At 41.4% G+C, this 71,219-nt stretch overlaps 3 protein-coding genes across 3 annotated transcripts in view; 2 read left to right on the forward strand and 1 right to left on the reverse strand.

Annotated features, from left to right (window-relative positions):
- TMEM254 (transmembrane protein 254) overlaps positions 1–1,372 on the reverse strand; it is a 6,215-nt gene extending 4,843 nt beyond the window's left edge. The window contains exon 1 of the mRNA XM_086752731.1: positions 1,190–1,372. Coding sequence (XP_086608857.1) covers positions 1,190–1,300 — 111 coding nt within the window. The 5' untranslated portion in view covers positions 1,301–1,372. The remainder of the gene's footprint in view (positions 1–1,189) is intronic.
- A 12,422-nt stretch (positions 1,373–13,794) lies between these two features.
- On the forward strand, positions 13,795–15,898 carry LOC147600033 (uncharacterized). The gene is made up of 3 exons (XM_086752365.1): positions 13,795–13,801; positions 14,391–14,740; positions 14,829–15,898. Exons 1-3 carry the CDS (start codon positions 13,795–13,797, stop codon positions 15,768–15,770), a joined length of 1,299 nt encoding a protein of 432 aa, XP_086608491.1. The 3' UTR covers positions 15,771–15,898.
- A 3,435-nt stretch (positions 15,899–19,333) lies between these two features.
- On the forward strand, positions 19,334–43,049 carry BMS1 (BMS1 ribosome biogenesis factor). The gene is made up of 23 exons (XM_086752577.1): positions 19,334–19,355; positions 19,725–19,967; positions 20,355–20,545; positions 21,901–21,980; positions 23,526–23,714; positions 24,231–24,373; positions 25,662–25,783; positions 27,140–27,336; positions 27,867–28,003; positions 28,544–29,379; positions 30,210–30,311; positions 31,454–31,611; positions 32,152–32,233; positions 33,192–33,268; positions 34,278–34,460; positions 36,141–36,329; positions 36,930–37,110; positions 37,651–37,709; positions 38,703–38,825; positions 39,889–40,036; positions 40,927–41,102; positions 41,642–41,803; positions 42,518–43,049. Exons 2-23 carry the CDS (start codon positions 19,792–19,794, stop codon positions 42,752–42,754), a joined length of 3,948 nt encoding a protein of 1,315 aa, XP_086608703.1. The 5' UTR covers positions 19,334–19,355; positions 19,725–19,791; the 3' UTR covers positions 42,755–43,049.
- Positions 43,050–71,219: the final 28,170 nt, after the last annotated feature.

Raw genomic sequence — 71,219 nt, forward strand, 5'->3', positions numbered from 1 at the left:
AGTATTCCAACTCTTTCATTCCATTAACCTTGTCCAAGACCCATATTCTTCAACAAGACCACGAGCCTTCTAAGCACACTTACTTAAGAAGATTCAAACCTATAAAACGTCTTTTCCTTGACATACAAGATGCCAAGGTGATAAGTTTAAGGTTAATGTCTGTGTACCAAGAGTGCATCCGCACATTAAGCAGCACTTAAGTTGTAAGCTCATTACCTACTACACACGGTAGCAGCAAAAATACATTGTCTCTGTCCTGAAGAAGTTAATCTGATGCAACTGACCTGAAGAAGTCAAACAATGACTAGACTGAGAAGGAGAAATAACTATTAATCTGTAATTAGGGGCTCAGTCTTTCTTTTGTCCCTTAAAAAAAGAAAATGTCAGATTTTTTTTCTATTTTGACGAAGGCAGAAAAGGTAATTGAGCACAAAGCCCAAGACAAAGATGCATGCAGTGTTCAGGTATCCTTCCTGTCACCGAGTTGTCCGCAGTGCTTACCACTGCCTGCCTTTATCTGAAGAAGCTGAGGGGAAGTGGGGAGTCAGTGAGCTGTGCACTTTAGAGCCCACTGTGGATGTAAGGTAAACACCACGCTGGGACAAAGTTCACACTGTCTCATCTTTCCTCTGGTATCAACGCTGCAGCTTCTAACTGTATGTAAGTTTGGCTATGCCACGGATGTGGCAAGACGATGGATTTAAACAGGGAATCTACTTAAAGCTCGTTCTGTTTCTTCAAACGGTCCAAAAGCTGTTTTGTGAGCTGCGTGGCCTGCCTCCACTGTCATTTTTTCAGTGGTGGTTCTTATGTGTAGAAAATCCATGCAAATAGAAGAAAAACTGCAACACGTGGAAGTCAATGGATGAGTTCATAAACTCATCAGATACATCAAAACTGCTATTAATCTCCCCCCTCCAGTAAGCTGAATCCATTTTCTAGAAATTAAGACACCATGGTGACCGAACCAGCCAACACCACTGCCGGTTAACACAGTCTGTAACTAAAGCCATCACTTGTAAATGCGCCTTGTTTACAGAGGCCTGCGGGCCGCCGGGGCCGCGGCAGCAGCGAACCCCCGCAGGTCCCGACCCGGCCCCCGAGTTTTGCAGCTCCAGCTCCGAGGGTGGCGGGGAGCTGCTGCAGGCCCGCCCGCCCGGGGTTCCCTGCGCCTCCCGCCGCTCCTTACGCCCAGGACGATCATGCCGAAGGTGATGGCCATCATCCAGATCAGCCGGGAGCGCTGGAAGTGGCAGCTGCCATCGCGGAGCCGCTCCCCGCCCGCCGCCGCCGCCGTCATCCTGCCGGCTCTGCCGCCGCGCGTCCCCGCCGCCGCCGCTAAGGCCGCCGCTCGGGGAGGGCGGGGCCAGGGCCGCCCCGCCGGTGACAGGCGGGCGATGCCACTGCGCCTGGCGGGGGGGAATCGGTGCTGCCGGGGAGGCGGGGAAAGCCGTGCGGCCGAGGAATGCGGTTGGGGCGGGCGTAGGGAGCGCCAGGCCGCCTGTCGGTAGCCATTAATTCGGCTGCGTCCCAAGTAACCTGAAGCGGCCGATGGCGTCACCTGCAACCAGCGGGCGGCGCGGTGACCCGGGCGGTGGTGGCTCCGTGGTGCCGCGGGCAGGAGCGCGCCGTGCCCGGCGGCCACCTGGGCCCTTCCGCTCGGCCCGCCCGCGGCCGCCTCTCCCCGGCCCCGGCGGCTCTGCCAGGGTGGTGTCGTGCGAGTGGGTGGCCAGGAAGCCGGCTATGGCCCCAGGGCGGCCCGGCCCCTGGGGCAGGAGAGGGAGGGCCGCCGCTTACGAAACCCGACGCAAAACTTGGGGTGAGCTTTTCAGCTCAACGCTTTACAAGTCGACTACAGCAGTCTGGTTTAGGGATGGAGAAAAAGCAGAAAATGGAGCAAGTCAGGCCGTGACAACCCGCCCCTCGCTCCCGGCTGGGCGGTGGAGGGCGCCGGAGACAACCCACGAGTGCTCTCTTGCGGCACAAGCGGTGAACAGTCACAAAGGGAGGGAAAGTGAGGCCAACGGCCCACGCCGAGGGGGCCACCGGGCTCGGGACGGCGCGGAGGACGGGTCTCTGCTGCCCACCCGGGGGTTACCGACTGGCAGCAGTTCTCCCCCCGGGCTGAAATAAACAAGTAGTGACATTTCTGTCGCTCAGCAGTTCGGACTTCGGGGGGACAGGGACTCCAACGGGCTGAGGAGCCCTGGGAAGAATTACTGGGGGTCCAGGGGGTCTCAGCTGGGCTGGGGCAGGCCAAGCCTACACACATCATGCCCTCAGGTCACTAAACTAAAAGAGGAGCTAGAAGGGTCCCAGTTAATTTCTTCTGTGTCTGAGATTTAACTGCTTATAAAACACGTTGAAATCCATGCTTTATATTAAATAAATTATTTGAACTACTCCTGGTAAAAAAAATGCATATAAATATGCATATATACAATGCTATATTATATAAATATATATATGAGACACCCCTAGAATGCTACTTAATACCTTCCCTTTTGAAAACTACCAATTTAAAGCATATTAAATCCAGTATTTTCTACTCCATGCCATTTGGGGACTTTGGACTCGGTGATGGCTTGTCCAAATAAGTCACTAGGGCCTTGGGAAAGCTGCCCACAGATAGAAATGTCGGGGAAGGGTGTCTCATGCTGTCTTTAGAGCTTTGCTACCTGTTTGCTTGACAGTGACTTTGACAGGGTAGAGGAGACATTGAGAAGTCACTGTGAGAATGACTGTGCTGTTCTCTCACCTTGCCTGAAGGCTCAATACAGCTGCTTCTGTAACTACGTGTTAATCACATGCCCGTAAAGCTGTTTTCTTCAACAACTAATGCAGCAAGTCCTGACATTTTTCCAGCATGAGCACTGTCTTGCAGAAAAGGGTCATTGTAGAGGGGACTGACTTTGCATGTGTTTGGGTTAGTTTTGTTCTGTCCTGAGACTGTTCTGTTTCCCTGTCTTTGTATTTAATTCCCAGCTATTCCTACCAAAGCGCTGTGGTTTTTTGCTGAAGTGTTCCAGGGAGATTACAGGAGAGTTCGATAATAAATTTCTGCAGTGGTAAAACTGTTGCTGGCATGCCATCTATAAAAACCGTCGAGGTTGGCTACATGGAATACCATCTGCATGGCATACAGTCGCCTGGGTCGCTTTGCTGATGCGCGGAAAAATGTGTGGCTCCACGTACACCGTCTTGGTATCTGGCAGAAAATTCTAAAAATCTATCTACATTTTTGGTAGCTCATTACTTAATTTCTTGCTCTTTACAACATTCCATGCAAATTGTTTCCGCCTGCCTGTAAATCCATGTCCAAAGGTTGTGCTGAGATCCTGAGATGGCCCGAGCTTTGCGGTAGAAGTGCCTAGGACTGCCCCACACAAGGAGCTCTGCCCACACACCAAGAAGAACTTCTAAGGGCACAATTAAAGGAGTTTTATTAGAACGTAAAGAAAAAGCAACTGACTTTTTTTAAAGGGCTGAATGTGCTGCTGCGCGGAGTTGACTGGAGAGGGCAGACAAGTCCACGGAAAGAAACTGGGCTGGCCAGCAATCGGGCGCTGCTGAGGCAGGAGGGTGCTGGGGGCAGGAGAAGGGTGGTGGTGGTATCCCCGCCGTGGGGTGTGTGACCTGCAGCAGGGGACGGGGCCTCAAACCCTTCCCTTTCCTGCTGCCCCCGGGGGGCACACATCTCTGCTGCTCGTGCATCTCCGTGGACATCTGCTTTGTTAGGCTGGCTTTGGTGGCCAAAAGCAGCCGGGTGAGGTCAGAGACGATGTCATACTATCCTTTCTGCCACACGCCAGTGAGGACTGCCCACACTCTGTCACCCTAGGCAGAAGAGGGCTTACTCCTCTTTCACCGTCAATAATTGATTTACCTTTTCAGTACCACTGAGTGATGTTCTTCCTGTCCTGGATAGACCATGGTCACAAAACCAGCGAGCAAGGGTGGACCTTCTGCGATTTCATTTCTAATCCAGGGCAGTGTCTTTGACCTGACTTTAAAAAAAAAACCGCTGTTTCCTTTGACAAAGAAAGGAGTATTTAAGAGTATTAAAGTGTTTGGAGTATTTAAGAAGATAAAAATAGGTCCAGTTTTCATAATTTAAAGCCAGAAGTCCTGTAGCATCATCTAGTCTGGCCAGCACAAGCCATTAAATATTACCTTGTTTCTCTGAACTGAGCTCAGTAACTTGTACTTACTTAAATAATATTTTTCAAGGGGCATTTTATCTTACTTTGAAGATGTCAAAAGAGAGAGAATCCACTGCTTTCAATGATTAGTCTTTCCTGTTTCGTAGGAGTTGTTAGTATGTACTCTTACAACTAATTTTGAGGGAGTCATTTTCCGGAGTCCAGATGAAAAGCTTGCTCTATTATATTTTACAAAATGTTTGCATTTATGCTGTCATATTTTGGACCAATAGGTTAGCTACCTTTGTGGCTTCAACACTGGAAATGTTATTTGTCAGTGAATTGCATTTATTGACAAGTATAATCTAAATTAGAAAATGCAAATCCCAGTGTTATGCGAATTATAGAAAAAAATGCAGAACAAATTTACTTTGCCAAGTTTACAGGAAATAAAACTGTTTCTGCATCCTTTACTTCACCATAACTTCTGAGATTTCTACTTTTTTTCCTTTTCTCTTCTCTTAATCAGTGACACAAAGTGACTGAATGAAGACCTGACATGCTGTTAGGAGTTGGCAGCTCTCAGTAGCATGCTACACACCAAAATACCGCCAAGGCTGAGTGCAGCCGGCTCAGGCAGCTCTGCCCATGCTTACTAGAAGCCAGATGCAGATGTACAATTTGGAACAGGTATCTCTGTTGCGACAGGATTAACACAGCTCCATGTTCATTCTCAGACCTCTCCTGTGCTAGAGAACAGGCAGATATTGGTAGCTAGCAATCGGCACAGCTGCCATCATGATGACAGGGCTCTGTAAGCATCTGAAGATGAGCTAATCTAGCTTTACCCTGCTTCAGGCTGGACAGATTGCTAAACTGAGTCTCTTTTTTTTTATAGTAGTCAAGGCCATAGAAAACAGAAGCAAAACATAATCTTAAAAACAAGTTGGAAAGAAAAAAAAAGTGTGTTCCCTCACAATTATGTACAAACATTTTTTCTTTCACTTGCATCACTTGCTTTAGATTTCAAGTTAGGTTAGTAATTAAAGCTACAAGTACTTTGTAAGAATCTAAGACCAAAAGAGATGTTTGTTATGGGATCAATAGGTAGGGTTACTAACCATACCGTAAAATGAAAATGGGATGTATGATCCTCTTTGAGATTTCTAAGACAACTACGTTAGTTTTTTTAAAAGTTTTTGGCTGAAGTTGTGTCCATAGGGTCCTGAGGTCTCCATAGTGACTCGGTATGTAAACTGAGAGGGGTTAGTTCTGCTGAAAAACAATAAAATGGACTTGTGCGTTCATCCTGCCTAATCCCTAAGACATACCTGGCTCATTTCACACACAGTTTATATCAGTATATCACTCTCTTAGATACTTTTCAAATACTAAAGTTTCAGTTGTACCTAGTAGTGGAGAAAACTTGTTCCCCCTTCAGTTTAGAAACATTTGCTATCTCTAACTTAGAGATATTGACTATCTCACTTTCATCGGGAAGTACAAAGGGTATTTGCCAGGTAGTCTGCCTCTTTTGTTTGGTGTTCTTGGTAGATGCCAGAGACTAGATAGAGACATGTTAGCTCTTCTGTGTCTTTTAAAATTCTTTTTTAAAAAAAGGTGGGGGGGGGAGGATTAGTCTAATTCAGACAAATCCTTATGGCGTGAGTCATCCTACTGGAGTCAGTGATGTGACTTGTGCAAACAGCAGCTTTCTGTGTAAGTGAGGATTAAGGGATTGGGCTTCTTTTAGGAAGTTACTTGGAAATGAACTGCAGCCAGTTTTAAACTGGATTTGAAGCTGGTATAAACGAGATGAGATGCATTCAGTGAAAGTTACCTAAGGAGATGGAATTATCAATAAAACATTTTTTAATCAGGATTAAATAACACAATGATGAATGAAACTACTGCAAGCACCGTCTGATTCCTAATTTAACTAGTTAACTTGTAACTGTTCCTCTATCATTTTTAATTTTTAATGAAGAATAAAAACTATTTCACTTTAACCTTTTAGTTCTAAGACTAGAAAAGCTAAGGAAAAGTACGGCCTTTAGAAGTATTTCATGTTGCATTTTGACAAGCATTACAGTTTTGAGGTTAACAGACAAGACTTTCAGCAGATTCCCATATTTACAAAAAAATTTAGAGTAATGAGATATGCATAAGAAGAAACAATGGGTTATAGTAATTCTGCTTCTTGTAATGAATATCCTTTGTGACTTAGAAGTAAATAAGCCTTTACGCATATCTCTGCTGCATCCTTCTCATAGGTAAATGGATTCCTTGGATGTTTAATAAAACTAGTTCTCTTCTATCACACTTTTAACACAATTGTGAGCATAAGTCTTGGAAGTTGTCAGTTATAAAGGTCACAGCCAAATACTTGATTCTTTGCAAAAATTAAGAACTAAGTAATACCTGTAAGCTATAGAGGTATGAATTTCTCATTGATTTTACTACAAATTCAGTTTGTGCATTTTAGAGATGAATTTATGTCAGAGACTAATTTACACTCATCCTAACACTATCCCTGTGGGGTTATTAAAAAGGAACAGAAAAGTGAAATAGACTTTTTACCATAATGCATTTCAGCCAACTTTGCATTAATAAGCCCTTCTAAATACACAGCCGAAGCTCACCAGTTTGAAGTCCAGGTTGCACAGAGAGCTTCAGTTTTGATCACAGTTGTGTGTTTTACAGTTCTGTATTTACTTTTACTGATGATGATGGAAGTCAGTAACTTCAGTCCTGCTAAAAATATTTTGTGATCGGTTTCTTTTATTGTGTGAGGTAGCTTTAAAAAAGTAAAGAGTAACAAGTAACATCCATTTAAAATCTCAGTTTATAAAGGTTGGATTTATGCTACCAGTATTTGGTGGAATTTTTTCAATTGGATATATGCTACAGGTATTTGACAGGATTTTTTTAAAGGTATATGTGCAAAAAATATTTAATGTCATTTGGGGAAGCTATTTAATAATACTGAATGTACCTTGCAAAGACACATTACATGTGACCAGACAGCCTTGTTCATATTGGTCATGTTGGAAAAACCTGAGTAGTTTAGACTATTCAAAAGTGGATTACATACAGATAAGGGTCCATGACTCTGCATACCAGCATCCTACAGCATCATAGACTGAGTGGTTAAAATGGGCCGGAGGAGTAAGTCCCTTAATCACTTGATGACAGTGTATGTGTATTTTAATACGTAGTAGTAATACATAGTATATGGTATCTGACATCACTTCTTGTTTCTCTCTGAAGGAATTCCTAACTCTTTATTTCTGTTTCCCATTTTGAAAGACACTGCCTTAGGTTGCCGAGTTCTTCATATGCATGGTAGTAAACACAGGAGTGCAGTGCTGGTAAAAAGGAAAGGTTTGCAATTAGTTCACTGTTCTGGGGAGACTATTGGGACCAGCTAATGCATCTTTATTGTGTTTCTCAGTTAATGAACAAGTTGTGTCAATTGGCAGTTTTCTGGCTCAGAGTATTTTTTTTTTTCCCCTGGAATAGGAATATTGTGATGGAAAAGCTAACTGCAGTACAAAAAAAGCCAGCACAGATCTAGCAAATAAATGGGGTCACTAGCAGACGGGTGAGATGGGTGGGAAGCACATTTCAGTACAACCACATGGGTGGGGGTGTTATTTGGGAGATGAGAAGGAATAGGACTGACAAGGAAGGTTAGAGCAATAGTTCTTTGAACAGGGAGGAGAAGACTCCAGACAACTTGTCTCCAGTCCCAGCAGACTAGCCTTAAGGCCAAATTCACTCATCTTTAGGCAACTAGTTATCGTAATCAAGCTTGGCTGACTATGATGTTGCGATTTGTAGTATTTCTATATTATCACATGGGTGTGTTTATATTCTGCCAGCACAAGAAAAAGATGTAGTCCTTGTCCTACACATCTGCAGTTCAGAGGTCTGATCCTCTCAGGTGCTAAGAGTCCACAAGTGTTTCTGGAGCTGATCAGTCATGGGGCATCTGCCAGTTACACAAACTGGGTGAGGACAATGACAGCCAGACCCTTACAAAGGAAAGGAGACAGGGAAGGAGACGGCAGGGAGTACAAGGGAAAGGATTACCAAAAAGTGATGCAGACCATATTGGGCATGAAGTACTGCTTGTATTTAAATGAAATGGTATTTATCTCAGTGGTGCTGGAGCAAGCGAGGGCTTGCCAGACTGAACTGCACTCAGTAATCCTCTGGGAACCCAGGCTGGATTTCAGAAGGATATTTTATACACAATTTTAAAATGTTTATTAAGACAGGATTTTAGTGAACACAGGTTTGCTACTACATGGGTTCCTGTGTGGCTTTTCTACTCAGCGTTCAAAGGAGTACGAGAATACTGATAATCTATGCATTAAGCTTATTAAAAGTGGAAATCCTACCCCAGCCCGTTTCTGCACTGGTGCAGACTCTGCTGATTTCCCTTCCCTGTGGTCATCCTAACTGTTTACAGGCTCAGGCTCAGCCTGTCCAAACTCTAGATCAGTCTTCTGTGTGGCTGTGTGAGGTGGATCCATCCCACAGAAGACAGATTTCCCTCCACCAGAGCAGGAGACATTGTATTATATGAGAGTGGGAGCACTAATCATTGCCTTCCCAGCAAGTCTGTCCTTTCCTATGGCCATCTCCCAAGAGCTTTTTCTACTGCCCACAAAAAAAAATATGAATGGTGTTGGGCACCACTGGGCTACTATTTCATAAAAGACACAAAATTTGCAAATGTTGTTGTTTCTGTTTCTGTTTTATCTGGAGTCTTATTTCCTTTAAAAGTTAAGGCAGTCTTCTCTTTGAAAAGGATGACAATTTGTTTCAAGATTGTCCTGGGACTCAAAAAACTCACAAGTAGGCAGCATAATGACTGGTACAAGTAAGGAACCATTTTCAGGTTCAGACAACGGATGATCCTTACAACTCAGAAATGAGATCTTGGAGTTTGATAGACAGTTCTGCGAGAACGCCAGCTCAGTGATAGTCAAAAAAGCAAAATAAACATTAAGAGTTATTAGGGAAGCAATGGAGAACAACCCATTATCATAATCATTCCTAAAACACCATGCTTCATCTACATCTTAAATACAGAGGGTCATTCTAGTCTTCCTATCTTAGGAAGAATACAGTAGAAATGGAAAAAGTTCTGAAAAGGGCAACGTGAATGATCAAAGGCATGGAGCATTTACCACAGGGCAAGTAATCGTGGACCAGCTATGGTGAGCAAGATGGGATTCTTCAGTGTGGAAAAGAGGTGGCTGAAAGGGAAAAGTTATGGGGTTTGATGAAATAATGGGCAGCATGAACCGCTGGAACCAGTGGAGGTCATTTCATATTCTTGTGTGGGAGGCAGCGAGCATCAAGTGATTCTAGCAGGTGACATGTTAAGAACAAATTAAAGTAATTTTTCATTTCAAGTTTTCATACAACAAATAGTTAAGCTGTGGAAGTCCTAGTCAGAGGATGCTTTGGAAGCCAAAGCTTTACATAGGTTCAAAAAAAGACTCATTTCAGGTAGGAAAAAAGGCTAGAGCAATGCTTTGGCATAATAAAGATGTTTACTGTAAGGGAAAGCTCCATGGTGCAGGTGACAGCTCTCAAGAGCCAGTTCTGGACTGGGGAATGAATGCTCTTAGAAAGCAGGGATTATCATAAGTTTCACTCTCTTTTTGCTCAAGGTGCAATGTGTGCCTCCATCCCCCTTGCCCTGATGCATCATGGAAGTGTGCATGTCTGGCCACTGAATTATTTTCAAAACAAGACAGGCTGCTGTAAATGCTCCTTTCCCTGAAGACTGAGTGAGAGCACAACCATCACTTGGCTGCTTATGTTCTTTGGAGGGTTCCTGGGTGCATCTGGCTATGACAGTACTCCGCATAGGGAGAAATCTTTGTGGAAAAGAATCCATGTTGTTTTGCTGAATTCCGCAGTTTTCTATTTGAACATGAAATCTCTTTGCAGTTCTCCAGGGTTGCTTTGTAGCATTTTTATTTCAGTGATGTAAGAGCTGCCTTTTACTGCCAGCCCATAATTAAAGCAGTGTTGACTGGTAAGTAATGGGCCGCAAAAGGTGTACCAAAAGATAATTAAAGATGCGCTCCAGATAAGCGGAGCATGAGCATCTTTTTTATGAGGTGTTAATGTCTGAAGACCAACTAGTGAAATTGATCTTGATTCCTACAGGATGAAAGTTGTGCTTAAACATCAATAGCATTGTACTGCCCTAGAAAATGTTTGATGTAGGGATTTCCAGAGGGCTGTGCTTGTCCTAAGATTCCCCAGGCAGGCGCCTGGTGACGGAGCCCAGGTCGCACTGAGTAATTGGGCATCCCATTCATGCTAGCATCATTGTGGGGCCGCCTTCGCACCTCCTAACACTAGGGCTGTTCTGGAGGGAGAGAGGAGAGGAGCTCCCGGTGCCCTGCTCTGGACTAGGATAGATGCAAACCTTTTTTTCAGAGCCATTTTAAAAAGCGCTGTGTCTAGTCCCTCTTTAATGACTGTGTTGCCTCTCCTAAGTGTCATTTACATGCATATACTCACCCCCCTCCCCGTATTTTTAGCATATTCCACATGTGATTTGGATTTCTCTATAGATGCATTTATACCACGACTCTGGCATAAAGGGGCATTGGCAGGCGACACAGAGGGTTTCCGCATTTGGACCCTACTGAAATCCATAGCAAAATTCCATGGATTTCGGTGAAGCCTGAAGACAACCTATGAACTGAAGAGATGCTGGTTTTATTAAGCATGCTGTTTTCAGTATTTCTGCTTCTTTCCCCACGCTCTTCCCATTCCCCCCCCTTTCAATTCTGTTGACATCTGTTTTTATAGTGCTTTGTGAAATTAATAAAAAATACTGTTTCCCCTGATACACTTTAGGGAAGAGATGGGGGAGCTCACAAACAGTTGATTATGTTTTGATTTTGACTGACATGCATGATGATGCCAAAGGAGCACGGGCAGCAAGGGCTGGTCAGTGCTGTTGCCCAGATTAGGGTATGGTCAAACTGTAGCTGTAGCAGAAATTAGCTCTTACGTTAGGCAAAATCCGTATGTCTCAGCAGCAGAGGGGGAAGTGGAGGGGGAGGCAAAGATTGCCATCTTCTTTCCTGGAATCTCACTTAAAAACAGAACTCGCAATCTAAGTCTCTATCAATTAGCATTGCAAAGAATATCTCTGAAAATGACGGGTGTAAAGAGGCTGCCCGGCAGAGTGCCTGAAACAATAACTCGGGGAAGTGTGAACTGCTCTCTCCATAGCCAGGGGATGTTAACAAAAGCCCGGTCTATTTGCCCTAGCTAGCAGTGATGGACAGGCACTGTTAGCAAGCAGTGCAAGTTGGTGCAAGCCTCTGCTGACTCCTCCTTATCTCTTCTGCACTGGCTGTGGCTATAAGGTGTATATGTGTGTGTTGGAGAGGGTGGCTTCCCTCTCCTTTTGAGATCAATACTGCAGGCTGCCTGCAGCTTTCTGTTGTGGTTATTCCTAAGAGGTGGTTATTCCTTATGTTTTCTGTCATGAAAATTGGAAATCTAGAAAGAAAAATGACAGCAGTCTGGCCACAGCGAAGGGTAGAAAAAAAAAATGCTGTCGTTGTACCCTATAAACATTCTTGGTATCCTTGATCCAGTTCCATACCTTCTTGTAGCAGTTTAAATCGGGGCTCTCTTTTACCATCTGCTCCTTTGCATCCCCATCCCATGCTGGTGCTTGAATTGAGCTTGACAAAAACTAACCTAAAAAAAAAGAAAATAAGGTGATCAGTTTTTGGAAGGAGTAGATCTGTGAGTTGGCTCATTTTCTAGTCAAGCGTGCACTGGAGGTGGCATGCACAGGACTGTGTGCAAAGCCATACGGGGCGGGTAAAGGGAGGTAGAATTGCACCCTGCATGCTTGGAACAAGAAGGAATAGCTGAAGCTGGATTTGCTGTAAAGAAGACTGTCAATAAAACTATGCAACCTAGATTTATATGTCTGCTTATTGTGTCGAGCCTTCATCCACTCCTCCCTGCATATGTATCTGAATATACGAAGTGAACTCAAATTGAAGGACTAGCAGCACACCTTGACTGTACCTAGAACTGCTGAACCACTTGCCACTTGTCTGCTCTTCTGCCTTAATCCACATGCAAATTCTTGCTTAAATACAAATGTTATTGTGTTTACACGGACAGGAAAAACTCTGAACTATCCTGGAGCTCTAGAAGAGAAAAGAAATCTTGTGGGCTGTATCTGTGTTATGATGGTCCAGGCTTATGGGAATGCTACAGTAGGAGAAGGAGGAGGAGTACTGAGAAATTGCTTGAAGTTGTTGTTTCCAGATGTTTTGGACTACACACTGCTGTCAACCCTCTGAAATTCTCACTGCCTTCATATACACTTCTGCTTATAAACATTATTTAGGTCCATAGGAGGGCCATGAAGATGATAAAAGGGCTGGAGCACCTTTCCTATGAGGACAGGCTGAGAGAGTTGGGGCTGTTCAGCCTGGAGAAGAGGAGGCTCCGGGAAGACCTTATAACCGTCTTCCAGTACCTCAAGGGGGCCTACAAGAAAGATGGGGAGAGGCTGTTCAGTAGGGCCTGTTGTGATAGGACGAGAGGTAATGGTTTTAAAAATAGAGGGGGGTAGATTTAGATTGGATATTAGGACAAAAAAATTTTAAAATGAGGGTGGTGGAACATTGGAACAGGTTGCCCAGAGAGGCGGTAGATGCCCCATCCCTGGAAACGTTCAAGGCCAGGTTGGATGAGGCTCTGAGCAACCTGCTCTAGTCGGGGATGTCCCTGCTCCTTGCAGGGGGGTTGAACCTTTGAAGGTCCCTTCCAACCCTAACCATTCTATGATTCTAAAGTGGTTTCTGAGTATTTACCTTGCCTTATGGACAGAGCTGCTAAAGGAATCCAGTCTCTGGAGTACTAAACTCACAGGGGCTGATTATCACCCCTATCTGAGAGGCTATTCATTTTTGTTGTGAACCACTGTGATGTTGCGTGTCATCTTAAAACCCTCACCCAGCTCTACCCAAAAGTGGCTGCATGGATGGTGGACATAACGGTCCCTGCAGAATACAATTATACAGAACAGTTTGCAGACTTTGTCCCTGTACCCTTTAGCTTCAAAGCAAGCTGGATTAGGTCCCAAATCTGAAAAATGAATGGGGACATGTTGAGATGAAAAATACATGAAGTAATATGCTGCTGTTCTTGAACACCTTTAGTGATAGCCATTAATGCCCTCATTTGACAAATTATTACATTGACTAATTGATTTGCTGCTATTCTATTCCTGTTCTAACATCTAATCCTTTTCAGAATTGCAACTGTTGCTCCCTGTAAGTCCTTATGTCACTCTTGGCTCTCTTAAATAATATTTCTGGCCTCTCTTTTAGATTAATATGTTGGTCATAATTTCACCTTGGGCTGAAAGCAAAGACTTTGCTTGTTCTGTACATGACTTGGATGAGTAGAGCTGTCTGGAGGAAAAAAAAAAAAAGCAGCCATAGGAAAGGAAAAGGTTGTGCTGAGTTCTTCAACAGGCACTCAGGAGGGAGACAGCTCCTTCTGTCCAGGTGACGGCAGAGCGTGCCGGGAGAGGCTTTGTCCTTCACTGTGAACGGTGCGGTTTGATGCAATGTCTGGTAAAGCCACCAGTGTGTCATTTACTGCGGTTAAGTTGATGAGAAAAGTCCCATGGATGGGAACAGGAGCGGGGTAACTAAACAGGGAAGACAAGGACATGTCACACGGGCGCAGTAGGAGCTGGGTCGCTTTCCCTTTGGGAGAAGGGCAGGGTGGAGGCCTCCCCGCATCCAGAGGAGCCCGCATTTCCAGCAGAGCCCCAGGCCTGGGGTGCGGAGAGAAGGGGAGCCCTCTCAGAGGGCCGAGCCAAAGGTGACAGATAACTTCATTAAATTATCCATTTGAATTAAAGAAAGGTGGATGGGCTAGTGGCGGCAGCGGGGGCTTCGCTGGGAGACGCGTTGGCTCCTTGGATGGGGCGAGACCTCATTATGTGTATTTTGGTGATGGGATGACAATGGGGGTGTGGGAGACAGCTCTGAGTCACCCTCGGAGGCCCGGCGGCCCCGGCCCCATTGGCGGGGCCGGCCCGGGCGGGTGGGGGTCGCTAACGGCCGGGGCGGAGGGCTCATAAGGCGGGGAGCGGCCCGTGCCGCCCCACCGCCCGCAGACCTCGGCCCGCATGGAGCTCGCCAGCCTCCCCGCCAGCCCCGGCCGCGCCGGTAGGCCTCTGTGGGGTGCGGCCGGGGCCGGGGAGGGCAGGGCGGGTTGGTGGAGGTGTTGGTGGTAGTGGTGGCGGGGCAGGAGGATCGCGGCGGGGCTGGGTTCGGCTCGGCGCGGTGCCCCCTGACCGCCGCTCTCCTCTCCCCGCAGGCGAGGCCCGGGCGCGCCCCGTCGCCCCCACCGCCGGGCGGGAGGGCGGCCGGCGAAAGCGGACCACCTTCAGCAAGGCCCAGCTGGAGCTGCTGGTCCGCGCCTTCGAGAAGGAGCCGTACCCCGGCATCGCTCTGCGGGAGCATCTCTCTGGCCTCACCGACATCCCCGAGTCCAGGATCCAGGTGAGAGGGGCGGGCGGCGGGGAGGGCAGGCGGGCGGCGGGGCGGCGGCCTCCCCCGGGCGGGCGCTGAGTCTCTGCTGGCCTCGCAGGTGTGGTTTCAGAACAGGAGAGCGCGGCAGCTGAACCACAAGAAGGGCGAAGCCGGCGCCTGTGGCAAGCAAAAGCCGAGCCGCTGCGGCGGGGGCTGCCAGGAGAGGCCCCGCACGACGCCGGGTCTTGGGCCGGACCGGAGCCGCCTCCTCCATCCGCAGCCCGGCCTACCAGGAGGCAACCAGAGCTTCGCCGGTCAGCCGTTCGCCTACTCGGGGCCGCCGTACTCGAGGCTCGATGCTCACTTCAGGAGTTTGGACAACACGTTCGGAGCACCAGGTCAGACCCCGGCTCACTTCGGTTCGGACTGCATGGGAAAAGGGGTCCCACTCGGTGCGGGAAGCGTGGGGAGCCCCGCCCAGCTCTCACTCCCTGTGCAGCAGGGGCAGGAATATCCATACCTGAAGAAATCTTTCCCTGAAAGCTACTACTCAGACACAGACGTTTTCCAGTCTTGTACAGAAAATCATCAGTACCTGGCAGCTAAAGAGAACATGTGTAGGAGGCCTGTCTTAAACTACTTAAGTGCTAACCAGGGCCTGGGCAATGAGAACTGTTTCTATACCAAGTCAAACACTTCTCCCTTTGGGAAGGGCTCCACTTTTAATTACAATGAAGGGGAATCTAAGCTTGAGCTTGAGCAGATGAGGCACAGTCCACCTCTGGTTGCAGCTAGTCATGCTAGTCCTCCCTCGGTACTTCCAAAACATGAAGGGGGGTACCAAGGGATGCTTGCTGCTCCAGCCCCATCATACGGGCAGCAGCTGCTGGAGACGGTAAATGACTATGACCCTCATTGGCTGGGTGCAAGAAATGAAATTTTGGGAACTGGGTTAGATTCGCTGTTTGAGCATGAGCAAAATGGGGAGCAAGGTGGGCCAAAAAGTTACCTTTTTGCTTTTGGTGGCCAGAGTTCAACCTGTACTTTGGGTCACACATGAAACTGCGATGGTGGGTCTGTTTGACCAATAAAAAATTAATGGATTTTTTTCTCAATTGGCGGTGTTGTCCAAAGTGGCTAGAGGTTTTGCAGGTCCGAGTGTGCAATCCTTGCTCTGAGTTTTGTGCACTGTCTGGAAGAGGAAGGCAGATAAGCAAAGTTAGCAAGGGGTACAGGAGAGTAACTTGGTGAATGTGTGCTGCCTCCCTGCCCCATCCTACGAGAACTGTCACCAAGCTGCTTGCAGTATTCCTGTTTGGTTATCGGCAGCCTTACGTTAATTTGCTTGTACAGCCTGATTTTCCTCACAAATGCATCAGTACTGAAGATTTACTCTTCTTATGTTCAGACTGTGCTGGATTAATTCTTCCAGGAGGCTTAGGACGGTAGCATTGATTTTTGTGGCCTTACTGCACTGGGTTTTGTTTCTATCCTGGTCAGAATTCACCTACTTTAACTTAAGAAACCTGTAGAAAACAGAGATATTTATAGCTTTTAGTGGAGAATGCGTTAACGTGAGTGGGGGTGCAAGCACTGGGAAAAGCAGCCTTGGTGGTGGCTGGGGTTGGCTCATTGGGTGTGTTTGCGGTTTAGGTGTGCTGCTGATAAAGAACACTGCTGGTCTTTTCCTAGATACTTGATGTACAGTGTTTTCATTTTAAAATGACCACGTGTAGCCTTTTAAAAGGCAATATTTTTGTGATTTTCTTTTGTATAATTTTTTTTGCAAATTGTCTTTTTTTTTTTTAAATTGTAGTTCTCTATTTGCCAAATGAAGGTTTTCTACCTGGGTGCTAATGAAATTGTAGAACTGCACTCACAGGAAAAAAAAAAAAAGTAATTGTGTTCCATCTTTGCACTTCGCACATTGAGCCTATTTTTAGACTTCTCAAGATCCATGGCCATCTGGGAGACCACTGTAATCATCGAAGTGTTCTTCATGTGTATCTCTGGAGAGCTGCTGTGGTTGTGTATTAAAGCAATATTGGGCCTAGGATGCTGAAAACTATACATGCAAATAGTTTTTTTGTGTTTAAAATGTGGCTCTGGAATATTTTAATTCTGCCTAGCTTTTAATACATGTGTTATTAACTTAATTACTGTGTTTATAGAACAAAAGAAACATAGTAAAAATAAAACTTAAACACAGACCATTATTTTATAAATAAAGTCGGTATCTCTCTGAAGAAGCTGGCTATTGAGATGGGTACATAAGAAGTCCTGACTTTTGTCAGTAATTTTTAGCTGTGGCTGTGAAGAAGTCCTTTAACTTTTCTGCCTTGACCTGAAGAATTGTAACAGACTCATGTACTACAGAAGAACTGTAGCTTCAGACAATAGCTGCAAGGCACTTTGATCACAAAAAGTTGTATCTGAGAGCTAAGTACAAGGTGATGACTGTATTTATGATTGTATATATGACTCCTTTAGTAAACTTTTTTAAAACTGTACATTAAGACTTCTCTATTTACATAGACCCTTCCCCTCATAAGAGCTACTTAATGAGAAGTGAGACTTGTTCCCAGGCACAGACAGAACAAGAATCATAATTTTACCCTTGAAAAATACAAGAAACTGATGTTCAAAAGTGTTTAGCAAAACAGCCTTGCTTCATAAAGAAAGAGTGAGTTGAAGAAGAAAAAGGACACCTGAAAGAATTAACATGCCCCACTAAGCCAACAAGGATGTAGGCTTTTGGTCCCTCCCTGGAGTCACAGGCCACCTGGCAGGCAGCACCGGGTTTTCCTGTGGTATCCTCCCTGCTGGTCCCAATGCGTGGTAACCAGCACCCTCTCACCTAGCAGGGGTCTGAGGTAAACAGTCAGAGGGTCACCGTTACAGATTCTCTGAACTGAGCCTGGTCCCTGCAGTGCATCCAGCCGTTTCCCCCTCTCACCCTGCTATTCTGTCAGAGCTCACAAAGCCGCACCAAGGCAGCTGTGTTAGGCGTTTGGCGTTGAGCTGTCACTCCTGGCTGCTCTCATAACACCATGCATCACAAGCCCTTCATCTGGTCTAGGGAACACACTCACCTCATCAGCAAACCCACATTTCTAACACTCAAGTGTAATACACTCTGAATACTTCCTGTGAGCAAGTCCAAGAAAAAAATAAATCATTCTCCCATCGCAGAGCTACCTACTGCTCAGGGAAGAGCTTTTCTGTAAGTTGCTGGTTTTATTTATTTTGTTAGAAGTTGCTTTTAACAGACTTACCTAGCATGTGTTTCACAAACAAGAAAAATCTGTGCAAAGCAGTCAGATGCAACACCCTTGTGACATTTCTGTAAACTTTCACTCCTTGCTATGATATGGAGAATGCCAGAACACAAATTACATGCTTTTTCAACATGCAGGAGGTACTCTTGCAGCGACAGTATTACTGCTTCCCCCAGACTTGCATGCCGTGAGCATCTCTGCTGTGATACAAGTAGGTGGCACTGAGGAAGAGGTGGGGCAGGAACCAAGTCTGTTCAGTACTGGACTACCCTTCTACTACCTGTGAAATGTTCCTGTTCATAGAATAAAAGATTTTGCGTGCTGAATATTGAAAACTGTGTTTTCTTCCACATAACTTGTCAAAGAGAGGTAGTGAGGACCCACATTTACCAATGTGGTTTACAGTCAGCCTGGGCCTACCCCCGCTACTGGGTGTCTTGAGTTCCTCATTTGGCAGGAGCCTGCAAAGCACATTCCTTTCTTCTCAGCCACCTCCTCCAGCAGCAGGACCAGAGTGACAGCCACGGCCCCTGCAGCTGCGAGTCCTCACTGGAAGCCGCCCACCTGGGAGGCAGGATCTGGCCAGCATCACAGACAGCAGTTCATGCCCTGGACACCTTTAGCAGCTCTGCTCCTGGCTGCTTCTTGGCATGAGGCAAATTGCCCCGGAGAAGAGAGCTCTTCACCTCATTAAGCAGGGCCTGTACCCGTAAATAACTTCAGGAGGACTTGCCTTAAGGCGCAGGCACAGGCCGGAGATAACTCTTCTCAGTTCTTGCCGGGAGTACCGTGACTCCTGCATGCCTAGTCATGTCCTTACGGGGCGGGGGGCTGGGTGGCTGAGAAAAGAACTCATCCAAGTACTTTTCTCTGAGTTCATATAGCACTGGAAAGCCCCCCCGCAGTCCTTGGAAAGGAATTATTTATTCAAAAAGGTTCTTTTTCACGTCGCTTTCTGGGGCCACAGCAGCCAGTCCGAAGGCCGGGCAGCAGCAGGCGGGAGCCCCCGAGGCCGCACTCCTCCTCAGCCCCCGGTGCTGTGGGGCAGGCACCGTCGGGCCGCTCCCGCGGGCCCTCACAGCATTCCAGGTAACATTACTTATTCAGAAATCAGGCGCAGCCACGGGCCGGCTCCAGGGGTCCCGGCGGGGCGGTGCTGGGCCGCCACGGCCTCTCCCGTCCCGCCGGGGGAGCAGACAGGCCCGCGCCCCGTCGGGCCGCCGCCGTGTGTGCCGGCAATAGGGCTCCGCCGCCGCTGCTTCCCCCGGAACTCTGGACGCAGCCGCTGTTTCCGGGAGGGCGCCATTGCGGGCGGGTCGGTGCGGCCCCACGCGGATGGTGCGGCGCGGCGCGGCGCGGCGGGACAGGTGGGCAGCGGGGGTGGCGGCGGCCCGCGGGGAGCAGCCCCGCGGCAGGACCCGCTCCTCAGGGGGCGTGGGGCCGGTTCGCGGCGTGTCCGGCAGCTCCCTGCTGCGGTGGCGTTGGAAATCGGCTTTCCTGGGGGGAAAGTAGGAGCCCTGCCCCTGCACTGGCCCGCACCGCGGAGAGCGGGCTGCCGGCCTGCCCCGAGAGCCGCGCCGTGCCGTGCCGGCCTGCCCCGAGAGCCGCGCCAGGCAGGATATACATTATCTGTTCTTTCAGATGATTAAGTAATGCGTACACGGTGCTGCTGTTCTCTCGCAGGTACACTGGGTACATGTGTTAGATCTGCTAACTGCCTTTTCTTCCTGTGTCAGCTGTGCACAGCGTCACATAGAAGCAGTCTACATTATACTGATTGTAAACAACTGTTGAAAGAGTAAGATGGAGGAAAAAGAGAAGAAGAAGCATCGCGCAAAGCACAGTGGGCCAAAGGCAGAGAAGAAAAGGAAACGTTATCTCAATGACCTAGGAATAGGAGATGAGGAGAATGCACGGAAGAGAAATCCCAAAGCCTTTACGGTCCAGTCCGCTGTGCGGATGGCTAGAACGTTCCATAGGTAAGAAATGGGAATGGGTTATAGGGCGTGCAAAGTTGGCTAGATGAATAGGTGTTGGCTGTGGTTTGTTACTTTGTGTACAAGTAGTGTAATTTTCACACGTGTGCGCGCATAGCTTTCATCATTCACCAGGTCATGTTGTACTTTATGCGTGTGTCAGCAGTGTGATGCTTTCTGCGTCTGTGTTACGTGGTAAGGCTGTGTTAGTCTTAATGGAAAAAACTGTGTATAGCTCCTTAGACTTGGTGGGAGTTCCACATACATATTACTATCTGGGCTCTTGGTGAAACTTTGTGTCCAAGCTTTTGTAAATACTGAAGACTTTCAAAATATAAATGTTACCCTTTTTTAAGTTCTTGAATTTATTGATTAGAAATTTCTTCTCAGAACTCAGGATTTGAAGACTAAAAAGCATCACATTCCTGTGGTTGACCGAACTCCTTTGGAGCCACCTCCTGTGGTGGTGGTTGTAGTCGGCCCTCCCAAGGTTGGGAAGAGCACCTTAATCAAATGTCTCATTAAGAACTTCACAAGGCAAAAACTAGTTGAAATCCGGGGTCCTGTTACGATTGTTTCAGGTGAGAACGAAGACATGAGAAATGGAAATGCTTGTTTTGCACTCCTTCTTTGTCTTGCTTTTAGAGCTGGGACGTGTTCACGTGCTCATAATTTTTGGATGTTTTTAAGAAATCATTTGGATGTGTTATCAGGCATACTTAGTAAAAGAATAGTGAGATTTAGGCTTTTGGGTGACTTGTCCCTGTAAACTTGTTTTCCACCCTGCTAGGATCCCACTTCCGTAGTTTTTGCTTTCCTTTCTGGCTTTTTTTCCAGTTTCTTCCATTGCCCAAACTTTTCCCAAGTTTTCCTTTTCCAGTGTGTTCTGTTTTCCCCTTTGAACTGTTTCTCTGGCTTCATCCTAACCTCTACATGCATTTCCCATTCTTTCGGGGTCCCTGTCCTATAATCCTGTTTTTGTTTCTCTTTCTTTCTTAAGCCATGAATGAATTTGCCTAGCTATTTCCAGTTCTCCACCTCTCCCCCCGTCAGTTCCTCCTTCTTAAGTTTTCAGACCCAGTTTCCACTTGTCTCAGTCTGTTCCTTTCACGCTTTTCCCTGAATATCACCAGGGGGATCATTGAGGTTCTGGGGGGAGCACAGCCCACAGCAGCATAAGGAACCAATTTGTAAGGGAGATCGCTTGGACACACAAATGTATGTTTGATGCAGGTAGACTCTTCAGAGATTTTAACTAACAAATCCCTTTTTGCGAGGAATAATTGACAAATAGGGGAAAGAAGAAAGGGAAAGGAAAATTCATGTGTTGTTACTCCTGTGGTCTGAAGTTCTGTTAGCTAACTCAAGTTAGTCAAGCCAAGTTAACCGTGGGTACTTTTTTTCTCATTTGGATGTGTGTTAAGAAATTTTTTTCTTTACATGTAAATCTACTAGTTTGTTGTGGTTTTTTTGGTGGTTTGTTTTTTTTTTTTTTTATAAGGCTAGAACAGGGTATGTTCTTCCTAATTATATCAGAAGAACAAAAATCTGTGGTAAGATAAAATCCACATTTCTAACTCTGGGGCACTAAAGAGAAAAGAAGCAGAGAGATTATTTTTCCCCAAAGTAAAAATCAAAAACAAAACCAACTTTTTTTTTTTTTTTTGCTATTATCATGGCTTTTGGAAAAGACCAGACAACTCTTTTGAAAACATATACCTGATAATTTCAAACTGAAAAGTTAAAATTTAGCAGAAACAAACATTTGAAAACGGGCACTTCTACAGTGGTGTGTGTTGGACAGCCTATATGCTAAACAAAAATGTGAGTCCCAGATACTCTTTAGGAACTTCAGGAATGTAACCTGAAAAGAAAACAATGGACTAATTAGTCTGCTCCCTCTGTTTCAGTTTTTGATTTTTAATTCTGTTTTCAGGTAAAAAACGCAGGCTAACTATTATTGAATGCGGATGTGACATTAACACAATGATAGACCTGGCTAAAGTTGCTGATTTGGTAAGTTAACAATGGCACGTGATTTCTACTGTGATTTATATTGAAAATACTGCTTCTGACTGGGCTGCACCAATGTCCAATTTCTCCACCCATTGCTATCAAAGGCAAAACTGTCTTCGGTTTCAGAGAGAACAGGGCTAAGCTCGATAATAAACCTAATATTCTGGAACAACCCCTAGGACTTGCCTTATCGTGGGAGCAGGGGGTAATAAAGAATGTGCGTGGTGGTGGGGAGGATGTGGAAGAAGGGAAATGCAACTGAACTTCATTGCTACTGCAACTGGTAAACTTTTGGTGGAAGATCTTATAACAACCCAAAGCCATAAAATGACTTTTCATTAAGGGATTTCATCAAAGCATGCAAAATTTGAAAATTGTTTTTAGTCAGGAAGTTTTCAACTAATGTATAAAGTATAAATATGTGTTAGTTTACTAGTTGGTTTTATTTGATGCACTCTGACGTCTCCATCTTTAAAGATTGTTATCTAGTAATAAGATTGATTTAAATGGAGTGCAGTCACCATTATAATTTATTTGTCATATTTGATTCAGTGGACTATATCACCTGATCTTGGGCACCCAATTCATAGTCCATTTGTCTGCTTAGAATTTTACTTTACATGTGTATTTGGAGTATATTATTCATAGCTGATCAGAGTTTGGGATCCTTATCTAAATATTAACTGTCTAAATATCTAAACACATGTGTGCACTAAGCCAGATATCATTCTACTTGCATGTTTTCTACTTGAGAAGGGAGATGTATCAAAAAATACAAAAGTTTTCTTATAGTAGATGTGACGGATGTTTGAGATTCTGCATGCACATGGTAGGTGATGCTGAGAATCTGTTTGGTTTTTTGTTAGGAGGCTGAGATTACATAATGGCTGGCAGATCTCTATTATCAGTTCCCATGAATTTTAAGTTCTTAAATGCTGAGGGCCTAATACAACTTTGCATCGATTTTCATGTGACTGTCGGGTGCTGTTTTCCTGTATCGGTGTGGTTTAGTGATGCATAACAGTAATTTCTATGTGTGAAGTAAGCTGGTCTTATTTTACTAAAGACTTGGCCTTAGAGGCTTGAGTGCATCCAAGACACAGATATAAAAATTTGATTAATTTTCTCAGACAATCCTGCAAGTACTGGAAGGTACTCAATTTTGCATATTTTAAGGTCTGAACAGATGTTTACTTGGTGAATTTATTTTGATACTGTATGTTATTGCATTCATAGAGCAGCCTTATTCTTCTGTAGTTTTCTTGGAGATAGCAAGCAAGTCGAATCTATATAAGGAGATTTGATTGACGGGAAGAAGAGATTTGATTTCCTAAGCCCCACTAACTGCTGAAGCAGCTGAGATCCGTACTTTAATTAAAAAGCCGAAGTTGATTTGATTTTCAGGTTATGTAAAAATAAAGAACAAAACTTTTTGCAAGACTTTGATTTCCAAGAAGCTGATAACTTTAAAAGTGTGGTCCTTGAAATTAGTTTGTGTGGCCACCGTGGTATTGTTATAGTGAAATGCTGATGTTGTGTTTTCAGGTTCTAATGCTTATTGATGCCAGTTTTGGATTTGAGATGGAAACATTTGAATTCCTGAACATTTGTCAGGTACATGGTTTTCCCAAAATTATGGGAGTTCTTACCCACCTGGATACATTCAAGAACAACAAACAATTAAAGAAGACTAAAAAGAAGTTAAAGCACAGATTCTGGACTGAAGTGTATCCGGTATGACATTCCATGTTCATTTTTTCCGTATATTTTGCATTATGGAAGCTAAATTAAAAGTGGAGCAGTACCTAAGTATTTATTGTGTTCTTACATCTTTTAAGTAATACCATAAATGGACAATGCTGATATTGTATCAGATTATGTAATCTTTCTTCTATTTGCGAAAATACTTGCATAATTATTCTTTGTCCCAGTGTGACTAGCTCCTAAATGTGTGATACTAGGAAAGAGGTCTGTTACGTAGGTGCTGTGCAAGGAGGATCTGCTTGTAGGTCTGAGAGACAAATTAACCATTGTACAAGGTTTTCTGGATGTGAATTGTTTTCTCCTAAGATTTAGGGGACAATTTTCATGTTGAAGTCAACTAGTTAGTTTAATCTTTTGGGACCAATTGTAACTTGCAATTTCTGATTATTATTTACAAATTAGAAGTACATTACCTTTTTTTTTATTTGTAGTTTTTTATGTCTTAAATTGATATTTAATGTTTTTATGTATTTTTCATGTGTTTAGGGTGCTAAGCTGTTTTATCTGTCTGGCATGGTTCATGGAGAATATCAAAAGCAAGAAATTCACAATTTGGGGCGTTTTATCTCAGTTATGAAGTTCCGACCTCTTACTTGGCAAACGTCTCACCCGTATGTTCTCGCAGACAGGTGTGTGCTTTTCTCTCTGTTCTTCAGTCTCGGTGTAGATAGCACCTTGCTTTTTTTAAAAAAACTGTAATATTAGAGCCAGTCAGCTCTATGTGTGAAGAGGTATTTAGTGTTATCTGGACAGCTTTGGGGAAATGAAAGCATACTCTTCAGGTTTGTGCCAATAACTTTCGCCAGTTTTCACTTGAGTCAGGTCATGTAGATAGTCCTTTGGTATACTGTAAATACTTTTGAAATACAGGAGAAAAAAATCCTGCCTGTCGATGATTATATGGAATTTCTGTGGAAAAGAAATAGTCCAGCAATTGAACTGCTGGTGAATTAGTCTTCTTGAGTTCCCTGGAGCATCCCTTTTGCTCCATCTCCCCATATAGCATTTGATTCACAGTGTTTTTGGAACATGAGAGTGAACTTGATGGTGGCTGTGCCTACCTGAGTAATTAACTCACCTTTCATATTTTATGCCAGAAAGCTTAGTTATGACTAAACTTCCACAAGAATCCAAGGTGCCTAGAACAAGTCTCTCTCAAAGCCCTAATTCTTTAGCAAAAAATCTGAGAAGTAGGTAAGCATCATACCAAGTCCTGCAAAATACACAAAGCAAATGAGGAAAAAAAAATTCTGTAGTCTTTCAGTAACATTGTTTTAGGTTGCTGTAACTGTTGGAATTGTTTTGGTTGTTGGGTCAGTTTTAAGCTGTCCCATGCTCCTCCTTGGCCGGGTGTTTGTGTTGCCTCACTTGTGCAGTGTAGAAAGGAGCTGTGGAAGGAGCTTCCCCCTCATCTGCCTGAAAACAGCCAATCTTCCCCTCTCCCTTTTCCTGTGGTAGTTTTTGTGTTGTCACCACCATTATTAGGGAAGAGACAGTACTGTGTGGCTGCAGGGAATGTGTCTCTCAACTGTCTTAGAGTGGTTATTTTCCCTCTAATAGCAAAATTGTTTAGAGGAGAGTTTTGTGTGGAAAGCATATAAACATTAATTAAAATGCGCTCAGAAATCAGTACATATTTAGTGAAATGTCAGTAAACCTTCTGGAAATATGTTGTTGAATGTGATTATACAAATTATAAAATACAACTATAAATATTTTTGAATGATCTTTTTTTTCCATGGATGTTTTTCTTATGATTATTCTATTTTGATTATTAGAGTCTGCAGAGCATGCAGTAGCAGCAGTGATGCCACAGTTCTCTTTTCTTAAATTATCTTTTTTCAAAAGTTACTATTAGGACTGTTGGATATTCTAACTTTTTTTTTTTTTTTTTTTTTTTTTTTAAATCTTGGATAGAATGGAAGAGTTGACAAACCCAGAAGATATTCGAATCAATCCCAAATGTGACAGGAAGATATCACTTTATGGATACTTGAGAGGAGCACACCTGAAAAACAAAAGTCAAATTCACATGCCAGGTAATTTTTCAGATTCTTAAAACTGTTTTTGTACTGATCTATGAATAACAACCTAGCTGTTGCTATTTTTATTGTGGAATGACTTGTATCTTTAAATGGTACACTGTAAAATAGATTTTTCACCTTTCGAAATACATGTTACACTTTTGGAAATAATTTTTCATAATACACATTTTTGTAAAAATAAATCCTGGTAAATAGTTTGCTTTTAATTGTGCAATTTTGTTGCAGTCTTAAACACGATATTTGTAGTGTCTGAAGTTTTTCAAAGGTGTTTTGCTTTAAAATAAGTGCTTGAAATGCAAAACATACCAGCCGTAGTAGTGGAGAGTAAATTTGGCTTATGCAGAATTTCTGATATTCATGGAATAAATGTAATATTTTAAGTGAATGATTTAAAAGTTTAAATTCAGAAATACTTTAATAATAAATTTACAGACCTACTCAGAAAAGTGGGTTGCTGGTTTTCTCATTTAAAAACAACCAAACAAGCCCAAAGCTTTTCAGTATTCTGGTGAACTTACGTATGCTTCTCTAAGTTCAGTGGTAAGGCAGAAGAAATGGATGTTAATACAAAGCTTGCTGTTGATAAATCACCGCATGCTACAATGTTTTGTTGTCTGTAATCTCTTCATGGTCAACTATACAAATTTCAGAATCAAAACTTTGTGAACACCTTGAGCTGGCAATGCGCCCTTGCGGCCCAGAAGGCCAACCGCATCCTGGGTTGCATCAAGAGAAGCGTGGCCAGCAGGTCGAGGGAGGTGATTCTCCCCCTCTACTCTGCCCTGGTGAGACCCCACCTGGAGTACTGTGTCCAGTTCTGGAGCCCCCAGCACAAGAAGGACATGGACCAGTTGGAGAAGGTCCAGAGGAGGGCCACAAAGATGATAAAAGGGCTGGAGCACCTCTCTTATGAGGACAGGCTGAGAGAGTTGGGGCTGTTCAGCCTGGAGAAGAGGAGGCTCTGGGGAGACCTGATAGCGGTCTTCCAGTACCTCAAGGGGGCCTACAAGAAAGATGGGGAAAGGCTGTTTAGTAGGGCCTGTTGTGATAGGACGAGGGGTAATGGTTTTAAAATAGAGGGGGGTAGATTTAGATTGGAAATTAGGAAAAAATTTTTTACTATGCGAGTTATAGAACACTGGAACAGGTTGCCCAGAAAGGTGGTGGAGGCCCCATCCCTGGAAACGTTCAAGGCCAGGCTGGATGAGGCTCTGAGCAACCTGATCTAGTTGGGGATGTCCCTGCTTCTTGCAGGGGGGTTGGACTAGATGACCTTTGAAGGTCCCTTCCAACCTTAACCATTCTATGATTCTATGAATACCTTATTGCTTCCCTTGTCTGTCATCCCAGGTGTAGGAGACTTTACCGTGAGTGATGTGAGTTTCCTACCAGACCCCTGCGCTCTACCTGAACAGCAGAAGAAGCGTTCTTTAAATGAGAAAGAGAAACTAGTTTATGCCCCTCTTTCAGGAGTTGGAGGCATTGTGTATGATAAAGATGCTGTTTATATTGACCTTGGTGGAAGCCATGCTCATGAAAAAGAAGAGGTAAGGGAATGCTGTTGGTGATTTGAGTTCTCTTGCAAAATGTAGTTTTTATCCGTAGAGTCAAAATAGGTGTTTAAAAATAAGCTGCTTTAAAATAATGCATCCGTATTTATCCGAAGTGATGATTGTGGGAGAGCACTTACAGGATTTGACTGGTTAAAGGGAGAGGTGGAAAACATTTGCATACAAACAGATTGAATTCAGCTGTTTTTTCTGCTGTATTGTGCTAAATGCTAAATACACTTGGGTCTATGATAATGTGTGCTTGCTGATATTTACTGTAGTGGTTGCATGCTGTGAAGGAGGCCCTCTTTAATTTTTCTTGTGTTAATATTGTATGCATTCTTGAAATGTGAAGAGGGGAAGGGAGACCTTGCTGTTCTGAGAAAATGTTTATTTTAAATGCTTTGGAATTTTTTCTTGCTTATGCATATTTCTAGTGGTTTAGGCAGATTAATGACTCACATAGCTGTTCATTAGACACTTGTTTATTCCTTTTAATTGAAAAGTAAAAAATCTTGGCTTTCCAGGAGGAAGTGAGACCAAATCACGAACTTGTTCAGAGCCTCATCTCCACACATTCAGCCATTGATGTTAAGATGGCGTCAAGCAAGGTCTCTCTCTTCATGGACTCCAGACCCTTAGGTTCAGAAGATGTAGGACAAGAGTAAGTTTTGAATGCTGAGCAGTGTTTGAGCATGAATGAATCTCTAATTTCAGGCTCTAATTTAGGAAAAATTCTCAACAGAGCACAGGTAGTAGAATGGCTTATTGCCAACTCTTCGGAGAGTACTCATATGCCACATGGGTATTCTGAGATAGGAGTAATTGATATTAGAAAATTTTTACAAGCAGTGTAGTCCTGCCTTCCAGGAATTCTTTGCTGATATAGCCTTAAATAACATGTTGGTGATTTTCTTTGGAGTTTTGGAGAATGGCAGTCATAATCTTCAGTAAAATTCATTGTATAACCTATTTTCATTCCATGGAAAATTAAGAAATTTCTTGAAGCTATTTATGGCTATGACATAGGGTGTATTCTTGAATTAAGAGGAGTTCCATACTTAAAGAACTCCATTGTCTTTTTAATGTTCTCCATAACCTCGCTGTTTTTTAACAAAAAAATAATTAAATATTAACATGAAGCTTCATTGTTTCATTAAAATGTTCTTGTACTTTACCCCAAATTTGATCTTTGGGAAAACAGATTTGTGATGCCAAAAGAAGAGAGACAGATGGATTTGAAGACTGGAAGAGTGCGTCGAAGGGCATTATTTGAAGAAGAGGAGAAAGAAAATGATGATGCAGTGAGTGATGAGGAAGACGACCAAGAAGAAGAAGCAGCAATGTCTGAGGATGGAAGTGATGGTGATGATGAAGATGATGCTGAGGAAGAAAGTGATAGAGAGCTATTAGGAGAAGAGACGGCTCTTGGAAGAGGCAAACGTCTGAAAACTGAAGTGGCTGAAGAGGCAGCTGTGAATGAACTGCCAGCATTTGCAGATAGTGATGATGATCTTGAGATGAGTTCTGAAGAAGAAGGAAAAACTGCCCCTGAAGAGAATGAGATGGAGGAAGATGAGGAGGAGGACAATGAGGAGGATGAGCAGGAGGAAGAGCAAAGGACTTATGAAAATGAAAGCTCAGATAGTGAATTTGAGGCTGCAAGCAAACAAGGAGCTGAATCTAAGCAGTATGAAATAAATAGTGAAGATACAGAAATGAGACCACAAATCTCAGAACACAGTCTAAAAAGAAAAGCAGTGCTCACTACGGATTCGGGAAACTGCACAGCAGAAGAGGCGTCAGAATCTGAGGCTGAAAACTCTTCCCTTGATGATGAAGAAGGTGCCCATGATGAATTAGAAGTTGAAGAGTCAAATAGGAAAGGAATTCGGCATACTCAAGCAAAGAAAGCTGATAGTATTAGACAAGCTAAACTTAAAGGTGTAGAAGCTGAGGATGATGATGATGATGTGGAGAATCTACTGAGAGAGGAAGAGGAATATGAAGAAAAAATAGATTTTTCCACTGACACAACAGGTAGACTATAAATGTTAAATTTTACTATCCATTTTTAATTGGATTCATTGTTAGAGGATCATGTAATTTTAATATTCCATAATATTACTCATGCAGCATATGTGTAGTTGTTAACTTGGCAAACGTATATTAGGAAACCTGGGATTATCTGCTGTTGAGCCTTTGATTTGCGATGTAGTATGCAGGTCTTGGTTTTCCTTCCTCTAAAATTGAGGTGATTCATTTTACAAACTTAATTGATTCTGCATACATGTCTCTTTAGTCTTTATGGCTGTGTATGTTTAACAAATTATGATGCTCCATTACATTTAGAAAGAATAAAACATTCTTGGGGGAATATTACTGAAATGTATTAACTACACACTGAGCACTGGAACAGGTTGACCAGAAAAGTTGTGGAATCTCCATCCTTGGAGATACTCAGAAGCCATCTGGACATGGCGCTGGGCAGCCTCCTCTAGGTGACCCTGTTTGAGCAGTGGGGCTGGACAAGATGACTTCCAGAAGTCCCTTCCAACCTCAATGATTCTGCAAGTCTGTGAAGAAGACACGTATCATGATGAAAATAACTACATAGATTACTGTTGCTAAAAATATCTTAAAATTTTGTCCTAAAACTAGGACTCATCAGAAAAAGAAATAAGTTACATAATTTGTTAGCCACAATTTATATTACTGTGTATAGATGAAGTATGAAAAAAAGAAACTGAGTTGTGTCTACACTTCTGAAGCCTGTTGTAGTCATATTCTTACCTAAATTATTTGTGTAGCTCTTAACTGTTGTCCTTTTTTGGAGGTAGAATGCATTTTTTTTTTTTTCCCCTTTTCAGGTGCACTTAAGTGGAAAGAGGACCTTACACAGAAGGCAGCTCAGGCCTTTCTAAGACAGCAACGTTCAACTCCCAATCTTCGTAAACTCGTATATGGAACAGGTACAAATCTGTTTGGAAACTTGTACTGTCTTAATATATAGTAGCTTTTCAGCTGTCACCAAGTTTGCAAGTCTGAATCTTTGAGTGCTGTCTTTTGATGGGAGGCTTGAGGAGAGTTACACTTTTTAAATTGCTGATCCTCATTTTCACTAGTAATTGTAATAAAGACAGTTTTAACTTTTCCAATAAAAAGCATTTTGAGCTCATTTTCCAGACTACTCAATTGTTATTTGTGTTTTCTGCTACAACAATTTCCCCCAAACATTTAAAGTTTGGTCATTTATATAGGTATCTGGTAGATCTTATGCAATTCCATTGTTGTAACTGATGTGTTTCGTAAAGGGATGCCCTTTGTTGGCTGTTTTCAGGAATTTCTGTCTCACATTGACTGAAAGTGGAATGTTCTCTTACCTGTGACGTATTATTATCATGTTTGTAATAAGAGTGTCAAGAAAAAAGAAAGCTAGCTGGCTTAAAAAGAAGAGAAAATTGCTATTTATGTAATTTGTCCTCTTTAATTCACAACTTTTCCGGTATTTGTCTGAGTGTACAAACCTCATCATGTAGAACCTCTGTAGAACACAACGAGAATTTGGGTGTTGTAAACCTTCCACAGTGAAGGAGTAGGAAGATTTGCTGACAGATTCTCGAGTCCAGTATTTACAGACTAGCTTAACATCGTTTGTATTCACAGATTGTTTTGGTCTTGTTTCTACTTATGATTTGAATGAACATCTTATGTTTACTTATTGGGCAATATTTTTTCAGATTATTCCAGTTATGCAAATAGAACCAGATTTCAGGTTTTTCAAAGGAATTTGAACTATGTGGACTTTGTGCAATGAATTACCTGTTTCCACATGGAAGAACTGTACAACTGAAGTTCACGGTGATCATAGTGTATAGTATCTCCCTGGCTGCTGCTCACTTTATTTTGTCCTTGTAAGGGTGTTAATTGAACCTCTTACACTGGTTCAGTGTACTTTTTCCTTTCTTTTATATTTAAAACTATTTTTAGTTTGCATCTTTTTTTTCCTGAAACTACTGCAGGTATTGTGAAACGTAAGGCAGAAGAGAGATTATTAATGAATGTAATCCATGTACTGTGAGGGAAATAATCACAGCTTTTGTGTTTCATTTAGCTGTCGAGGATGAGGACCGTGAGAGTGAGGATGCAGACGATGAACTTGGAGGTTTGTTTCGTGTCAGCCGTCCAGACAAAGCATCTAAACAGAAGGCTAATGCTCTTGACTGCTCCAAATTTCTGATAGAAAAGCTGCAAGACTGGGATTTAGAAGAGGTAACGCCACTGGATAATTGCATCTGCATATCCTATCCAGGTTATGTCCTGGCTGTGTCTCATAAATTACTACTGAGTTGTCATTGAAACGGACCTGTGGGAGCTATGGCCAGAGTGTCACATCTTCTGCTACTTGCTGTCATTAGAAGTATTTACTAGCTGACCAATTCCGAACTCTGTTCTTACAAGAATGGAAAGTTAGAATAAGTCAATTTAATGCTTGGTTTTCTTGATTGTTTGGTGGATCATAGTTATTTATTTACCGAAAAGTAAAAAGGAGGGGAATAATGAGTGAAAATAGGATGTAGGGTAGAGACCTTGTTAGTGTAAAGACCTTTGAGCAAGAGTCGAGTTGGTTTCACATTTCTGCTTTTGCTGAGGCATTGTGTAGTTTGGGTAATGATGTCTTGATGTGAAGCTGTGCCTGAGAAAATCAGATTATCTCCTAGGTGGTAAGAGGATGGAGGCATGGGGATCATTTTGGAGAACGTTTCTGTTGATAAGCTGTAACTGTACAAGACAATGACACTTATTTTGCAGGTTATGAGCAGTATCCGAGACTGCTTTGTTACTGGAAAGTGGGAAGATGATAAAGATGCAGCGAAGTTGTTGGAGGAAGATGGTATGTGTAAGACTTCTAAAAATGATTAATGTATGCAGGATCTTTAAGAAGAGTTAAGACTTCATAGTTACATATGTGGAATGTTTTGCATTAGTGACACACTTGCAATTTTTTTACAAACTATTACCTAAAGTATTATACAGATACAAAGGTAATTAAACATTGCTGTAAATCTCTGTACAAGCAGTAGGCAAGTAGCACATTCTGAAAAACAGAGTGTGTATTTTAAATTAGGAAATGAAGTCCTTAGTCAACACATGGCCATGTTAACTTTGAGTTACGTATCTGAGTGTAGCCATTTGTCCTCTAGGTATGGTTTATTCTTTTGGATGGTCTTGGTAGAAAGAAGCAGAATTTCTTTTTGAATGGGAAGAGAAACTGGTCATTCACATTTGAGTGAAAGTGAGATCCAACTTCAGATGTTTTGGAGGTGTTTGATTTGTTTTGGTTTTTTTTTCAATTACGAAATACTTAGAAAATTTTAATAATGTAGCTGTATCTTACATGCAAAATGATTGTAGTTTGACAGGCTTCTATAAGCATTTGCTTTTAACTTAAAAATTGTCTGCTATATTTAGATGTTTTTACTTATTTAATTTTTTAAAATTAAAGATAAGAGCTTGATTGCTGTGCTGGTGTGTTGTGTCATTAGACTGCTAACTAAGGTGCTGTGTGGTCCTTTGGAATGATCTAAACTTTATTTACATTTTTTAAATCATGAAGTTAAAAGTATGTAAAGGAAAAAGGAATCACTGGAGTTCAGCTGACAACTTTCAGCTGAAACTTAGAGAGGCAGAACAGACTTATAAAACTGTTGATGGGAAGAAAAAATATTTGGGTTGAAACTAATTTACAAAGCAGTACCGAGAAATACACAATCCTGAAAATATGAGAGATTATATGGAGCAATATAACGGAATGGTTAACTCTCAGATATCTTGGGTGCTTATTGTTGCAGAAGAACTGTATGGAGATTTTGAAGATCTTGAAACCGGCGTTGTGCACAAAGGAAAGCCAGCTGTTGAAGGAGATGAGGTCTGACTTAGATTTTTATGTTTTTTAGCAACATATCTATATATGAGTTTCTGATCAAGTGATAGTTGTCCTATGTAATCAATTTAGTTCTCCTGAATCAATGGGAACAAGGAAGAAAAGGTACATGTATTATGGACTTTGGAACCTGTAAATATCTAGAATGACATGTTTTTAGTCTCAAACTGAATTGTTGTTTAAAGTTAATTATGTAGGAGAAGTCACCTCACTTATTTAACAGTAGGTGTCAGGCTTAATCAAGAAACAGAGGATCTGGAGGTATGAGAGAAGTATTTTAAAACTAAATCTGATCATAACTGTTTGTACCATGTCATTTCATGTGATGCAGAAGATTAGAGCTCTGTTTAAACACAACAAATCATGAAAACTGACACGGTTTCCTAGTCATTCTTTGTATCTGCATAAAGGAGACTGATGGAAGCAATTATGTGCTGTGACTTGGGTATCTTCCAAGAACAGAGCTGTAGTTGTCTGTGACAATACAGATAGAACAATCAGATTTTTTTCAGACTAAGCAACTTGATGGCTGTGCATTTCACTATAAAATTGATGGTAACAGCATCATTTTGGCAGTTGTCAAATGATCTGTGAACAAACTTCCTCCTCTCTGGCCTCTAGAATGCTGCCTCTAGCACAGTATTACTCAATGCTATCAACAATTACTTTATTTTCCTCTTTTATTATGTGTGCTTATTTTAGCTGTAGAGTAACAGGTCAATTCTAGAGTCTGTTCCATGACAAAATAAATGTTAAGCCAAGAAGTTTTCTTAGTGAAAAGGGATATGATTTGGTCATGAAATATTTTGGTCATTGCTGAAGTTACATCTTCTTGTATGAACAACTTAGTAATTTCTGACAAAAACGGAAATATTTTTAAAGTGTCTAGTTATTTGCATTATGACAAAATATGACTTAATATATATTAAACTGTTAATCAGAATGGGTTGTTTTCAATGAACCATTTTACATTTGATAACTTACTGTTGGTTAGTCTGGAAGTGAAGCAGAGGAGGAAGATGGAAAAATGTCCAAACTAGAATCTGAGGAGGACGAAAAGAAGAAGGAGCGCATGGACAAGAAACGAAAACTGAAAGAAATGTTTGATGCAGAGTATGATGAAGGCGATGCCACGTACTTTGATAATCTTAAAGAAGAAATGCATAAACAAGCACAGGTACAAGCTGTTAACTTGGCAATTTATCTGCCTGTATGTCTTCAAAAATACACCACAGAGTTTGCCCAAAGGCTTTTTCCCTGGAGACACACATGACATTCAGGAGCTACTTCAGAAAGTACACACAAAGAATACACAGTTGCAATTTTTTTTTGTGGTTGAACTTTTTGATTCCATTAGCTGGAAAGAAAAAGAAGCAAAAAACCAAACAGCTCAAAGCTTGATTTAAATTGGCTTGAGTAGTTAACCCTATTCCAAATCACTGAGTAAGTCAGGATGTGTAATCTAAACTTTGTCTACTTAAAAGTTTTTAACCATTGTCATTTAGTGGTGGAACTACCATGACAGGCCTCAAAAAAAATCCAAAATACGAGAGAGAAGGAGGGAGAAAAAAAAGGCATCTTTTTTTTATGCGTAGGAAGGTGGAAATCTTTTTCATACTAATTTGTGTCAAATATTTTCCCAGTATTATTTTTAGTGTGATTTTTTTTCAATGTTTTTAACGAATAAGTAAGTTCTGTGTGGCAGTCTTTTCATCAAGCTGTCAGGCTATTTTGAGGAAAAAATAATTGATGACCACTGCTCTGTCCATGTGGTCGCAGTCTTCAGGGTAACTGTATCCAGAATTGGAGATGTTGATTTGGTTCCAGGCCTTGCTTTTTAGATAAAATCTTGTAAGCTTCAAAGTAGCTTCTTTCTTTGGCTAACTTGGAAGAATATTGCTTTACATTGCTAATAACTTCACTGTCATCTTTTCTGACAAAATCTTGCCCTAAATAGTCATTAAATTAATCATTACCTTCTTACATTAGCCTCTGTCAATAAGTGATCATATGAGACCTGGTATGCTGGTAAGAGCACTTAAAGCAAAGAAGGACATTCTAGTAAAAGAACATAAGACAATTTACAATTGTTTGACTTGAGGTCTGTTACAGAAATACATATCAGCTATGTATTTCCTACTGCAGGATGGAAGGGCAAGGATCTCAAACTGGGAATGCATGAAAGCCTCTAGAAAAATAAATTTGGAGCACAAGATTTGTTCCATATCTCAATACCTTGATAAATTAAATTAATAATTAGTTTGCTTAAACATGGCATCTTACAGGTAGCTGAATATCAGGAGCTAGAAGAGAATGGTGAGGCTTTTGTTATTCACAAGGATATCTTGTTAAATATTTACACAATATCTACATTCATATGGTACAGGAGAGTCTTTTAAGACCCTTTTGACGATATACAGTGTGAGGATGCACAGAAATATTTTTAAGCTGCTGAGTAAGACAGGAGCCCAGCCTCCTCATAAAGTGACACCTTAAAGATCAGGATGTTAACTTTAAAAGGTACTTGGGCTCCTAAATCAAAACCATACTTTTGACAGTTGTATCTTTAAAATCCAAAGTTGCCAGTATGAAAGGTGTATCAGAAGTCACTCAGTCATTTCATTCTCTTGGGTATTGTCTTTCAAGTAGACTAACAGGCCCACTTGGGATTTCAAATTGGAAGGAATTCATGGTGGCAGAGATCTTGCTCTGAATAGAAAGTCACAAAACCTATCAGATCTTTCCCAAAAGATTTATATAAATGTTAGCTTGTTTTAAATAGAACTAGCACCTCATGAACAAGTTGTTAATACTTGAATTTTGTAAAACACATGGTGACTTTCTCTTTGTCACATAGCTTAATCGAGAAGAATTTGAAGATCAAGATGATGAGACCAGAGTGCAGTATGAAGGCTTCCGGCCTGGGATGTATGTTCGAATAGAGATTGAGAATGTCCCATGTGAATTTGTCCTGAATTTTGACCCTCATTATCCTATTATCCTGGGTGGTTTAGGTAACAGCGAAGGAAATGTCGGATATGTACAGGTATGTAGCCAAAGCTGTGAGCGTACTTGATGTTGGTACAGGTGTGCTTCAGAGTGTCTGGAGTTGTTATTTTTTGTTTCTTAAAGATACAGTAAACACAGAGAGAAACCTTCATCGTTGTCTCTTGAGATTTACTTTTGACACAGTTAACTCTCCACAGTAGCAGACACTGAATTTTACAGGCTAACCTGAGTAACTGGAAGAAGTTTTATTTTTGTTTAATGTTCATCTGCAGAGGACTAAGGTCTGATATTGTGATTGCTGAATTGCAAATGTAAGTTGTACTCTTGACGTTCGTGGTCTGTGAAAACGTGCCTATAGAGCAGTTGCTAGCACATACATATACATATATATATATAAATATAATGCATGCTTGCGTGCATACAAACGTGACTGCAAAATGAGTGAAATACTGACTCACTTTATCTTTCCAGTCAACCTAGTATTAATGAGAATGCTCAATGAGAATTCAGCTTACTGAATAAAAAAAATCTAGTGTAGATGGAAGTTGCTTTAAATAATTCCTGAAAATAAAGACCTGAATTTCAGAATTAATGTTATTATCCTGCAACAGCATTGTTCATCTTTTCTTCTAATTAGTTACGCCTGAAGAAGCACCGATGGTATAAGAAGATACTTAAGACACGAGATCCTTTAATCCTCTCATTAGGGTGGAGACGATTTCAGACTATCCCCATGTTCTACATTGAAGATCACAATGGACGTCATAGGCTTCTGAAGTACACACCACAACATATGCATTGTGGAGCGGCTTTTTGGGGTGAGGGCATTCTGGAGTTGCTGTTCTGAATCACTTAATCATTATAGAATTCTCAAGCTTCACAGGATGTATCAGGAAATACAGCCAGTGGCTTTTGGAATGAGAAGTCTTTAAAAAGTTGTGTTCCCTATGGAATATAAAATAACACCAGATAGTATGGGAAAGTAGGCAATTGCCTATTATTTGTGAATTATTTGAATGATTTGTGAATTACTTGACTTCTAATAAAATTCTGAGTGTTCTGCTAGGTTGTGTCCTATCAAAGAAGTACCTGATTTGTTGGCTGCATGCAGAGACACTTGCACACATTATGGGCCTAGCCCTGCAAATGCTTCTGTACATGTGTAACTTCTTGTTAACCATTCCTTTAACTTTCATGGGGCTATATATGTGAGTAATGGGTTGAATGCTTTAAACTTTTCTTTGGTTTTATTTATTGAGACTATTTGGTATGTACTTCTAAGCTTTATGACTTTAAATAGAGGCTAGATGTCGTGTGGTAAAGCTTTTCATAAATTTTTAAATTTAATTTTCTTGTAGGGCCCATCACTCCTCAGGGGACAGGATTTTTGGCAGTTCAGTCTGTCAGTGGCACAACGGTAGGTTTGTTATCACAGAATGTTGATTACTGGTTTCCATGGGTCTTTGGCTAAAAATATATAGATTTGGGGAGGAAGGTTTACATATGATAAAGCAGTGATGTTATAGGAACAGAGAAAGTAGGTGGACTCAAGCTTTTGAAAGGTGTATTGTGATGAGATATCAAACTGGATGGAAGCTTTTTTAAAAATAATTTTCATCTGCTACACTGAAAACTACAAATCTCGCTTTATTATTTTCTGTGGAAGGATTTATACCTACTTGATTTTCAGGTGCTAAGTATTTAGATAAGTTTTAAAACCTCTTTCCAGGATGAGATAGCTATGTTCCTGTTGAAAAACATTGCCCTCAATGTGATTTCTCTGCATTTTGCTAGAATGTTTATGGGTATCTGAATCAATTTAAGTAGTGTTGAAACAGTATTTATCAAATACAATGTTTGTTGCATATATATTACCCAAAGGTAGATTTACGTTTACATACAATGTATAATGAAAGCTTTGCATAGCATTGTAATGAGCACAACAGAAATCAGAGCAGTGATAATTATCTCCTTCCTAAAATATACCTTAAGTCCTGCTGCAGTCATCTTGTTACATGTATTAAAAGGCTATTTTCAGCATATCTCCCTAGCATAATATAGTGACTGTCAGCAGTGCACAAAGTGTTTCTCCTTTGAGACTTTCTTCCTCAGTAAGATTGTGTTGTTAAGAGACCACAGTGAGGTAGATAGCAAGGACTCTTAGATTGCTTCCAAGGTAATTAGAATGGCAGTTCTGAAACCTTCATTAGTGAATGGTAGGAATGTTATGTCAGTAGTATCTCAACTAGTCTGTACAAAATCAGTTTGCATTTGTCATGCTGTTATACTCCTGTAAAGGTTATAAAATCTGAACTCAAACTCTAAAAAGCAGTGAAATTGTATCAGTGAAATTATTTCTTCACTGTTTGGTAAATACACATTCATCAGTGTTAATCTCTGTACATTTCAGCCTGATTTCCGGATTGCTGCAACAGGAGTTGTGCTCGATTTAGATAAATCCATAACTATTGTAAAGAAGTTAAAGCTAACTGGTTTTCCATTCAAAATTTTTAAGAACACTTCTTTTATTAAGGTAAGTATGTATACTGTAAAACTACATGTACCAATGTTAGGACAGAATGTAACCTGGGACTCCATCTGTCTTTCCTGAGGCAGAGGTTCCTCGTAATTGTTGCATAGTGTTCTGGATCTCAGTACTGCTTGGGGTTCTTTTTGAGCTCTCTTCGGTGCAGTCTCTAAAGGTACCGGTCATTAGCCGGTGAATATGAATTATTGTTAACTAGACAAAAATTCTGGAACAGTGTCCTGGCTCACAATCAATGTGATTTTTTTTGTTTGTTTGTTTTCTTTTTGTTTTCCTCCCTTCCTTCCTCAAACCCACTGATTAGGTTCCCACAGTGGCAGATACCTCTGGAGAATGTGAACCTGTCCCTGGTGTCATTCAGGCAGTTTGATCCCACTGAATTTCAGCTCTGGGATCAAAGATAACTTCTAGCAGTGCTTAGGACTTCACAATTACAGTTACAAAAGTGTTTGTGGCAGCATGTGTTGCAGAAGTGAATTTTCATTGACCTCCTAGTTGTCCTTGTTTGGGCTTTCAGGCTCAGGAAGAGGTTAGGTTATTCTGCATTTAGGGCAGTCAGCGAGTAAGCATTGATCTCAACAGTGAGGCACTCAAGTATTTGCAGTAAGCATACACATAATTTTTCCTGGCTTCCTTGTGATTTATGAAAGAAGCACAAACCTTGGAGAGCTATTGTATTAGTCTCACAGCTAGCAACTTAAGGCAGCTTACTTGCTTCTAAGGTATGCTGTGTTCCAGCAAATGACTTCAAAAGAGAACTGGACAGATTATCTTAAATATGTTCTGGTTTAGAATTTTAAATGTACGTATTTAATGCTAAGAAGCCTTGTCTGTGATAGATCACTCTAAGCAAATCGCTTTTAGTAGCTTACGTTAAAGTCAGCTCAGTAGGTTTTTGGTATGATCAGCACTCTTAGTATAAAGACAATGTTATGTTCTTTTGTTTCTTTATAAGATATGCTTGTGGGAATTACTGATGGTTTTGTGGCCTACACTGGTCACAGAGAGAGAATTGGCATCTTGAATGATGGTGGGTAATTTACACTTTCAGGGAATGTTTAACTCTCAGTTGGAAGTGGCTAAATTTGAAGGTGCAGCGATTCGTACTGTGAGTGGTATCCGAGGACAGATCAAAAAGGCCCTACGAACTCCAGTAGGTGCTTTCAGAGCAACATTTGAAGACAAGTTGCTGATGAGTGGTAAGTTGCACTTTCCATGTAAGTTATCACACAACTTTCATCCTGCTTCACAGATTGAAAAGCTGCGTCTCAGAATCTCTGGAATCTGATAATTGAGATGTGAATTCAAAGAGCATGAAATACCTGGTGAGATGCAGAATGAAATTAAAAAAGAAGTACATTTTATGTTGAATTTCTTTCAGTTATACTCAGAAGTCATATGGTATGCTTATGAAAAGGTTTGTCTTGGAGACTTTTTTCTCCGAGTGTTTAAAGTGTTTTACACAGCATGGTATGCTTTTCTTGAACATGAAGATGAATTTTATGTAGTGGTACAAGTGCTAGAAGGACATTTTTCTGAGAAATGCAAAGAATGGCATTGTAACTTCAGTTAACTTTTTTTTTTTCCCTAACCTTTTGAAGAAATTATGCAGTGGATAGGGCTGAGTAATCTGCTGTATTTGCCGAGCATCACCATGATGTTGAGTTTGTACTTATCTGAGTTTGTGACCTCTGTTTTCTTAAACCCATAGAAATTTTGTGGTGCAAAATAAAAGCAAGCTAGTTCTTTTATAAAAATAGAGGAAAAGCAAATCACTGTTGTCAGTAATAGTACAGGCACAGATACGTATGTGAACTCTGTTGCTAGTTCTTTAATTGAATATGAATAGGGTGGTATTCAGCTGGCTGCTTTTCAGGAGTTTAACTTGATGAGGTTTTGCAGAATGCAAGTGTACAAATAGTTATATTGCTTTTGCCTAACATTGAAGAGGTTTGGTGTATATACCAAACACAATACTAGCATGTGGTCTAGATATTGGTTATCTATTCTATTCAGGCAATCTTTGCTTAGAATGTGGATGTGATGAACTGTGTTGTTACAAGCCAAGTAACATTTCCTTTCCTTTCAGATATCGTCTTTGTGAGAACTTGGTATCCTGTTTCTATCCCCACATTTTATAACCCTGTAACATCCTTGCTGAAGCCAGCAGGTGAAAAAGATAGTTGGAGTGGAATGAAGACAACAGGCCAGCTGAGGCATGAGCTAGGCATCAAACTGAAACAAAACAAAGATTCTCTCTACAAGGTATATTTGATATGTCTTAAAACAAACAAACAAAAACCCAACAACAAATACCTCAGAAAAACCCCACAAAATCAACAGTGTCCACAGTCAAATTTGCGCTGCCTCAGACCTGTGCAAACTGAGAGCAGTTAAAGTATATATTCATACATACGCATGTGTGACTTCATATTTTTATCCCCAAGGCACAGTCTTCTCTGGCATGAGATGGTAATAAAGCAGTGGAAAACAGATTGTTGTTGGTCAGTGGAAGTTTATAAAGTAATCTGCAGGGTAGAAGTCTTCCCCAAAAGCTTACTGAGACTTCTGTCATAGTAAATTTGGGAGGAACATACCATTCACAATTCGATGCAAGAACATCAGAGAATGTTTTATTTTCCATCTTTCAGGGAGAAAAAAAAAAACATCACAAAAAAAAAAAAAACCCAAAACCCACCACCCACTCCCACCCCTGCAAACAAAAAAACCAACCCAAACCCAGAAAAACAAAGGGTTTTGTTAAGATAATGAATCTTACATATGTTCTATATCTGTTCTTTTAGCCTATTGTGAGGGAGAAAAGGCATTTCAATAAGCTCCACATCCCTAAAGCACTGCAGAAGGCACTGCCTTTTAAGAACAAGCCCAAGAATCTTGAGAAGAAAGGCAAGACTCCAAAAGACCAGTGGAGACCAGCTGTTATCAGGGAGCCTCATGAAAAGAAGGTAATTATCACTTATTCTGAAACAAGAACTCCTGAAGAGTGAATGTGTTGCTTAGACCATTTCTAACTATTGTTTTAGCACTTGAATCTATGGCTAGTGCTGAAGATGTATGTGCTCCTAGTGAAAAATTACTACCTGCACTTTGGTTTGTTCCTTTTTGGCATGCAGTAAGTATATGGAACTGTTGCTGAGTGGACAGTGTCTGTTTTTTAAACTAGTAGGTCACCTGAAGCCTAAATATTCCTTTTGTCCTTGTCACAGCCCTTGCAAGGTATTTCAGTCAGATGTAGTGCTCTCACATTATGGGTGACTTAAATTGGCAGCTGCAGTCTTTTATTTGACTTGTCATTGTTGTGCATTATTAACAAAGACAGGACTTGAAGCAAATAATCTACTTCAAAAATTGAGAATTATAGAGCACTTGCAAAAGCAAGACGATCCAGACTGCAATTTAAGTGCTCTGAATTAGTAACCAGGCATAGCCTTTTAAATAGTATCTAACCAAAATCAGAGTTCACAAAAATTAAACCTTTGATTAACTTCCTAACAAGAAAAATAATTAAACCATTTTAGAAATTGGGTAACAGGTGCAGAAATAATTAGGAACTTGCCTTTAATCTCTGATTCATTACATGGTGCTCTGCTGAGGTTAAACTGTTTCTTGCTTGCCAAAACCGAACTGTTTGTATATTGATTTTCTATTTTCTGTTTTAGATATCAGCCCTACTCAGTGCTTTGAGTACAGTGAATAATTACAAGATAAGGAAAGCCAAAGTAAAACATCGAGAACAGCTTAAAGAATATCTCAAAGTTAAGCAGAAGGAAGATGAACAGAAATTCAAGAGGCAAAAGGAGGCTAAGAAAAAAATATATCGCATACTGGGACAAAGGGAGAAAAAGAGACAGAAGTCAAGCTTGAAAGGATCTAGCAGGGGAGAAAAGAGTATGTAAAATTTAATCAGATTTCAAACCAAATGAGGAGATAAGGTAGCTGTGCAGTTTTTTGTTGAAGAAACAAAAAGGCCTTGGACTACACTAGACATGCACTCAAGAGAAGAAAAAAAAAATGCAAATATGACCTAATTCACGCTCTTGAATACATTTGGCAATCTATGTAAATAAGATGTAGAAGTATGGATTGTGATTTTTCTACATTATATTCTGAAGGACTTTGTATTTTACTATATTTCTATCTATACTGCATATTCTGTCTAGCCAATAAAGTATTTTAATGTTAATTACAGAATATTGTTTGTTTTTAAGTGTTTTGGTTTAGTACTAGTGGACTTCTGTGGGAGAAAGAACTCCTGGATGTCTCCGAATGTGTTCCTGTGTTGCCAGTACTTTGAGCATTGCCTCAATTTTGCCCTTTGCAAATCTTCCATTAAAAGGCATGAGGATCAGCTGTTACTGGGCAGCTTTTTTGGATTCTCTCGCTTTCGTGTGCTAGCAGAGGAGCTCGCTCCTGTGCGTAGATCATCTGGTCCTATGTGAAAGCATCTCAGTTTTTTCCACTTCTCACTAGGTATTAAATAGATCTTCAAAATAGTGTTCCTTCTAGGTCTTCTGTTGCTTGACCAGTTTTGGCACACGGAGGCTGTCAGAAGATCCCTTGATGACAGCAGCTTTCTGGGCAAGCAGTATGAGACCCTTCCCGTATGTGTGTGATTTTCTGTGAGGTAAGCACAGACTGGGTAACTTGCTTCCCTTGGGAAAATGTTCCTCTGTTCAGCCAGCTTGGTTTGATGATACGGTGTTAGACTTTAAGAAGAATGTAGAGGAGAGGTAGTAGATGGTTTTGATCAACTGAAGTCTTCTCTGCATGACAAGAGGTTCTGGACAATCATTCTGTTGGAAGAGTACAGAGGAATTTATTTTTTTATGCCATATATGGCATCAAATAATTACTGTGATATATTTTTAATACTTCATCCTCAAACAGGCATGGGTCAGATAACATCAGTAATTTCTTGGTCTCCTTCCTGGATGAGTACACTCTTTATCATCAAGCCAAAATTCATTATTATTACTACAGTGTAGTAATATTTGCTATCTCAGATGGGAGATCCCATGTGGGATCAAGCTTCCTCACACAAAAGCTTTCTGCTGAATGGGTTTGTAGACTTTTTTGTGAACACTTTAGCATTTCAGGATTTTTTTTTAATTAATCTCATAATGTTCTGTGTACTGATACTGAAATTCTAATGCATCCATCTTTGCCTGTATGATATTAGGCTGAAACCTGACTCACATTAATTTGCCAGTAATTTTCTTTTCCCCACGTGAGATTCAGCTGAGGTCACGTGAATGAAATACGATTTATGCTTAAATAATTGAAGATTCTCTGCTGAATAGACAACAACTGCCCTCAGATTTACAACAAAACTGTTGGCTTTTTTTTGCCTCACAGATGGGCACAAGGTGGTCCACTATGACTTTGTTCTGCACAGTTGTCACACTGTGCTAGGCTAGGTCTAAGCTAAACCAACAAGGAAGTGTTTCCTATTAATCCCATTTTTATGCTGCTGTGAGCAAACTTGCATCTATGTGCTGTTGTTTGCATCTTCCATCAATTCATGTGTGACAAGTAGGTGTAATTGTTTTGAATGCCTGCAAAGTTACTGCTGCAACACTTGACTTAAGGTTTCATATCTGCTATTTATGTGTCATTATAAATAAATTAAAAAAAATTTGGTTCACAATAGTTCTGCCAAAGTTGAAAACAGGGAAATAGTGGACTTAGTGACTGTTTCTGTTGTGGAGGGAACTGCGCAGAGAGCCAACTGAGCATGAACATATTTCACCTGCGAAGACTATGCAAGATACTTGTTCTAGAATATACTTCTAAAGAAAAAAAAAAAATTTTTTTTTTTTTTTTTTTACTCTTAGGTAGCCCTTTCCAAATGGAGATAAAATCCTGTAACTGTTTTTTTTCTTTTTTTTTAATTAAAAGAAGTTTAATATGCAGTGGGTTGTAGTTAGGAGCTGGTGCATGTTGCGAGCCTGAATAGAAGAAAGGCAGGGGTTTTGCAATCTCTTGCAGCACTGACTTTATTTTGGAAATTGATGAGAGAGAACCAGCTTAGTGACTGTCCCAGCAGAGCCTGGCTCTGCTTTGAACCCAAGGAGGCCTCAGGCCACCCAGGCGGTAGGGTGACAACTGAGAGCCTGGCCAGGGCCCCAAATGTTTGCCAATTGTCCCTAGGCCATGATTTACTATGCTGTGGGGTAGGTCGCTGTAAATCCTCTGCTCCAGCGTGAGGGGAGTGCTGCGCAATGTACAGATTAAAGTAGCTGCTGTGACTATTTGAAGACAAACAACTGCTACACCCTTTGTGTAGCTGGGAGCGACATTAATATTGTATGTGAGCAGGGCTAGCAGAGTCCTGGTAACAGAGACATTTGGTTTTTGTCCTGAAAACCTTGGTTTGAGTGGTAATGGTGATCTATAATAGTGCTTTTTGGCCTGTTTTTTAAAATTGAATTTTTCAGTTTTGCGCCCCCCCCCCTCCCCCGGGATAAGAAAGGGCAGTGGTTACTGCTGAGGTGGACACTCAGGGCCGAGTGCTCAACACCTCCCTGGTGCTGCGCCGGTGCCCGGAACAGCACAGGACGGTGGTTTGCTCTGGAGAGCTGCTGCACGCCGGCCTGGCGCCGGGGAAAGCTGCTGGCCTTGGGGAAAGTGAGGGCCTCCCACTGCGGTAAGTAACCCCCAAAGTTACTTAAACCCCCAAATGCATTCCTCTGTCCTCAGAAACCCATTTCCCGCCACTGGGCCTGTAGCTTGTCCCTCCCCTCTTTCCTGCGCCTTGGGTAGAGAGAAGGCCAAAGCCTGCCCCACAGGCTGTGTCCCTTACTGCACCTACCAAGGAAAACTGCCTGCTGGGAAAACAAAACCAGTTATTTGCTTTTCCTAGTCAGCTGCAAAAAAAAAAAACCCTGAGTTATTGGAGGAAATCACTGGCAACAGTCTTGTGCTGGCAGGTGGCGGAACAAGGGGCTGAACTGTTCTTATCTTGGATGAACCTTGTCAGCGCTGCAGGAGGTACAAAGAATTAGCAGTCTTGTTCGTGATTAAGCCCTAGGCAAACATGAAAACCTGTAACAAAAGCAAAGTTGTTTGTACAGTGATTTCCATGTTAAAGGAAAGGAAAAAAAAAAAAAAAGTACTTTGCTGGTGGAAGGTACCATATGGGTCTTCCAGGCTGGGTAATGCAAAATGAACTGTATCCCAAAATATTTCACCTAGGAGAGCATGCTAATTGCCTGTGAGCAAGGGGATTTCAACAGCAATGGTTCAACCTGTGAGGCTGCAGAATATGTAACTTGGGAGACAAACAGGCCATATGCGGTTTTGAATTAGAAGTAAAAATAGATGAGATGTGAGGCTGTGATGGGGTACAATCAAGAGGGCAGTCATGTTGCTTATGGCGGTCTGTTACCCACAGCACTATCTGTGCAAACGGTTAGCAAAGGCGAATGGTAGGTAAAGAGCAGCTAGGAGCTGGCTTTTAAAATAAAACATTTCCTAGGAAGCATGAAGCTAGATGAAGAATATTTTCCATTTTGGATTAACTACTGGGATTACTTTTACAAAGATTAGACCTCATTCCTCCTCTTAGTGTTGCTTCAGTGTGATTTCAAGCTGGAATTGGTGATACATACGCTGGAGCAGATGAGGTCTTGTGCCCTGTCCTAGAGGCTGGGTTGTGGGGTGAATATCTAGGAAATACCTGCTCCAGTGGTTTGCAAAGTGTCTGTCCGGGAACCCTAATCCCCTGGCTTCAGTTGCTCATTGTGAGTTGCCCCAAACGTTGTCAGGTCACCTTGTTCTTTATTTGTTATGAAAACTCCTCTCTGATTGATTTAAGATGTGGTATAAAATATATTTGAAGGTAGCTGGCTGTATAGCTATGGGAGGAAGTAGGAATTATACCAGGGCTAACTAGCTTTGAGAGAATTATTTTATATTGTTTGCTATCTTAAAATGGAATTACATCTTTGTAATGGTTTGCAAATAAAACCTCCATTCACATTGTATTTCAAACTAAGTTAATGTGATATTGTGGCATAGTTATTGGATTCAATTGATATAATTAAAATAACTATGTTAGACTGTCAGAATACTTTTGTGCTGTGTGTAATGCTCCATGTTTCTTGTATATACAAAGATAAGGCCTGTCTTTACTTCATCGCTCAAACTAGGCTGAGTCTGTGCTAGGTGATGCAGCTAAATACAGAGGTCCTGGTTTTTTCACAACTGCTACAGAGCCACAGCTCTAAGTTAATTCATTGACATCTGCACGCGTCCATTGCTGCGTCATATTAGGATTCTAATTTATTCCTGGCCACCAACGAACTGTTTGCAAAGAGTCTCAGGGTGGTGTAGCATTGACACAAACTAAGGCAATTAGACATATTAGACACTCTTTTCTCTGCAACCAATTTTAAACAGCATCCTTACTGTAGCTTTAAAGGTCACTGTTGATGGAGCCTCGCATTCACAAGCACCAGGCTTAATTTGTTGTCTATTTTAATGTATTGTCCTGAAGTTATTGAGTTTTGAGAACATAGAATCTATTAAGAAGCTTAATAGAGCAGCTCATTCCAATTATAAGAAATGTATTGGTGGAGAAAATGGAAATACATGGAAGATCAATGTATGAAGCAGTTACCTGAATGGAGGAAACAGAGGATATACATTAAAATTAATTCTCTTCAGTGCAAAAAATATATCTGCTTCTATATAGTATAAAAATGCTGCTTTGCTTACATTGTAGGGAATGATAAAGCATTTCTAGGATGATTGTATAAAATCTGATAGAAAGCTATCCACAACATTTTCCTTCATCCATTTCCTTTTCTCGAAGATACTGCTGGGGTATAGTTGTATTTGGTCTGTCTTTACTCCGCCCCCCCCCCCCCCCCCGCCCCGCCCCGCCCCGGGTTATGTTTTCCTGTTTTGGAGGTTCTTAAATTCCTACGCTGGAATACTGTTGTACTGGAAACTTACTTGGCAGCAAGATAATTTGGCAGTGAAACCAAGACAGGTCATCTGTGAAGATGTGGTCTGGAGTGACTGGCTCTTTGGCCTTGAATTCTTCATACTAAATGCCAGGTTTCCTAGGTGCAAAATCAGGGTTTCAGACTATGGCCTAAGGACATGGACATTTGGATAGTAATCCCAAGTGAATCCTGCTGGTCTCCTTTATCAGTGGTGTCTAAAAGAAAAAAAAGGAGAGGTACTTTTAACTCTGATCAATTTCCCGCTCCAGTTTGCGGTGTGGCACAACCCACTGCGTCATCTGCTTTGGCAAAAACTCATGGGGAGGGAGAGGAGGGGGCAAATTCATTAAGCCAGTTTTTGCTCTTACTGCCTCATTCAACTGTGGCTGCAGCCCCTCATGCTCAGTGCAATCACCATTCAAACACAGATGTTTGAAGAATGCTATTGTAATTATTTTTTACTTACTATTAAGGGCAAGTTTCACAGGAACTATGAAACAAACTTATGATCCATAGAAATTAAATATTAAAAGCTAGTTGAATTATTTACAGTATTATCCATTTACTAATTTCACCTTTTGTGGTATAAACAGGTTGCCATTTAAGCCTCGTTTTAAATTATCTGGATAATATCTGTGAAGGAGTTCCCAAGATTTTTTCACGGTAGAAGATTATAGCCTGAACGTAAGCAAAACAAGGTAAAGACTGGCTAACTCAAAAGTTAACTCAAACACAGATTGTGTGTTTGTAGTAGGTTTTTACTTTGAATTGTCTGAAAAAATTATTTTCTGGTTTCCCCACGAGAAGAGCAGTCGGAAGGACCTCGAGACAGAAGTCCCGCCACCATGTCAGGGGAAAGAGCTAAATGAGCGATCATGAATCCATTATGCTGCCTTGCTGGAGGTCCTTCCATATGGATGGGGAAAGGGGTAAATCCACTGTGCCAGGGATGAGGCAGGCTAATAAGTGTATATATTATAGCTGGGACTGAACTGAAGCGTGCTCTTATTTTCCCTCTGGGGTTTGTACCAAACCAAGCATTTCAATGCATGAGGGAGAACATGGCTTTTGTGTCACAACAGAGTTAAGCAACACAAAGACGTGTTAAAATAACTTTCTCTTTAGCTGAAAGCCACTTCACTCTCATCAGGCCTGCTAAGATTATTCCAGGTCTTCTTTCTCTGTTTTGGCTGTAAGATTGTAAGTTCCTTGCTTTGTTTTTGGTTGCTTGGTTTTTTGTTTTTTTTTTTTCCCTTTTTTAAAAGAAAATAATATATATCTGATGCCAGACAAAAACATGACTGTGTTACAGGAATTCTCCTTTATGTGTGCGTTTTCAGCATGTGTTCTTAGTGTTGTATGCTCTTTCAAAAATTAGCAAAAGAGGCTGCAAATCTTACAAGGCTGCAAACTGCTAAAGATTCAGAGGTCTTTGGATCATGCAATCATTTCTAGGGCACATTGTTCATTACAGACACTAATCAACGCAGGGCAAGAGATGGATTATTGAGGATCTTGATAGATGATTCTGTGATCTGACACTGGTCATAGCTTGAAAAGAAAGATTGAAATCTTTATTCCTGAAAATATTAAAACCCTGACTCTAATGGGATTGCTTGTGTGATTTAAAGTAAAAACATTTTTTTGGAAGATAATTAATTTCCAGCCTACTGGAATGTGTCTAATTATTTTATCCAAATTTTCCTGCTTGTTCATCTGTTTCCAACATTCATAGTTTAAGTCATTTTTAAAAATCTAATTGTCAAGGAGTTGTTTATTCCAGTGCTATATAAAGCAATTTAATTCACTTAGATTTACAAAAAGGCATTTTACAAAGTTCATTACAAAAGGCTCTTCAGGAAACAAACAGATCGTGAGTTCAGTCCTCCTCCCCCCACCATGCTCCATCTGTCTAGACTATCTCTATTCTAGACACATAATAACCTTTTCTTGCATCCAGGAAGGAACAGACTTTCAAAAATTACTCCCAGAGTTGATCTGCATATGTTTTTGGGTAGTTTTCTATTCTATAAGGTGTCCTTTTTGGCAATAATGCAGTGAAAACATATGTAGATGTGTCAGGAAGATTCCCATAACAATTTTGCTTTGCAGAATCCATTTACAACCGTTGGATGTTGCGCTACTATCGACCTTACTTGTATTGCAGCTTTCGGCTAATGGGGCCCAGTCCCTGAGGACGGGGTCCCGCGTGTGCTTTGAGAGCAGTAACGCCTGCTAGGTCTCTTCTGTCTCTGGAGAGGTGCTCTCTGCAAACTCCACAAAAAACAGAGGTTGGCTTAAAAAGCGTATTTCCAGAATGCAAAATGGATTTGTACAGCTTTAGCATTACTGTTTAGGGAGGAACAGCAAGCTGCTGAGACTTTCAGCACTGAGTTTTTATCTTGCCCCAACTGGGAGTGAGTACAAGTGTTTCTACTTGTTGGGTGTCTGGCTGCCGAGGTAGACCAGAGCCCTCCTCCCACCTGCCCTGCAGAGCTGGTGTCTGCCACTGCTGTCCTCCTTGCAGACTGGCAGGAACAAGGTCTAGTGAGGCTGTAACTGGCCTGACACCTCCCAAAGCCTCAGTCCTGCTCTGACTGTGTCTTGTACTTGGGCCATTACAAACCAGTTATAACCTGAGGGCTTGTGTTGGGTTTTGGTGGCAGGGAGGCTACGGGGCAGCTTCTGTGAGAAGCTGCTAGAAGCTTCTCCAGTGTCCGGTGGAGCTGGTGTTGGCCAGTTCCAGGGTGGACCCACCGCTGGCTGAGCCTGAGTCCCTCAGCAATGGTGGTAGTGCCTCTGTGATAACATACTTAAGAAGAGGGGGGAAAAAAAAAACCAACCCAGTGTGACGGGAGAAGGGGGAGGTGCGGGCCTTGCCCCTGGCCTCCTGCACAGGCAACTGCCTGCATTGAGCCTGGCCCAGCTTTGAGAAAGAGTGAGAATATGTAAGAGGAACAGTCCTGCAGACACCAAGGTCAGTGAAGAAGGAGGGGGAAGAGGTGCTCCAGGTGCTGGAGCAGAGATTCCCGTGCAGCCCCATGGTGAAGCAGGCTGTCCCCCTGCAGCCCATGGAGCTGTGGCCCTTGGGAATCCCACACTGGAGCAGGCATCTGGCAGGACCTGTGGACCCTTGGAAACAGGAACACATGCTGGAGCAGGTTTGCTGGCAGGACTTGTGACCCTGAGGGGGACCCACGCTGGAGCAGTTTGAGAAGAACTGCAGCCCATGGGGAGGACTCACACTGCAGTGGTTTGTGGAGGACTGTCTCCCATGGGAGGGATCCCATATTGGAGTAGGGGAAGAATGTAAGGAGTCCTCTCCCTGAGGAGGAAGGAGCAGCAGAGACTATGTGTGATGAACTGACCGCAACCCCCATTCCCCATCCCCCTCCTGCACTGCTGGAGGGGAAAGAGGTAGCAAATTTGGGAGTAAAGTTAAGCCTGGGAAGAGGGGAGCTGTGAGGGGAAGGTGTTTTTGAGATTTGTTTTTGTTTCTCATTATCCTACTCTGGTTTGATTGTTAATAAATTAATTTTTCCAAGTTGAGTCTGTTTTGCCCATGACAATAATTAGTGAATGATGTCTCCCTGTCCTTATGTCAACCCACAGGTTTTCCATTATATTTTCTCTCCCCCATGCCCCTGAGGAGGGTGAGCGAGTGGCCGTGCGGTACTTTGCTGCTGGCTGGGGCTGAAGGACAGGGCTGTAAAGCAGATGCTGCAATAGCCCTGAGCGTGCTGGAGGCCTCGCCACATGCAGCCAGCATTCAGGCTGCTGGTCTCATAGGGCTTGACTTAGAGATGAAAAAAAACATGGCATGCGCTCATTGTGCTGTATACGAAGTTGAGGTGTTTTGCTTATTTTAATTCTTCTGTTGGAGAACTGAAGTTTTGTTCTTGCTGTGTACAGTAGCAGCACAATTTCTTTTCAATTCTAACTATTCCCAAAATATGGGAAGTAACTGAAGAGTTCAGCAGCAAATTAACTGCTTCCCCACCCCTATAAGCAGAAGCCTGCAGGTGCCTATCTCAGGCTATCATTCCTGATCCTTGTTAATAGTTCTGCCTGTTGATAACTATGCTATAAAATAGAATTTTGCTGAGACACTAATGGGTTCTATAGGGTTTTTATACTGCAGGAAACTGCAGCATTGCACAAGTGAAAACCTTGATTTAGGATATGTGCCAATATGTGGAGGAGAAAAAAACGTAAGGAAGCCTAAAAGCCGGATGTCAGAGGGTCATTGCTGCTTTGGGAGAGAAAGCCAACGGACCCACTTTTATCCTGAGAGGTTTTAATTCTGCCATTAGCATCTTTGCTGGTGGTTCCGTTTTCCTTTCTGTAAACCTGATGTTGGTGTATATCCATGAGTACAAATCAGCATTGTTACGACTCTGCCTTGCCTCGCCTATGCTCTCACAACATGGGACTGTGGTGCAGGAGAGCCCATTCAGCTCTGTCACTGCAGGCAGATTGCAATGAGGATGAGGCACCGATACGCACTGTGATACTGGCCTGCCTCCACATCTGTTGTGAAGCTTCATGTGTTTTTGCAAAGTGCTTTAGGAGCTGTGGATGAAAGCCAGTCATTGATGGAGGGACAGGATGAATGATGGCAATCACTGACCCACAAGTGCTATTGCCAAACTGTAACAGCAGACATAGAAGGCATAAAGCCTTGGGTAGTGCAGGCAAGCCTTGTCCTAAGCTGAAGAATTCTAAGTTCAGATATTTGAGAGGTCCCACAGTGCTTTATAAACCCTGGACAGGACTCACCAAAATCTGGAAGCTCTTTCTCCTCTTGCTTTGAAGCCAAGAACACTTAGAGCTAACTCTCTCTTCTTTGCCCTTGCCATTGACCTCATTTACAGAGATGAAAGAAGTAAAAACAATTAGCTCACCGGGAAATTCTATTACGTGGAAGGGAGGTGGACATTTGATCGATACTTGTGGGTTATGGTCTCAGCTGGAAGGGCAGATTTTTGTCTCCCAGATGGAGTGATGCCTGTTAGTCCCAGAGGCTTTGCAAGTGGGAAAGATAGTGATCCAGCCTTTCACTTCTGGAAAACTAGAAGATGCCATTTTAATCTTCTCAAGTAGTGAACTGGAATATATATTGGACATAATTCATCCTGTTGTTATAGAGGTAAAAGGGCTCATTAGGGAAATGTGCCCTTCATTTAACTATGCCTAATTGTGTAAAGCAGAATCCGCCCCAGCCTCTTGTTCCCCCAGCCCAGAAGCGATTTATCTTTGGCTGTTCACAATATCAAGTAACTTACTCCATTCAAGCCCATAACATGTTTGCTGAGAGCCTTCCTTGCTTCTTCACCTCTCTGAAATGAACGGGGCTCCTGAACAGACATCCGTGCTGTGTGCTGGAGCGTACAGAGCCACACGTGCACAGCATGTCCTGCTGAGGGTAGCCTGTGTGACTGGGGATTCAGCTGTGACTGCGAGGCAGCCTCTCTGGTAAATTGGAGCAGGTGAAGCAGATCTGGCTGCTCTTGAATGTTAATGTTCTCACTGAAGCAGATGAGCATATATTAGGAGAGGCAAGGATAAGTGGACTTCTGCCTTTGAAGCTATTCTTGCATGATTTAAATCAGTGTTTTTTTCTAATCACTACAGAAAAGTATTAGTTCATCTCATTTAAGGTTTGTTATTATGAAAAAGACAGAGATGCCAGTATTTTAGGGTTCAAGGTTTAATTTCTAGTGAGAGAAGTGTTGATAAGCTTTAGAAAGATACGGCTCATTTGCTGTAAGCTTAAAAGCATAAAGTAGCACTGTTAATGGTAGGGAATTCTTGCACCTCTGCTAATGCCCTCTAACATTCACTTATTATTTTCATGCCACTAGTTGCCTTTCGGAATGGATAATTTGCTGTACTGATTAAAGCAATTAGTCTGCTGAGCCTCCTATTTTCCTTCCAGCCATAGCTAATGTGGAAAGTTAATATATTTTGCATTTTTATTCTACCTCCACTTTAAGAGTCATGACGGTTTTTACTCATGGTAGTGTAAGAAGCCTCTAAGCTACTCTGATAGCAGAGAGATCATAAATTATCTCCTTTTGCCAAGGTGGGAAACAGAGCAATGGCATGACAAGGTGATTTAGCGTTCCTGGTACTGGATTTAGAACATCATTGCTATGAGACGCAAAGCAGTGATTTCATATATCTTTATCCTAGCAGTTAAAATGTGCATGTGTGTTTTTGGTTTGTATTTTTTTTTTTTTAAATAATGATTGAACTTAATTTTGACAGGTTTTATTCCAGTTTATGCATCTTTTTTCTGTGTGTGTGTGTTTTCCAGTATACAACCAGACCTTCCACTAAATCTTTTTACAAGCCAGCAGGCTCTGTGTGTCCATGGTAGTCCCTTGGCTCTTCTCTACGCTGTTATGCTAGACTGCAGAAAATTTGCTAGAGCTCTGTGGTCTAACAGATGAGGCACAGGCTTCTCTGATTAAGGTGAATGATAACTGATCTGCTACACCTTGTTTTGCAGGTGTTTCAGCGTGAAAGCTATTCAGTGTCGGGTGGCTGAAGTTGGTCCATATAAAGGTTGAGCACGGTTGCGGAAGCTGCTGTCTTTGGAGGGTGGTGATGAAACCAGGTAAGAAAGAAGTACTGGTTTGCTAGTGTGGCTGGAAGCTGCTTTAGGAGCTGTAGCTGATGTAAGAAATGGGCTTTCTGAGCCTGGTATATTGCTGCTGTTATGAGTTTTGCATCAGTCCTGGTGCTTGCTATATGCAGTGCCAGGGAATGGATGGGCTGGTCTGATTTTGTAGATGGTGCTGCCTGCTGAGCCTTGTGGTTTAGTGTGGGGTCTAGCTGGCTGTGTGTCCCTGGGGGTGGCAAGGGCTGGAGCACCCAGTACTGCATGCTGTGTCCTTGTGAGCACTTCTGGAGGGGCCCTGACTGAGGCTTGCAGCCTCTGTCCATTTTTCTTCAGTCCTCATCCCTGGAGCTTTTTACTGTCAGTTTTTAAGAAGATAAATAGCAATGCAGAGCTGCCTGTGTACAACAATAGTGGTGACTTGTTCCTGCTAAAAGTGAGGTTTCTGTGGGGAAGCTGGGCTGGACCCTTGCGTGATTCCTCTCTGCTCATCAATATAGATCAGGCATCTGACCTCTTTGGCTAAACAGTTGATAATTTCATTATTGTTTGGACTTGTAAAATTATCTGTAGCTAAACATAGCAACGGACCTTCCCCTGGCTAGTTTCTGGGGTAGCAAATTTGTTTGTTCATGCTTAAAAAGTTCTGTTTCTTGGTCAGACGTTACAGTACAAGATGCCCTCAACCTGGTAAACGGCAGGACTTGTGAAGGTGTGTGCTGGGCATGCTTCCGTTCACGGTCTGGCCCCAGCTGTGACCAGGGAACAGGGATGAGCTGTTGTGCAGACTAGCTCCACAGGAGAAAAAGAGCTGGTCCATAAGGCTTATTTATCTGTTGAGCTGTGAGGGCACAATGACCACCTTCACTTCTTTTCTTATGGAGAATTGATGCTCAGTGCTGTATGCTGTGAAGTTACAGTAGCACTGAAGCATCAAGGAGAAGCTGATTTGGGCAGGAGTATGCATGCTCTTTTGGAGTGGGGGTGCTTCCTGTAGATGGTGTCAACACAACGAGCAGAATGGACATGAGAAAGTAGTCCTGGTCACGAGAACGAGTGCAGCGTCAGGAGCACTGGTTGGTCAGCAGGCTACAATATTGTACAGTTCTTACAGTGCTGAGATGTGAATAAAGGTCTAATCCAGCCAAGCAGCCTTTCTGCAAGGCTGTTTTTTGGAAATGTGGGTGACCTTGGAAACAGAAGGGCTCTCCCTCTGAGAGGGCTGCTCAGAAAGCCTTGCAGTATTGCAGAAGAGGCATTTTGCAATGCACCAGGTGGTGGGGATCAGCACAGGCTGGGATCAGTGCAATCTGGAATACCAGGTGGCGTGCCGAAGCCTAGTGCCAGCACAGACTTGCTATCATTCTCCTCATATAATTCATTGGTGATCTTGCTAATGTGAAATCCAATCTGTGTTTTGTATTGGCTTAAATATGTTCTGCCAAGTGAGTGGTAGTGTGAAAATCTAGCTTTAATTGTTTGTCAAGACACAGTTGAAGTCACAGCCAAAGTGAGTATGACTCACTTTAAAGAAGTGTTTTTCACCTTTATTTTCCCTTCTCCCCCCTCCCTGCTCACCTCATCACCCTTATCTTTGCAGAGTGATGCTTTAGGTAGGCACTAGGACTTTGGCATTGGGCACTGTGCAAAGGTACTGTTCAGGCTGCTGGAGCTGCTGAAATACTCTGAGTAGCAGATGACAGGTTTTCCATCAGTGCTGCATTTCTGGTGCTCTGGATCTTTTCCTTCATGTATACAGATGCATTTCATTGCGGGTCCAGGTTCAGTGACCTTTTGAGTGGTCATCAGCTTGTGGTTTATTCTCACTTTTCACACAGTTGTGAAGCAAATGCTGCTGGCGCAGTTTGCAGGTAAGACTGCACTGCAGATAAATCTGATGTGAGAGGACTGCTGCCGTCTGGAGAGATGAATGTATGGCAATCTCTAAAGCCAGGTAACTTCTCAAGTGTGGCTTGTGATATGGCAAAACAAGGTGAGGTATTTTGGGATGCTTAGTTCAAACAGGTGGAGTGTTGTGCCTTCTCCTTGCTACAGCATTTTGCATCTATTTTGGAGGAAAATAAATAGCTTTAAAAATGTGGGTGTATCTATGGCTGAATTAGTGCTGAATAGAAACAGTGTGAAGAAAACAGTAGTGTTTGCAAGCTGTCAGAGAAGCTTGCCTCCTTATTGATCCTCTGGGTTAAAAGAATGTGACAACCTATAGCAACAAAAGTGAACAAGCACGGAAGAATATATAAGGACTGATTAAAAATTTATTAAGTTGAACTCCAAAACCTCAGAAGGATACTTGTGTTGGGATTTTTTTTTTTTTTTTCTTAGCAGTGTTTCTACACAATCTGGAGTGAATTAGGCCCCTACAATTGGAAATTTAATTTGGGGTCATCTTTAAATGAACTCTAAAAGCATTAGACTCTGGCCAGGATCTCTGCTTTGGGCCTAAGCCCAGCATATCATCTCCAAATCCATTCCAAGGTCCCTTTCCGCCTAAACTACTATTGATTATTTCTTTTTCCTTTTAACAAAAAGTCATCTCTGTGGTGACCACACTCTATATCTTTGTCAGTAAATCAGTAAAGCCGATTTTGGACCGAAGGAAGCTGCCGCACGAGGAAGTGCTGTGGCTTGTGTTTGGCAGCGTGCAGCAGCTGGCGCGTGTGCCCAGGTTGGCCCATGTACTCCCAGCAAGGCCACATCTTGGGCTCACAAGGCTGCAGCTGCTCCAAAGTAAAGCAAAAAGGAGCATGTGTACATACCTTAGGCACCTGCCCTTCCCCATCTGAAGACTCGGAAATAGGCTGTTTTACCTTTTTGATCCACTTTGGAAGTGAAGTATGATCCTGGAGAAGGGGCGCTGCAATCCGGTGGGTTTTGCTTCTGATGAGCTGGTGCTTACCGGAGGCCCTGGGCTGTGTGTTGTGTCACCTCTGCAGTGACAGGCTGTGACACGCATGGCAGGAGGTCTCATTCTTGACCCAGCTGTGGTTGTTCATCTATTGTATTTTGACAGAAGTCTTGTTTGATTCATTTGCAAGTGTTTTTGTCAGAAGAGGTAAATGTGAGATGACAAAGAGCATTTTAATACCATGCTGAATGTAGTAGTGCACACAAAATGTTCCCTTTTGAGAACCACTGTTTGTAGTCAAGAAGTTCATACAAAGCAACACACAGTCAGTGAGTTGTTTTGTTGGTTTTTTAAATAACTTTTAAAGCCTGTATTACTAAAGCCATAGTTTTGTGCATAGATATATCTTAAACTGTTATTGAATAAACTTAATTTCTTTCCATACTTTAAAATGATAAATGGGCTCTATGCAAATTGTTTAAATTAAGGTCATAAAACTGGTGCTACCCTGCACACAGGTGATCTCGGTGCTTCTGTTAAAGGTATTTGTGTTTGTGTAGTATGAGCTTTTATAGACTTAATTAACACCTAAAAAGAAAAATTTGTTGCTTTACAGGTGAAAAATACTCCTTGTTAGTGTAAGTTGTTATGGGAGTCCAATGGAAAATAACTGTAATAAGGGACTGATGTGAATATAGTTTTGAGTTCAGGCATATGAAATTAGAATAAATCCCTTAAAATAAAGGCCAGGTGGCAATACAAGCCAGAGCGATGATGTCCTGTGTGCTACTAATTAGTTAGCATGGTTACCAATAATTACCACATTCTTAAAAGACCATATTGTATTCAGTAGTGTCAGTAAGGTCAATTCACAGTCATAGGATAAAAGGGGACACTCCAATAGCTCTTAATGTGCATCAAAATGAGAAGATTGATATTGACAAGGTGACCTCAGCTCCGAAGGGGCAGTTTGTTTTGAATGCCTGTAGTTTTTCTTGCTTATGATTGACAGTCTCAATGGTACCACTATCTTCTTCTGTGTCTGTGGGTTTTTTTTTATTTTTTTTTCCTAAATGAGCACTGCAGTTCATGCTAGCTATTATAAATAACACAGCAATAATACAAGTAAGTAAAGACTAGTAAGATTTTCTGTAGACAGTTGCTGTACCCCAATGTCCCCCAAGTGCCCTTTGATCGTTCCCTGAATGACCCCGACTCTGTGTTAATGTCTGGCATGCAGTTCCGCAATTAAAATGTGTGGCCTGACATCAGTTCCGAATTTGTCTTTACTTCAATTTTTCATGTCCACCCAATTCATTCTCTTGTCCTCTTAACCTTCTCTGTGTCAGATAACTGCGTGTTTTAGTCTTTAGTTGACATAAGTGGAAAGTGTTCATGCAATTTACTTTTTCATTTCTTATATTTTTCTTTTTTACATTGAGTTTTGTACTGAAAAGGATTTTAATCGATATTCTGCAAAATTTAGGACCATCCTCGCTCTTCTACTCCTTATCTTATTTTCTTCTATTTTTCCTCAATAAAGCAATTGTGATGATATGTGCTGTAAAACTTTTGGAGGAAGAACTGCATATTCTTCTTGTTTGCCTGAAGAACACATAAATGCATACAAATTTGTAAGCGTAACTAACTAAATGTAGGCCTTAAAGACTATTCTCTGATTACATTGGATGATTAAGAGTTCAGGGTTAGTGAACGCTGTCACTGTCAGCAGGAAGAGAAAGCATTTTGAGTGAAAACAGTAAATATCTCCAGGATTTGACTGTTTGACAGTATTAGCTATAGAGGGAAGCTATGATATTATGGCTTGAGTAATCAGTGTAACTGTTGAGTCATGTGATGGAGAAGTAAAAACTATGAAGCATAGCAAACTTATGAGAAAACACAGGTTTCAGTAGAGGGCTCTTTAACCTAAGCTTCCTTGGATGTTAAGAATACTTATACTGCATTTCTTCCTGCAGCACATGATGCTGCAACTGTAGAAAATAATATGCACTGGATAAAATAAATTGTACGAACAAAATGGTGTCATTCCCCCATTTTTTTTCCCCAAGTCTATTGGTTTGATATAATACAGTGTGAAAAATACATTGTAAGAGTTAAGTATCAGTATTTCTGAGGAGGCCAAGTTGTTTGTGGGTAGAGGTTTCTTAATTTACTCCCTACCCCTCACCCTCCCCCCATCTTTCTGGAGGTTTGTCTTGCAAATATGATGCAGCTCTGAAGCAATTTCTGGTGCAGAAGTTGCTGCATTTGCCTTAAGCGACTGGAGTCACTGTGTTTGGATGGCAAAGGGATGCTTATTAGGAGGAAAGTCTAGAAATGTGGCTGCAGGAGCGGTAACTGCGCTCAGTGATAGGAAATGTGAGGAGGTGTCTTGGCAGACCTGGAGCTAGGAAAGGAGGCAGACAGACCTCAGATCTGCAGGTGGTGCTCATTCTCTGGTTGAGGTCCCCTTCCCCACGCCAAGCCTTTGGTGATCCCTGAGTAGCAGCACAGGGTGGATGATTCCTCTTTCCTGAGTGCTGGGGCAGGAATGACACCTCATGCGGCATGTAAGCTAGTAAGGAAAAGCTGTGGCTTATGGTTGTTCCTCCATCAGTACTCATGTTGCACCTCCAGCTGTGCACTGAAATCCATGAAAATTTGGAATAAATTTTGTAACTAGTGAATAGCAGGCAAATATATAACACTTTTGTCCTGGTATATAAAAATACTGGTGTGGGTTTTTTTTTCAGTATTCAGGAAATACTTGCCTTACTAAAGCCTTTATGTCAGGAAGAAGGAGATACTTTTTCAACTAACTTTTATTGTCGTCTCCAATTTCCTGTTAGTCAAATCACTGGCATATTTGGGGTGAAAAAAAGGAAACAAAACTTAATGAAGAAAAAAAACCCCTGATACTTTGACCAACTTTTACAAGTAAGTTCATAAGCCATCCATTTGTAATAAGTTTACATTGACCTCCCCCCCCCCCCCCCCCAAATATTAAGATTTATTCTTCCTAGAGTGTAATAAATCTGAGGTAGAAACACACCAGGGCGCGCTCACCCATTGCCTCTTGGGAAATGGCGTTTGCAGAGTGATGGCTGTCCTGGAGACTTGCACCATCAGCCTGAACCTCTTCAGAAAAAGCTTAAAGTTTAATTGTAATGGCTACATTTTCAGTCTTTAAACCAGTAAACCCATCAGGCATTTTGCTGAGGTTCAGCCCTATTTGGTGGGAGATGGTGTAGTACTTATGAAGCCACACATCCGGACTGGCAAGAAGCATGCGTACGTATGTATAGATGCATGTCTTGCTGTGACCGGGGTGTGCAGCCAAACAGCTCCAGAGAGAGTTAAGAAGCATGAGAGCAGAGCTATGGATGAAATCAGATTGGGGACTCCAGAACGAGCCACCCGCTCAGTGGAGTGGGAGAGGGGTTTTTTTTGTCAAATAGTTTGAGAAGTGGCTCTGACTTCTGTGACAGGTTTTGGCTGAGTGGGTTGATGTTGCAGAGCCCCGTCACGTTATGTGCTATGCTTGTTCGAAGGAACATCACCTGGGCAATACAGACTGGCTAAAATATTTATTTTAGCTGATCTCTGTTAAAAAGTGTTGTTTTAACACAGTATTGGGCATGGTCTATGACACTCAGTCATGCTGGCGATAACACATAATTTCTCTTAAAGGTGTTTACCCTTAGCAGTATTTAATTAGTGAAAAGAAACTAAGATGTCAGGTCTCCTCGTGTTAAGGAAGTCTTCTGTTGGAAGCACAGGAAAAGGACTGTAAGAGACAAAGGGTCTATATTTTTTAGAGCAGCAGTCAAGTTATTGCTAGAGTCTTACTGTAATCCAGGCTGCATTCTTAAACTGTCATCTGACAGCAGAGAGGAGTTGTGCTATGAAAAGGCAAGTGTGCTGCTTCAGTTAAGTCCTTTTCTCCCTTCTGTGTTAAGAAAGAGGGAAATCTTGTTCATGTATTTCATTTTTTTTTTTTACTTTGTCTTGAATTGAAGTCCTGAATGTCTGTTCCTCTGCTACCCTGCAAAGTGGGAGCAGTAGGCTGGCTGGTCACTGGGTTCACACACAGTATATAAGCAGCACTGTTTTGCTTGTTACTGCATCAGATCTCTAACTTCCTGTCAGGATGTCACTGACAGCAACAAGGACCAAGCTTGAATTTTAGGGGTCACTAACAAACTCTGGTTTAAGCTCCTACCCTGAAAAATCTGAGCTAATTGCCCTTGTGTTGAACAAGCTGTTCCTTGCCAAGTAACAGAATAAAGCAGAGCCTTATTGAATGGAGGAAAGGAGAGGACATCGGGAAGGAAATCATCAGGTTTGTACACGTGTAAACAGGCTACTTCCTTCCCCAGGCACTGCTGTTATGTGATATTCCCCTCTCTAGTGCCCAGGGAGGCATCAGGCAGTTGCTGCTGGTGCAGCGGCTGGGGCTGCTGGCAGCATAGGGTGCTTGGGGGCTCATCAGTCACTGCTGCACATGGGGCAGCACCGAGAGAGGTTACCTTCTGCTCTGCAGTCCACAGCGTGTGCAGAACTCTTGCCTGCAACCAAAGGACTGTCGTGGGTCTTTTTGTAGCTTCTGTTTCCTGGTCCTGTGAATTGGTCTTCCTCAAGACAACAAGAGAAGTCAGGCTGATTTCTTTCTGTGAGATGGAAGTGCCTTGTGACGTGCTGGACACTGAGAAGTAGATCTAGAAATGCTCTTTGCAGAGATTATATATGCTAATAATTTATTTCTTGGCTAATACTAGGTTTTATTGACTGGGCACATGAGCCAGATGTTTTTATTCTGTGATGTGTGACTTGACACATTGAGCTTGTTGCTGTTGTTTGTTTTGCTTACTTGTGAAGCACAAAAACAGGGCACCTAACCACTGAAGGCTGTCCATGGTCAGCTGGGTTGAAGTGCTAAAGGGGCTGACTGAAGTAATCTTTTAATTACATGCTCTGGGAAGGAAACTCCTGGTACAAGAGAACATATGGTAGGCGTGAAGAATGGCTGAAGGCAGGAAGGGTAGCTGAGCCTGGCTTATACCACAGGCAAGCCCTTGGGTGCGGAGCTGTCCCATCCGTGCCTGGCATCCATCTCAAGATGTTTACTCTCGCTAGCATCAATCACTATACCAGGATGTGTTTTACTGATTATGGGACGTGATTAATATGTATGATGTTACTGGAGAAGTGGTAGAGATTTACTTAATTCTTGGAAATACTACAGAATTTGGAGAGGACTGGAGAATTTCCATTGTCGTGCTGGTGCTTACACTGAAGATAGTAGAAAGCACACGTGATCCATCAGTTCTAGTGTTTTCATAATTTGTTTCTTATTGAGGCAGGGGGTTTAACCTTTCCAGTTTGTTATAAAAGCCAAGACTGATTTCTTTCAACAAAGTTCACAGGAATATAGGCGGGAAGGGTAGGAAAAGTATAAACCACTTAAATTACTTCCCACAAAAAAAAAATTGAAATGTTTAAGTCTCTAGAAACTCCATTATAGTTTTATTTATACAATCAAATAGCAAGTGAATCTTCTAAACGTATTCTTTGTTCTCACTGTTTTTCAATAGTTTTGCAAGGAGTATGGTTGTATGTTGGTGATGAATAGAGGAATGGAAAAAAGATGTGCTTTATACTGGCAACTAAATGTGAGATTTCTACAAGTTAATAGTTTGAGTAGGTTATGGACTTAATGGTTCCTGAATGGTATTATAAAAAAAAAACAAACACTTACAATTTAGCTGAGCAATCTGATTTTACTGGGCTGGAGCTGAAAAGCCTTTTACAAAGGTATTCTCCTCATGCTGCTAGATTGAAGCTAAGGCTTTGTAGATGTTGAAGCTGATGATATGTTTCTAGAGAAGAAGGCTTCAGACCATGGGGTTTTGCCTTTGATATTTGGGTGCCCAGAGCTAACCTGTACTGAGTGTGTGTGCTGTCGCAGTGCTGAGACACCCAGCTTTGAGTTGTGCTTGCCAAGTCAGCTCATCACTGCCTGAGGCCATTCCTGTCTACTGAGCACATGCCTCTGTTACCCCACAACAGGACACTTCACCTTTTCCTGCATAACAAAGATATAGCCAAAAAATGCTGGGTTGTGTGGTTTTTTTTGTTTGTTTGTTTGTTTTGCCTCTTTATTTTCATTATGGCAAACTGGACACCAGACACAAGAACTGTGGTAAATACCTGCTAATTCAGCTAGATGTCACGTACAATAGGGGGTGCTGGCATCAGGTAAGTCTTCTCCTGATTAATAATTTATGCTGTAACAAACTTTTTGATTATAGAGTTCTTTAGTCCCATAAATATATGTAGAAGAAGAAAGAGAGAGCAAACATTGTGTGTCATATATCTAGCCTGCCAACTTGCAGATCAATAGGAAAGAGAAACTTCTGGTCAATTGAACCTCCATGACAGAGGTTATTGCAAATATCCTGCAATTCTTACTCTGTAGAACCTGGTTTCATGCTGCAGCACAGTAGGAACCTGGTCGTTGGTTTCTCTTGTGGTGTTGTTTGTTTGTGTATCCTAATACTTACGGACATCTTTCTGAGAAATATTAGATACAATAATTTTTGAATTGTAATTTTAGGTAGATACTAAAATTTATAGTCATTGTTTAAAGTTCATAGCTGGGATATTCTCCCATTTTTCAAAAGACACCGGAGATTTCCTTTTTGAGCTTATGTTTCAAAACTGGTAAAACTCAGAGGGCTTTTTCTTGCTGCAGTATTAATTTCATTTATGAAGAAAGCGAAGATATCAAATATTGACCTGACCTAGAGAAAATATTGACAGTAGAGCTAGAAACTTTACTGGTTAAGGTGCAGGATGAGAACAGAAATCTCTTACCCAGGGTGCACTGAGAGCTTAGAGGCAGCTTGAGGCTAATGTGAAAAGGCAGGTTGTCTGGGTTAGTACCAGCTGGGGAAAAACTCTGCAAAACCGGAAGGGAAGAGGATGCAGAATGTCTTTCTAAATTTTATTAGGCTTTGGGGGGGGATCTAGGCTCCATTTTTTAACCTGTAGCAAAGTGATTGATAGTCTTGTAATAAGAGAGTATTATAGAGGATTAAAAACTGTCTCCCCCTTCCAAACTTTAAGCCATCCATGTTGCTTTCAGAATGCACAATATGACCTGTTGCATGTACAATTTGTCATACTTCACTAGTTTCCTTAAATATGCTTGACATTGTGGCCAGCAAAGTCCTAGACAATTCAGTTACTTTATTTATTGGACTTGTACTGTTAAAATGCTTGATGATTTCTAGGTTTTGGTTTTGTTTTTTTTTTTTTTAATTTCTTTTTTTAAAAAATGTCACTATTCCAGTTTTTTCTGCGGTACTGGCCATTGGATTTTTTGTGTTGCTTTGAATTGATCTTAAATGGATTGTAAGAGGCACCTCAGGTGTGTTGAAAAGACTGAGTTGGACGACATGGTAGTTGCTTTTTTGCCATTATGCTTGTAAAGGATTAAAAAGAAAGCAAACAACCTCAAGCATCATCTGTGAGGCCACTGAAACAGCACGAGGTGAAGAAGGCTTCACAGGCCAGTCAAAGAGGAAATGCCTAGAAATAGGATGACCTGAATGCTGCTATTTGCTGGTCAGTACGGCTAGGGCAGTCCTGTTTTTTTTAATTTCTTCCTTGCTTGCTGTCTGCCTGTTTTGCTCCTCACTGTGCACGTATGCGGCACCAAGTGAACCGGGTCCTGCATTTTTTTTCTCTTTCCACTTTTTCTTTTCAGAAGGGCTGAGACATCTTCTGTCTCGTTAGCTACTAAACTGAAAGCAGCATAAAATGGCTAAAAGTACTATATGAGTATTACATTACAAGATCTTTCGGCTACCAATTACTTGTAGCACAGTAATTATTAAGTAAAACTGATCTGCCTGAGGTCACAAAGCCGGGAATAGAGCACATCTCTCCTGACTCCCCGTCCAGTGACGCAGCTGTTAATTCATGCAATTTCTACTTGAGTTCATTAAAAATCTTTTCCCACAGCTCTGCCTCCCTCAGCAGCCAAAAATTCTCCTTTTAATAGAAGAAAGGAGCTTCCTTTGGGACTGTAATTCCCCCTACAGTGAAAGAATTTATCTAGCTGAGAGTATCCGCTGCCCTTTGAAGTACTGTTAGCCCCTTCTGACCTGAGAAATGAGAGGGGAACGGAACTCATAATTATATCTAAGCTTGGAAAGTGCATCTAATACAGTCAGGGAATGTGTGCTAGACACTTCTATTTTCATGTCTGAATGCTGCAGATAATGTGTTTAAAAGTTATCTGAGATGAAAACTTGATTTATTGTAACAAGGAAGATGCCCACTCCCCCTCCTAAGCCAACTAAACTCTTAAAAAGAACTAGAGTGGGAAAATAAGTCAGATGTGTGTATGTGGTTTTGGTGGTATTTTAATTTTGCTTGTTTGTATCTTGTTTTTGCAGTGCAGTAGGGTTTTTTATTTTATTTCTTTTCAAAGGAATAGGTTTTGAGGACAACAGGGACCATTATGGTCTAATCTGCTGCAGATATCAGTGATACAGAACTTCATCCTGTGATTTCTTTGAGCCTCTAATGTGTGGTTGAGCATATTTTTTAGGTAATATCCATTCTTGATCTACATAAATTAGTCCCATATGAGGACTAACTCACCTTTTCACATGCCAAGTTGTTCCAACTCTTAAATACTGGTTTTAATGCTAATGGCTAAGAACTGGACGTGTACGTACCTTCAGAAGAGAGCAAACATACTTTACTACAACCAGGAAGCTCAGAACATGAGCTAGCATGTCATTTGGTAACAAATTGGATTATACTTCTATCTCACTTCAGATAATGCACCAGTTCAGAAGTATTTAAACTAGATTTTCTTGACAGTAATTTACTTCCATGCTTGCAATGCTTAAAAAAATAATTTTGAGGAGAGTTGGGGCTGTTGAGAATTTGTTTCCGCATACATTGTTATTCACAAAAGGTGAATTCTCTGTGTTTCTGGATGAAGCCCTACGTATGCCTTAAAGATAAGAGTTTAAGACTTCTTTCCACTGTAACATATTAGTTATCCAACTATAGAAAAGATTCTGTGTTAGTGTTTTCAATTACATATAATGAAACTTATAATGGAAATTGGTGTTAGATATATTCACATATTAACTCTGGATCATCTTAAACCACTTTGGAAACATGACTTAGTTTTATATTCTGCAGTTTGGTTTGTTTGTTTGTTTTGTTTTTTACTCCTTCAGATCAAACAGGGTGGAATTTTTTTTGTTTTTAAATTTTCTGTTTAGTATGAGTTCTCAGCATAATGCTTTGAAAAGCTGCTAGAGAAACTTAGTGTTATGAGCTAAAACTAAATAAATAACTGGGGCTTTCTGCTGTCAGATTTAAGTCAATATTTTAGTATGGTATGTACACAAACATCACAAGTGCTTGTAGTTGAAAGTGACCAAGAAGTGGCAGAAAGGAAAGGGGAAAGAAGAGTAAATCCCCTCATTATTCCTGCAGATGTTTGAGCTGTTGGGGACAATAGTACTTTAACAGACTGTTCTTCCCCTCTGTTCCAGGAGCAATGCCAGCGCTTGCAGGAACAGGAAACTTGGCAGCCGCAGACATATGTCTTTATTAGCGCGCTGTGTCCCTTGAGCTTTCTCACCTACCTCAGAGAGCAACAGAATGGGGGGGTTTCTCAGAACCAAGGGACTCGGAGCGCTGTAGAAAGAAATGGGATTGAGTTAGTGTGATGTGTGTTTTGCTGCTGCTCCTCCTTACGGCATTCCTCATTATATGATGCAAAATGTCAATGGTTAGTGATATAAAAGACTAACTAAAAGTAACTATCAAAAGCTTAAAGCCTGTTTTTTTTTGTGTGTGTTCCCCCCCCCGGGTGCCTTTAATTTGGAGACTGTGAAATGCATAGAAAATGGCATTACAATTGCCAGTGATACTCATGTATATTTTTTAAACTTTTTAAATTATTCCTGGTGTGCCCTTGCTAGTGACAAGTGTGGAGGTGGTTTGTTTGTTTGTTTTAAATTATAACTTCAAATCTCATACCCAATTTTTAAGGGTATAACAGAGTTCACAGTATGTGATGGGCTCTGCATGAAACCTGTAGAAATCCAGCCCAAATCAGGATCAAATAAAATTAATATTTTCCTCTGATAGTTATTTAAACTGCATAGATGAAGGAGACAAACCCATCTTTAACTTCAGGCATAGGATTTAAATTAAGCATGTGCTTTGTACTTATGCTGAACTGGAATCATTCAAGAATGGTGCCAGAGTAATTTCTGTTGAGCACCTGTAGGTATAAATGTATATACACTTCAAAACTGTCAGTTGTTGATGATTGCAATATAACATGAAGATTGCATGCCACCTTCCTGGAACAATGTTAGTCAAAGGAATTGATAAGAGAAAGGTATGTAGGACATTATAATCAGTGCAACAATATTATCAACTTCTGATGATGGACAGAAGATTTCCTTTTCTTGTGCATCCAGTCTGTATTTTTACCAACTTATTTTAAGTCAGCAATGATCAAATTTAACAGTGATATTACCTAGTGAATGGGAAGTTCTACTCTGGACTTTTAAACACATTTTTCTATATATAATGTATATATTCAGGATAAGTATATGCATATGTGTATACGTATCAGAATAATTTATAGATATGATTTTATTTCTATATTAATTCAATAGTGCTTCACTATTTTTCCTTTAAAATTTGTCTTATGAAGCAGAATGGCATTTTGATTTTGCAAAAGGATATTCCTTTCAAAGGTCATCTTCATGTAGGCTGCCAAGATACATATTGCTGCCGTGTTTTGCTGGTGTGTGATTTTTTAAATATATTTATATAGATACCTATCTGTATATATTGTATAGATATATAAAATCAAACAATATCTATATAATTACATACAGAGAGAGTCCAAGATTTATATAGCAATTTATCGCAGGTCTTGTCAGCAAGTGAGATGATCCTGCCTCCAACTGTGGCTCTAATCTTTGCATGAAGGGAACTGTCAGTCACTCGCTCTCTGATTCTTCCTGTCTAATTGTGTTGAAGAGTTTGTATCCCATTTAACTTCTCCTTGAAATGTTTAGGGACTCCTATCAATTTCTGTTCTGAGATGTTAAATATTGGACATTAGAAAATACAGAATATTTTAAGCCTCCACATTGCTTAAAAATAAAATAAAACATATGGACAATGCCATTATTCTCATTTTATAGGTAAGAAAGCTGTAGCTGAAGGATTATGTATTTACCTGATGTAAGAGAATCCTGACTGAGTCTGGAACTAAATGCAAGTCTTGTGTGTCCTGTTCTAAGGTCTTAACTGTGAAACCATGGTTACTTTAACTCACTGTTTGCCTACAGGTACTGTTGTTGCCTACAGGTATTGTTGTTCAAGATTTTTTTTGCGTGTATACGTATTGTTTTTAACACTGTATGGTAATAGGTTGGGAAAGGCACATCAGAAAATGTGCAGGGAGTGGAGTAGAAGAGACGAGAGGCACATCCGTCCGTTCCAATGATACGGCACCTAGGATGATGTGCATTACTTGGAAAAAGAATCCATTACGAGCAGCAAGCCTGAAAGCCAAAACAAATGACAGGGTATGTGAAGGATTAGTTGGTTGGAGCATCTGTTATTAATACTGAACAGTGCTTTTTGAAAATGAAAGTGAAGCATTAGCATGGTGGTGAAAATTAATTTTAATGCTTTTCCATGAAAGAGAGCATGAATGAGACTCATGCTTTTCTTTATTTAGAAATAATGTTTTAATTTCTTGCTTTATCTGAAGTCTGAATGCAAATTCAATTCTAAGTGGAGAAGTGATGCTTGGAACGCTGACTCTTTCTGATACCCTAGAGGAAAGCACGTCTGGTGCGGCATAGCAGATTTCCTCTTTTAGGGAGAGGTAACTACGTGCTTGATCAAGGAAAGGCAGGCTGGCTAATGCTCATTTATTGAGTGGTAAGCGATGGAAAATTAGCAAGAAACTGTGGCACATATTGAGGGCTTTATTGATCTGATTTCCCTGCGGAACTGATTTCTCTGTGAAAGCAATCTACCTGCTTTCAGGACCCAGGGCTTATACATACACTGAAGTTTAATTGGATCTGGCAATCGTGATAAATATGGTTTGTTCTTGCGAGTGTTTCTCAGGTGGCACCAAAGAACAAATGTACCATGATCTCCTGCTTGCTCTCTTTCTTTTTATTATTATTATTTTTTTTAATGTTTCGGTTATTACTGCTTTTCTGTTGCAGACTAAGATTTGAAGGATTTATAGAGTATTTTTCTTCAAAATCTGCAATAACAATCCATTCCTTTTTTGTTAGGACGTATTTGACAGTTGACAGCGACAGTTGTGAATGTCACTGTTTATAACTGTAGTGAACGTTAAAGGTTGAGTACATTTTCTACTGAGATCTGTGCAATTTTCCCTCAACTACAAACACAAGTTTACCAACACAGGTCACACACAGAAAGGTTCAAGCTCAGCTATACACTGCAGGGATGTTAGTTGTGACAGGCTGTACTCGGATCACATTTTATGCAACTTTATAGCAGCAGCTTTCATGGAAGGATCATAGACTGCAATGATTAAGCATATTTTATAAGGATACTTGAGTATATGTATTATTTATAAATATAAACTGAACTATATATTGAACACATTGCAGTACCTGTAGTCTTTACATCTGTTTTGGACATGCAGTGAAGGTGAAAGGATACGTATCAGCAGGACCACCAGAGATTGGCTTCTGTTTCTTACTGTGTCAAGAAGCTTTTGGGCCTCAGCTCTGTTTAGACTGTAAACTGGTGCTAAGGAGGAAAGATACCTTTCTGTGTGCTAATTAGAGGAAGGAGCAACAGGGATTTATCTGGCTTACAACGTAAGACTTCTCTGCTAAAAAGACCACTAATAACAAAGCATCTTCCTGCTTGACTTTGCCTTGCTTTATTGAAATGCATTTGTAGATCACATATTTTGCTCAAGTCTCCAGCTGTCCTTCTGTGAAGTGAGCAGCAATTCTAACTTGTTAACTTGCAAGTGGAAGGGTCACTTCTCTGTTTCTGATTAGATGGCAGGTAAATGGGAAAGATGGATTGTTGATGTGCGACGGGAAAGACCAAGTAGCATGTTTTAGCTGCTCGTAGGCAGGCAGTTATATATGCAGAGCTGCTGACAAGATTGCCTGGGTTTAGGTGTATTGCTTCTGGTTCTTGCAACACGGCAAACTCCTAGTTGCACTGAAGTCTCTGGCTATGTGAACGTAAATGAATTTGAGATGATATTTAAGAAAATGAATTCAAACAATTTTAACTCATGTTAGTACGAATACTTACATGGAAAATATAATGTTCTTTTCTTCATGATCTAAAAACTCTTATCTGAATAATTGCCTAAAGGACTCAATTTAAAGGATTGTGAACAACTTCTGAGGTTGTGTCTTTTCAGTACTTCATTCCAACTGGTATCTGGCAATTGTTCTGCTAATTGAAACTCTAGTGGACCAGTTATTTTGCAAACTTTGATCATCATTCATACTGATATTTTCATTTCCAGAAAGAGCAAGAACAGAAGAACTGTGGGCTCGGTACACTTGAATCTGTTAGTTTATATGGCTAGATGTTGTATGGAAACTTGCTTACTTGTGCTGTCAAATTTTCTGTCGATACCTAACCAATTCCAGGTTATGTAGTGTAGCACTAGTTGGCCAGAGTACAGGAGCAAGCAAAATGTTCAAATACACTAAAGCTGAAATGGGATGAGCTGCAGATTCTTCTCTTTGATTAGTTATTTACCTTTAGTATCAGCTGTCTTAATACTTCCTCCTCTCCAAGTAACTTAGCTTCAATTATAAAATAAT

Source organism: Chlamydotis macqueenii, chromosome 7, assembly GCF_036417535.1.
Source record: "Chlamydotis macqueenii isolate bChlMac1 chromosome 7, bChlMac1.mat, whole genome shotgun sequence".
NCBI classification, from domain to species: domain Eukaryota; kingdom Metazoa; phylum Chordata; class Aves; order Otidiformes; family Otididae; genus Chlamydotis; species Chlamydotis macqueenii.

Excerpts from the sequence above, each read along its gene's own strand:
- LOC147600033 (XM_086752365.1), top strand. Across the intron at positions 14,741-14,828 it reads TCCCCGAGTCCAGGATCCAG|GTGTGGTTTCAGAACAGGAG; the intron begins GTGAGAGGGGCG and ends CTGGCCTCGCAG.
- BMS1 (XM_086752577.1), top strand. The coding sequence starts at position 19,792 with ATGGAGGAAAAAGAGAAGAAGAAGCATCGCGCAAAGCACAGTGGGCCA. Across the intron at positions 24,374-25,661 it reads CCGTATGTTCTCGCAGACAG|AATGGAAGAGTTGACAAACC; the intron begins GTGTGTGCTTTT and ends AATCTTGGATAG. Across the intron at positions 38,826-39,888 it reads AGAACACTTCTTTTATTAAG|GGAATGTTTAACTCTCAGTT; the intron begins GTAAGTATGTAT and ends TTACACTTTCAG.